General features: G+C 29.2%; 1 protein-coding gene across 1 annotated transcript; it reads left to right on the top strand.

Moving 5' to 3' along the window:
* The first annotated feature begins 12922 nt into the window (after positions 1-12922).
* On the top strand, positions 12923-47340 carry LOC122856427 (J domain-containing protein DDB_G0295729-like). The gene is made up of 2 exons (XM_044158095.1): positions 12923-12927; positions 45276-47340. Exons 1-2 carry the CDS (start codon positions 12923-12925, stop codon positions 47338-47340), a joined length of 2070 nt encoding a protein of 689 aa, XP_044014030.1.
* Positions 47341-72089: the final 24749 nt, after the last annotated feature.

Below are 72089 nucleotides of genomic sequence, written 5' to 3'. Positions count from 1 at the left end.
TCTGATAGACCAGGTCTTTGTATTACGACCTGATCAAACATGTCCGCGAAGCCTAACCACGTGGTGTAATCACCATCAAAAGTTGGTACATCAAGTGGTGGTAGTTCATTCATGTTCTGAACTACTGCGGCACTGGGTGGTGGTCTTAAGAGAAACAACTTGTCTTTGAGCAAAGCTGAGGTCTCAAAGTATCCCTCTTCCACCGTGACGTATTTGTTATTCAACCAATAAGTCCTGGCAGACTGCTCAGCTTCACGATGCTCTCTTGGGAGGTGTAACAGCTGCTGTTGTATCAATTTGTGGGCGTCGCTGTACTGCTGATAAATTCGGTCAGTCTCGGAGTCTCTGACCGACAGCTCACTGGCTGAGAAGACTTTGTTTTCCTTCACGCCATTTGTTACCCAGTTGTAAATTCGAATCAAACGCTCGCTCAAGATCTGCTGGGAAACATAGGCGTCACTGAGGCAGTTTCTTATAGCGGCTGCCCGTTGATTAGCCAGAAGTTCCTCCGGCGACAAAGCTGCCTCAAATAGAGGTGATTTCACGTCACCAGTGTCGTCCGTTGATGGCCCTGGTTGACCTTCTGGACCTTGCTGCGCCATAACCTTAAATATATTGAAAAAAAAATTACTCATTTGATACTATACATTATTTTACAGTAACCCTTAATTTTTCGACCAATATATTACTACATCCCAACCACTCATACTCTTATCATTCAGGATCACACAGAACAAATGACAAAAATAGTTGGATGTTGGATATTTAACTGGATGACATGAGTTGGATTTTTAACACACATCGTGAGCATCACGTTTAACCTCGAAAAAGACTAGACAAAACGACCGTGTGGAAGAAAAAAAATAACTAAGCTTTTCTCTCTCTCTCATTGTCTCACACTCTCTTTTTTTTTTTCCAAGCAGCATGATTAATATTTTTTTTTTTCAAGTTTTGACCATGCGGTCTCGCTAAGCTAAAACCACACCGGAAGTTGTCGCGTGGAGAATGAAAAAAAAATCTCTCGATTATAAAAGATGATATCTATCCACCCTGGATACTTGTTCCTTTCTTTAGCAACAAGATAAGATATCATTTCATCACCACCTCGTGTTGATGTGCTTTTTTTTTTTTTCATTCCCCATGAGGTCACTCAACACTCTCAAATTTTACCTCGTGATGCTCCGATTTACACTCACAATAACTCAAAAATTACACACTCAATTTTCACTTGTTTTATATCACCATTTTGGGAACACATTGAATTTACTTTTGCTCGAGAAGGACCGAATGTTTGCGCCAGGATGTGGACTGTATAAAGGGATGAAATAAATGTGACAGGAAACGATGAACTTGTGGTTAAATATTAGTGTTTATTTAATAGGGAAAAATATGTACAAAAGGGTGATATTACTCAATAAATATACTCTGCAAAAGGTTGTATACCTTTTGCCCAACGTGAAAATAACTCAAAAGTAATTATACTTGGTGTGTATCACCAGGTATAAATGGATGAAAAACAATGTGGTGTGTAATGTAGAATAACCAAAACGCAAGTGACTCCAGAACGCTGCTTGGAGACTTGCTTGATGTTGAACTCGAAGTTGGCCGGAGATCCTCGATGATGAACGAGAGACTCGAATAGTTACGGCAACGTACGGTGTAAGCCGAGCGTTGTTGTGACGACATGAGAGTTTCTCTAGTGTGCGCTGATTGGACAGTGAATAACAGAGATGCGCAGTGGTTACTGGTCATCTCTGTGACGACACACATTAGAGGAGCTCGCGTGAACAGTCGCATTATTTATCGATCATTTTGGCTATGTAATATACTTCGATAGTTTTGGACAAAGACCTACCGATCCTCGCTTCAGCTATGTCCTTAGAAGAAACACTGTCTGTTACGAGTATAATAATAAAAGGCTTTAAGATTTTTCGTTTAATGTGTATGGTTGCTATTACATTGTTGCTCTACATTGGTTTTCCAATGGCGGAAATCTTTCTAGTTTTCAACGGCTGTTTGGCGACGATACTAAACTCAACGACAATACTATAATGACAATGTATAAAAAACTGATTCAAAAAAAAAATATATTAAAAAATAAGCGTTTCCATTTTCTCCGAGGTAGTGGTGCAACTGTACAACATTCTTATTGTAAATTTCGTTGAATAAAGGAATAAATAAAATAAAATAAATAAAATTTTTTTTTGTTTGGATTATTCCCTCTCCTTAATTTTTAAAAAATATATATAAAGGGAATTCTAAAATAGATGTTTAGTTTAAATAAATGGCTTCACCAACAAGCATGGTGATGGCAGAACATATCGAAAAACGTACTTGGTTTGAACGTGGTGAAAGATTGTTGTATCGTGTAGAATCGCCGTGAAAGTTTTGAAACATGGTTGTTAGCTCATCTTTTAGATATTTTCGAATTGGCTTCTGCTGGATTCTATTATACCGGAGTTGGTAACTTTGTATGTTGTTTTGAATGTGGAGTTAAAATTAACGATTGGACTTTGGGTGATAATCCTTGGCTTGAACATCATCGAAACAAACTAAGCTGTAGATTTGTACGCCGAATACCATGTGGAAATGTCCCTGTGGGCATCCACCCTGACACCGTGGCTGTACCTACTTACTACCCTTATCGGAAAAATATTTCTTCTGTAATTTCACCGTCATTCCGTTATTCATATTATTCAGCTGCTGTATCAAGACTTGAACATCGAAAATTTTTGAGTCTTTTTGATTATGTACCACCACCGTACCCTGATCCACAGCCTGAGATTGATGTTAAAACTGCCGAGGTTCGACAATACTTGACCTATGACTTACGCCTGAAATCATATAGATATTGGCCTAGACACATGAGCCAGACAAAAAAAAAGCTAGCTGAAGCCGGATTTTTCTACACTGGTATTGGTGACTACGTTCAGTGTTATCACTGTGGTAATGGTATAAATGATTGGCTCCCAGAAGATCCATGAGAAGAACATGCACGTTATTTTAATGAATGTTATTTTGTACGTGTTATCAAAGGACAAGAATTGATTGATCCTTTCCATTGATAAAATACCTCAAACCGATGATCAACCATCAGACGATGAGGAAGAAGCAGAAAGTTTGACAGTCGAATCGAACTCAATAGTCATTATGAGAAATATACCTACGGATTACCACAGTATAGATGAAGATATTGAATTCAAATGTAAAATTTGTTTCGAAAAAAATTTAGGTATATTATTTTTACCATGTAGACATTTTGTTTCTTGTGGGAATTGTTCAACTGATACAAAAAAATGTGTTATATGTAGAGCAGATATTTTCAACTGATATTTATTATTTGACAAAAAAAATAAAAATAATTTTTTAAACAAATATAACCTGTTTTATAAATTATATTACCTATTCATATACCCATGTTGTAAATTAATCGACTTAGTCAATCATAAGCCGCGATTGAGTCAATACCATGGCGTTTACAGCATTTTTGATTTTTTCTGTAGTTGTGATGATAATTGAATCGAGAATACAAACACCGGGTTTGTATTATGATCATATCGAAAACGTGCGTCTAACGAGTAATAGTCTACAACTTACAACGTATATGGATGTTGACGATCTTCTCAATTTTTTACCGAATATTTTACCTTTGCGTTACTTCGATGCTGATTTGGGCGGAGGTGGTAATTATACTAAAGAAGACCCAGGATTGGCTAGTCTACATAAAATATGTCAAAAGTATGAAGCAGATAAAATTGTAGAAAATAATTGTGACTTTGTATCACGACGCCTTCCTTTTTTGGAACAGCAACGAAAAAAAAACGCAATGTATACAGAACAAATTAATTCATTATTTCACAAAGACGTTATAAAAACAAAACGTAATGAACCGATCTACCCTATCGTGGGTGCGATATCAAGCTCTTTATTTGAGATTCTGAATAAAGACGATGCCAAGATGATTAACGAAGAAAAAAGAATTAAAACGTGATAATAAAAAAACAATTTCTGTTTTAAATAATACTCCCATTTATTACAAACAGAGCTACATACAGTGCAGACTCGATTAAAAAACAATGACGGACTTATCAATTATTTTCGTGCACAAATGGAAGAATTTAGTGTTGGATGGAAAAGCAAGGATACACTTTTATGGAAAGTTCACTCTGAAACTATGGTAAACCTCGGACGTACCTGGCTTCAGAATATAGAGCTGAGTTATGATGAATATATTAATTCCTTAGAACTCGTAATTCAAATCGACTATTTTGCTAGACTCGGATTAATCCACCCTCGAATGATGTCTAGTAAGAAAATTAAAGATTACTTGCGTCTTTTTTTACAAAATAATAATAATCAGTATTCCATTATCAATAAATGAAGCGGGTATTGATGGTCTGCGGAAAATTGCAAAAATATCTATTGCCTACCATGAAAGACGAATTTTACTGAGTATTATGATACCTCTACTATCACCAAAAATTTATTCAATATATGAAATCCATCCAGCACCGATAAAACAACATACTTTCCAATCACATATTGCGGCATACATTAAACCTAAAAGTTCTTTGATTCTTATAGCCCAAGATAAAAGTGAATACAGTACCAACGTTAATATCCAGGCATGTCAGTTTTCTCCAGACGTACCAACATCTTTTTGTACTCACTCTTTTTCTTTACAAGATACAAGAAATATAAATTCATGTGAAATTAATTTATTAATGACAAACAAACAAGATAATATGTTAGATTGTGATATTCAATTTTATGAAAATCCTCAACCAAATTTTATTCAATTATATAATAAAAAATGGTTATATAGCATGGTTGAAAATACTGAGTTACGAGTTATTTGTGGTGATGACGTGAAAACCCGCAAACTAAATTATACAGGTATAATAACTGTCAATAGGAGATGTAGAGCCCGTATCGACTCTGTGACATTAGTTGGGGTTCCTGGCATATCCCAAAGTAATGATAATCTCCCTATATTGGTGGATATGATTTTTCAAATTTAGTTGAAGGTATAAATGAAACTAATAAAACAGCGATTGAAAAAATGATGTCAACTCAAGTCCTCTAAGTCTTCTTTAAGTCTTAAAGAAATTGTAAAAACATTAAATGCTGTGAAATTTACTGTGACTGAGAAAGAAAAAATTCACGATACACGCCTAAAAATTTTACTGGGTCAAATATTATTAGGACTTGTTCTTTTGTACCATATTTTGAAAAAACCAACATTGAATTGTTTTTACACAATAAGAAAAAAAATTAAAAAATTCAACGACATAAAGGTTGAAAATGATGTTGGATCCCCAGACAGACCAACCAACACTAACATCTACTAAAATCTGTAAGCTCTCCCACTCTTATTTTTAAAAAAGTATAAAAGCTTTCGAAAAAAAGTTTATTTCATCGTTTATTCAACATGGCTCAGTACGACAGGGTTCTCGTTTTACCATATACAACTGCTCTTAATAAATCTAATACAAAATCATTGTGTGTGGGTCTTAAGTGGACAAGTGGCGAGTATTTCAAATCTGCAATACAAATTATAGCCAGTGATACTAAAAGAAGTATTTTTTTGGATAACGAGACGCAATGGATACCGTTGACGAAAATGTGTATATCATTTTTATATTGTTATGATGGTGACGATTCGAGACTGGACTTCAAACTCAATTGCACTCAACCAGTACATCTTGGAGATTTAACTATAAGTTTTCCAGCCACAGACCATAAACGTGAACGAGGTATTCTTTTTGAACAAGGGAATGTCCGTTTATTATTTCTGAAAAAAACTTTGAGGACATTATCCTCTCTCGGAACATGGGTAGCAGCTTGTCAAAAAATATTGACTCATTATCTTGCAGATATTTACTCGGATGGCATTATAGAATATCTACGAAAAAACTTGGAGGTGTACGTATTCATAAAGAAACTCTTCAGCATAATTTACAGATGATTGTTGGGGACTATTTATTTGAGGAAATACAGAAATCCACTGAAGACAACACAAAACTTGAACCGGGTTTCATGGATCCATGTTTGCCTTTATTGTATAATGATATTTTAGTCAAGAATTTTGATCAGTTATACGACTTTATTTATCCTGCCACTGCACCAAACAGTTTAAATCCTGTGGAGTATCGTGGACCAACACCTTCCCATTATGTAGACCATATGGTCAACGCCACTAAATAAAAAATGAATGAATGATTTGTATTTAAAAAAAAAATAATAATAATTATTATAAATGACTGTGTATTCTGAAAAAAAAAAAAAATAATAAATAAAAAAAAATAATAAATTCCTTGTATTTAAAAAAAATAAATAAATAATAATAATGAATGATTGTATTTGGAATATAAATAAATAAATAAAAATAATAATAATTAATTCCTTGTATTTGAAAATAATTTGACTTGTATATTTTTTTCCCCTACCTCTATAATAATAATAATCATAATAAGAATTTTGGATTTATCTGTGTTTTCGAAAACTACTTTAGTCTTTATTTGACCGTCATGGATATCGCTATTGTTGTTCTTGGTTTTATAGAAAAAGATTTTACTTTTTCACCAAAAGAAATTGCTGTGTTTGGTATAAATGAAAAAATAGCTGGTCATTGGCTTTTTTTTTGTTATGATATAACCTCTTTTTGTGAAGTTTTAATTATAATATAATTTTTTTTATAAGTTGACAAATTAATTTATTATTTATTCTCATGAAGTATTATAAGGAGGGTAATCTGTGACGTCACATTGTGTATTAGCTTTTAGCATAGGCAGCTGTTGAAGCTCGCGGAATGGAGCAATCGGAGCAAGCCAGTGCATATTATCACCAGTAACGGCAATAGTAAGTTGAATGCACAAAGTCACTTGTTGTTTTTCTTCATTTTTTTTTCATGAAGTTCAATGAGTTTTTTTTTCTTTTTTGCGTTTATATATACAATAAATTATAGTTGAATTAATTCATTGATTCATTTTAATTTTTAAGTTTAAATTATTTTTTTAATTGTCAATTGGAATTAGAAAAAAAATTACTTGAAAAGCAAAATTTTTAAAATAACTATCTGGTGAGTTTGGTAAAAAATCAGTGCCCTCTTCTCTCAAGTAGGGAGAATTTTTTTCCTAAGAATATAAATTTGGCAATAAGGATAATGTAATTGAGTTTTAATGAATTGTTGTTATAGTGCAACTTGATTTTAAAAAATACGGTTTGTTCTTCTACGTGTGCATCCAATCATATTTTTATTTGTCAATAAAATTCAGAGAATACCTTACGTCGGCAACCATCTTGAATACAAAAGATCATGTCAGATTTAATTAAAAAATCAGCGACTGACGTAAAAACACTTAACGTTTTTAACAATAAGGTCACTTCTTCTCTGAAGAAGCGCTCGATTTTTTTGATTGTTAGTAAAACTTGATTTTAGAAAATACGGTTTGTTCTTCTACGTGTGCATCCAATCATATTTTCATTTGTCAATAGAATTCAAAGAATACCCTACGTCAGCTGCCATGTTTAATACAAAAAATCAGGTCAGATACAATTCAGAAATCGGCGACTGACGTAAAAACATTCAACGTTTTCATCCAGACGGTCACTCCTTCTCTGAAGAATTGATTGATTTATTAAATTCAGTTTTGAACTGGATTTCAAGATATACCGTCTTTTAGTACACGTTTTCATCCAAATATATTTTAAATTCTCAAGAAATTTCGAAGAATAATGTTCGTCGGCAGCCATCTTGAATACAAAAAATTGAGTCAAATTCAATTCGGAAATCGGTGACTGACATAAAAACATTCAACATTACCATCCAGACGGTCACTTCTTCCCTGAAGAAGTGCTTGATTTATTTGATTAGTAGTGCAACTGTATTTAAAAAATACCGATCGGATGCACACGTATAAAAACAATCATATTTTGAATTGTCAATAGAATTCATAGAATACCCTACGTCAGCAGCCATCTTGAATACAAAAAATTAAGTTCAGAAATCGGTGACTGACGTAAAAACATTCAACGTTTCAAACCATACGGTCACTTCTTCTATAAAGAAGTGCTTGATTTATAAGATTCAAGTTTAAACTAGATTTCAAGATATACCGTTTTTCAGGGTACGTTTGCATCCAAGTATATTCCTAATTCTTGATAAATTTTAAAGAATAATCTTCGTCAGCAGCCATCTCGAATACAACCCTGGTGAAAATATTTCTCCGCGATTACTCTGAATTTCTCCGCATTTACTCGGAATTTCTCTGCGATTAATCCGAATTTCTCCCAAATTGACCCATGTGCAGAAAAATATCAAATTTTTTTTCCGAATTTTCTCCGAATCGACTTGGGTGGAGAAACGTTCGGAAATATTTTTCCACGATGACAATACGCGGAAAAATGTGTAAAAAAAAGTTTTACCACAGAGAAATTTTTCCTAAATCAGCGACGAGGAGAAATTTTTCCACTTATTTCCCACGTTTATCAATTCGATGAAACGATCACGGGAGTTTTGTAGACCAAGTACCTCGGTATATCAACTTTTTTAGAAAAAAGTGACTTCGAATTTTCATTTTTTTCGAAAAAAATAAACATCATTATGCTTTGACTTATGTAACAAATAATAATTAGTCATTTTTTTTTTGGAAAAATTGAAAATTGAAAAAGTTAGAAAAAAATTAAATAAATGGTGAAGAAAGTTAAAGAAAGGGTGAAGAGATTTGTCCGCCATTTCTCCAACCGTGTGAAAAAATAATTTTACTGCTGACGAATTTTTTCTATAATCAACAATGAGGAGAAATTTTTCCGTCGTTTCTCCGAATCCACTTGGGTAAGGGAACCTTCGGAAATATTTCTCCCTAAAAAAAACACACGGGGAGAAACATGTGGAAAAAATAATTTTATCGCAGAAAAATTCTTCCAAAATCGACGACGAGGAGGAAATTTTTCCACTCATTTCTCCGCATGGGTCAATTTGGGAGAAATTCGGAGTAACCACGGAGAAATTTTGATTAATCACGGAAAAATTCGGAGAAATATTTTCACCAGGGAAAGAATGAAATCAAATTCAATTCAGAAATCGGCGACTGACGTGAAAACATTCAATTAAAGCGACCAGATTTGTCATTTTGAAGAAGTGCTAGATTCACAGGTCCTGACACAGATACAGTTTTAAACTACCCTCTTCACGTGCCTGTGCCTACGAATTCATGCCACCAGCCCAATATTTTCCCATAGCTTACTCATATAAATGAAATTTGAATGAATAAAAAGCTATGGGAAGAATGTCTACGAAAAGTATGTTACCACTTTTATATATGTCAATTTATAGAGAATTAATTTAGCCAAAGAATCACGTAAGCTATAATTAAAATATATTTGAATGCAAGCGTACACTCAAAAACAGTATACCTTAAAATCTAGTTCAAAACTAAATATTATGAATCAAGCACTTCTTCAGAAAAGAAGTGACCGTCTGTTTGAAAAAATTGAATGTTTTTACGTCAGTCACCGATTTTTAAATTGGATTTAACTTGATATTTTGTATTCAAGATGGCTGCTGGCGTAAGGTATTCTCTGGATTCTATTGAGAATTAGAAATATGATTGGATGCACACGTAGAAGAACAAACGGTATTTCTTGAAATCAAGTTGCACTAGCAATCAAATAAATGAAGCACTTCTTCACAAAAGAAGTGACCTTCTAGTAAAAAACATTTCATATTTCTAGCACAGTAATCAAGGCTTAAATTGAATCGCACTCGACTTTCTGTATCCGAGATGGCTGCTGACGTAAGTTATTTTCCGGAATTGAATGACAATTGAGAAATGAATTTGGATTGAAACGTAGACGAAAAAATGGTATATTTTGAAATCTAGTTAAGACCTGAATCTTATGAATTAAGCACTCCTTTAGAGAAGAAGTGACCGTTTGGGTAAAAAACGTTGAATGTTGTAACCTTTCTGATGAACTCCCGTTTTTTTTTAATTGTTTGCACGTTATTTAGAGTACCATAAGCTTTTTTTACAGTCTTTGCTTCTTCTTTTGAACTTTGATCATTTTTTTTATTTCAATCCTATCAGTATTCGATCGAGAATAATACAGAACTACTTTTAATGACACTGCAGTATTGCCTAGTGGGTCTCCGTTACTGTATTATCCTACTTGATTGAAGTTGCTCAAGTTTTAATCATACATTATTGAATATTCAATAAAGTACTTCTATTTTAAAGATGCACTTTTTTCAACTAAATGCCGAATTTTTTCTGCCTTACTAGCGCCTTCTTCATGGAAGAAGGCTATCTTTGATTAAGTAGGCTACTTGGATGAAGAAGGCTTGTCAAAATCCGAGATTTCTCTCAGCGCATGGTTATGGTCATAGGTTTTTTTTTTCGTTATGATTGTATTATATTGGCATTTTCTAACTTCGAATAAATCAAAACGTTCACTTTGTGTTCAAGTTGATGATGAAATGTTGAATGATGCTTTTGTTGAGAGCCTGATGAAAAATATAAACAAAGTTGATATTGAAGATAATGGGAAAATTTTGAATGATGGTTCTATTGACGAGAAAATTGATGATAAAATGTTCAATAATGGTTTTGTTATTATTATTTTTTTCAAAGCAACCGAAAATTGAAAAATCAGTTGAAACTTGATACGACTTATATATTTTTTTTTTTATCAGTAAACAAGTCACAAAAATTTGATGGTTAAGTATTAAGAACGAGATTTTTTGTTAATTCAGGTAATTTCATAAAAATAGAAAATCCTGAACAAATTTGTGAGTAAGCAAATTCAGTTCCTGTGACCAATGTTTTTAAAATACTATTTTTTATCAGTCCACATATCACAAGTGACGCAGTATGATAATGCTTCATTGATCTTTTTTAAAATTAATTTACGATTTAATGTTTTGTATTCATTTTGATCTAGTTTTTTAAATGTTTTTCTATCCAGGAGGTTTACATTCAATTATCATTCTCAAAATTCCATTCGTTACATCAAAAGCAAGAGATCCTCCATCTATTTAATAAAAATTTTATTAGAAATTCGAACTAGAATAAATGAAAAAAAATAATTTACCCTTGGATGAGCTGATTTTATCAACTAATTTGTCTAGAGTTTGGCGCTTACGTTGTATTTTTTATTTTGATAGTTTTTTTCGTTCATTCGAATTGGATAACTTTTCTGGATGTTTACACTTTGAATGTGCCATTAAGTTTATTGTGTTACCAGAATGCTCATATGGCTCACTAAATTTGACAAATAGCTTTATTGTCAACTGGAAAATAATTCTAGATTAAACTTCTTTTTGTGCTTGTAGATTTGAAATTTAAAATAATTGTAATTTTAAAGAATTTTCTTGTTAAAATAATCTCACTTTCTTAAAGGATGGTTTTCAATTTATTTTTTGGAATTCTTTATGGCCTGCTACCACACCAGTATTTGAAGTAAGTTAAAATAATTCCAATTGCTCTAACTACTGATGACACTTCTGCACCTCAACATTGGACAATAGTATCTGCATTTAATGGGAAACTCGATTTTTTTCTATCATTTTTTTTCGTTCTATCAATATAAAACGCTTCATACCATTGTTCAAATTTTCAAGTTGGCCTGCAATATCTGATTTTTCAGTGAAAGCATGTTTATTTGATTCCAAATGTTCAACTTTTTGTTTAGCCGATGAGGTGTGTAATGAAAATATATAAAAAATTAATGATAGAAAATATGATGAATAAATGAAAAAATATAATTAAATAGCTCAAATATTGAAATTTTTACAAACAAACATTAAAATAAAAATTAAAACATCTATACAGCTTCTAAGTAAAGAAATGAATCGAAATTACACTGAGTTGCTCCAACAAAAATTTTTGCACTGTATTTCTTTGAACTCTTTCCTGGTGGAAATAATTTCCCCGATTTCCTTTGATTTTTCTCCGATATTTTTCTATTTAGTATTGTGCATTGTCAATACACATTTATTGCAATATATACAATAATTAAAATTAATTAATGATGGAAATATATATCTATTTATTTTTTTTTTTTTTGTTATTCGAGTTATATATTTTTTTATATTATAATTTTTTTTTTTATTCGTGACAAATGAAAGAGAAAAAAACTTTTTATATTCCACAACAATAACAAAGGACGTATATACACAAAGGAAAAAAAAAAAGAATATAAATATTTAATTATTTATTATTTATATTGAAGCATATAAACACTTAACTGATACTTAATTTATTAATGCAGAAAAAAAAAGAAAAAAATCATCAGGAATTGAAGTATATACGTATATTAAGTATAAAAATAAACTTAACACTCAAGTTTTCGGTTTTATATAATTCAATATTCAATTTTGGTTATGAATAAATATCAATGAATAAATAAGTTCTTTTTTCATGTTTATGTTATCAAACAAATTACTTCTATTTTTATTATTTACTTTGACGCTTGAAACAATGTTTTTTATATCTGGCGACCACAGACACGTGATACGCACAGAACAAGTGAAATGTTAATCAAAAGGAACTGAAAAATTTTGTCAAACTATTAGTGGTTCTCAATTCCACCTCCGTGACTTCTAAATGAAGCAGCCATTTTGTATACGTTTGACCAAAATTGAAATTTTTTTTTTATATAATGATTTGAAAATAATTTTCACTTTGAATATTCATTCGTTTTGTAATTATTATGTTCTTTCAAAAATATTATTAATTTTTTAAATTCGTAATGAAAATTAAGTTAAAAAATAAATTACACTTTTTAATTTTATTCTTATAACCTAACATAAATTTATTTCAATACTAATCATGACTTAAATTTTTAACAACTGTAGAATAAATTATTTCATAAGAATTTTGAGAAAAATGTCATTTATCAGGTTACAATATCGTACATCAAAATGAGGTAAGAAGAAAAATATATCAACATTTTATTAGTTTTATTTTTTACGGAGGCTAGGAGCCATAGGCTCAGCCGCAGTCTTGAATTCATCGGCGAAAAAAAAAAAAAGCTCATAACTTACGAACTAAGTAACCGAGAGACTTTGTACTAGGCTCAAAAGGAGCGCATTAAAAAACTCTATCGCCCGCGTAATAGGTTTTTTGCTCTATTGATAATAGTTTTTAGTCAAAAAATTAAAATGTAAATTTTGAAAAAAATTTTTTTCTTACTTAAAAATTTGTGGTGTCTAAACTATCCATCGGAGAGTATTCATCACCAGAGGTTTTTTGTTCGTAAATCTTTTCTGTTTTATATTTCATTATTTTTAAATTATTAATTACGTAACTTAAAATAGTACATACGTTTTTATGTGAAAATTTTACTAGTTATAAAAATTGCGCAATAAATAACTCGACGCAAAATCATAGTAGAGACTTCGTATTAGGCTCAATTTATGTATCTCAGAAAACTCTATCGCCCGCTTTGCGAAATTCTTTTCCATTTGAAATAGTTTTTGAGAAAAAAAAAAAAAACTATAAAATTGAAAAAAAAAATTCTGATATTTAATTTTTTTTCTCGAAAACCGTTATTAAGAGAGAAAAAAACCTTCTATGCCGTCACTAGATTTTTTCGAGGCGCATAATTTGAGCCTAATACGAACTCCCTGTCTTAATTATAACAAAAGTTATGGCTCGCCGAAAAAAAACTGAAAAACGGCGCAATGAATAACTCAACGCAAAATCAAAAGAGAGACTTCGTATAAGGCTTATTTTATGCGTCTGAAAAAACTCTATCGCCCGCATAATGGGTTTTTTCCCCTATCTATAATAGTTTTTGAGAAAAAAAAAAAAACTTCAAAATTTGACAAAAAATTCGGATATTTAATTTTTTTGCTCGAAAACCGTTATCGAGAGAAAAAAAAACCCCTAATGCCGTCACTAGATTTTTTTGAGGCGCATAATTTGAGCCTAATACGAACTCACTATCTTGATTATAACAAAAGTTTTGGCTCGCCGAAAATAAAATCGAAAAAACGGACCAAAAAATGTCATCATCGAGTTGAAATAAAATGTTTATAAGGCTCCAAAAAAAGTTTTGAAAAACTCTATTGCCCGTTTTTTTTTATTCTTTTTCGGTTGTAAAAAATATCGAGGAAAAAAGAAAAACCTTGAAAAAGAAATCTTCTTTATCGACTGTGTATAGCTAGTTATAATTTAAATCTAGTAATAATTGGTCTTACATTAAATCGTACAAACGGACAGTGTATATCAGCAGTCCAATTCACAGGGCAAATTTTTTACAATTTAGGGCTATTTTTTGCCGCTGATGGCGCTTGTAAAATTTTTTTTATATAGATTTTACATACAAAAGCTTCACAAGCGCCGCCAGTGGAGGAAAAAAGCCTAAAATTGTAATGCCCTGTGAATTGGACTGCAGGCTCAATAACATCCATGGTTATTTTTCTTTTCATTTTTTTTACCATTGGTAGTATTGCTTGTTCGTCGTTTCACGGTCAATTTTTTTTTTTTCTTTAATATTCTTTGATGAATTTTTATTATTATTTTTTTTCTAAATCGAACATGTATTTTTGGTTTATAGTTTAAAAATATCTACAAATGTTTAGTTTTTTATTAATTGTAACTCGTATAACTATGTATTTTTTTTTTTAGATTCAATTATTTAAATTATATTCAGAACTATATATTTGTTTTTTATTAATTATAGAATAATTCCAAAATAACCATATTTTTTTTTTTTGTTTTATTTTAGAAATTTTATTGAGTTAGTAAAAAAAAAATTGCAATATTGACCTAGAATAAAAGATTAGGTGACTGTATTTTTTAAAATTTATTGATTCGTAAAAAGACTCTAAAAAATAATATTAATTATGCAATTTTTGAAATCATTAAGGTAATTAATTGTTTTTTTATTTTTAAGTTCATAACATGGTAATCTGTCTTACATATATCAACACTACGAAAATTTACATCATGCCACAAGACAATAACTACCAAGAAATTAGAATATTTGTAAAATACTATTGATCACGATATCAGCAATATGGTCTTTACATAATACTTGAAAGATGGAGTAATTCGAATAACACTCAGTTTTTAAAATGTTTTTATCCATCACCAAGTTTTTTCACGAGAAAGTTGAGAATATATCACAGTTAAATTTATGAAATGTAAAACTGAATTAAAAAAATTATCGATTGGAATCAACAAGCATTGAAGAAGTTATTAATGACAAGTCTTTTAATAAAATAAAAAATTTCCATAAAAATTATGATATAAAAACATAAATACAAAAAGCTTTTCGGTCAACAAACATTCACAAAGTTATCTATAGAATCTCTGAACAAAACAGGAATGTGAAAAAAATTATAACACAGACAAACATATTATACAGAAAAATAGTATTCAGTCAACGAGCATCGAGAAAATTATTTATGAAATTACTAATCGAAGGTAGATTTTAAAAAACTGAAGGTAGATTTTGAAGAAATTATCGATTGGGATCAACAAGCATTGAGAAGTTATTCATGACAAGTCTTTTAATAAAATAAAAAATTTCCATGAAAATTATGATATAAAAACATAAATACAAAAAGCTTTTCGGTCAACAAACATTCACAAAATTATCTATGGAATCTCTGAACAAAACAGGAATGTGAAAAAAATTATAACACAGACAAACATATTATGCAAAAAAATATTGTTCAGTCAACAAGCATCGAGAAAATTATTCATGAAATTACTAATCGAAGGTAGATTTCAAAAAATTGAAACCACCCAAGTGGAAAAAATATATTTAATTTATATTTAATGGAAATATAAATTAAATTTTATGGATATACAGTTTTGGACATACTAAAAGTAAATTTAGAAAAAATTTAGAACAAATATAAATTAAATTTAGAATATGTTCAAGTTTGGACATACTAAAATTAAACCTTTTTTAAATTTTTTCTTAATTTTTTTTTTATTTTTTGTAAATTTTTTTTAAATTGAATTTTCGTATGTTCAAAACTGTATATATTTTAAATTTAGTTTATATTTTTTCTAAATCTTTTCTAAATTTTTTCTGAATTTTTTCTAAATTTAATTTTAGTATGTCCAAAACTGTATATATTTTAAATTTAATTCATATTTTTTCTAAATTTTTTCTAAATATAAAATAAACATATTTTTTTCATTTCAGAATAAATTTAAAGCAATACTTATATATTTATTCTAAATCTTTTCTAAATTTTTTCTGAATTTTTTCTAAATTTAATTTTAGTATGTCCAAAACTGTATATATTTTAAATTTAATTCATATTTTTTCTAAATTTTTTCTAAATATAAAATAAACATATTTTTTTTCACTTGGGCAGAATAAAATCCACTCTGAAAGCAATACTCAGAAAATATGCATCGATTATATTCAGTAATATTCAGATACATTGAATTATTATATGTAAGCTGATTCTTACCAATGTGTACTTATAATATCGAAACGATTAGTTACACCTTCTTTGTTTCTTTTCTATAATCAGAATAAATTTTTAAATGCAAAAGTTTGGAATAAATTATTTAACCTTTTTTTGAATCTAAAAATTAAAATAAAAAATACAGTCACCTTAAGAAACGAAGATATTTTATTACTACTTATTGTAATATATTTTATAAGAAATTCAAATAATTGTTAGTAAAATATCTTTGTATCCTAATATTATTAAAGAGTTGTATTTTTTATTATAAATCCGAAATTAATTGTAAAATTATAAAAAAACGATTGAAATATTTGTAAAAATAAAAGAAAATATAAATGAGAGATGCCGCGATACGATACGATACGATAATTGGCTGATTATCGTATCGTGTCGCGAAAGATGATTGTCGATATCGTATCGTGTCGTCTAAAAATTCGACAAAAATCGGATTATCGTGTCGTCTTATTATCGTATCGTCATAGGCAGAGTTGCCAGATGTGGCTCTTTAGAGCCAAATTGGCCCCTTGAGAACCATTTTGGCCCTCTCTATTTTCTGTTTGGCCCCAAGGGGCCATGTGACTCTTTGACCGGTAGTCGATACAATATGGGGAAACCAGCCAAAGAACCCGGCGACAGTTTTGAGTTTTCAAGAGAAATACAGCATTAGATACGTATTAAGGCTGTTTTTGAGAATTGTTGCCGGGTTCTTTGGCCGGTTTCTCCATACATACATTAAGAGGGTACAATGTAAACATTAGGGGCCGGTTTTCGAGTCCACTAGAGGGCAGAGTCCACAGTTAACTTATGATAGACAAATAATGATGAGGCTGATGAGAAAAATATATCCATGTGATAAATTTATATAAATATTAAAAGTTAAAAAAATATATATATTCTATATTAATATTAAAAGTTTTTTATAATGAAAAAGATCAACAAATTAGCTTGAATATTATATAAATAAATATATTAAAGATTGTCATTAATTATAATAAAAATAAAACCAAAAAAATATTTCTTCTAAATTATTTCTTGAAATTTGAATTTTGGCTCTTTTTATGGCTCTTTTGATTTTCAAGATGGCCCTTGTTGGCCCCTTCAGCGCCACTCGGTGGCGCTTTCACTGCGCGAGCATCTGGCAACTCTGGTCATAGGTGTTGTCGTATCGTATCGGGTATTATTGACATGATCGACGATAATTTTTTTGTTTGAGTATAATTTACAGGGAAATTTTAAAATATTTTTTGCATACAAAAACATTATAAAAGCAGGAAGAATTATCTTAAGGACAATAAGTAAATTACATGAATTATCTAAGTAAAAATTATTATAGTCAAAATTTATTATGTTTAAATTCATGGTTTAAAAGTTCATTGGCAAATAATATTGAAAAAAAACTTGAAAACCAAATTAAAAAAAAAATATTATAACACATGCAACAACGGTTTATATAATTTATATAAAATTATTATTAGTTATCATATTATTATAATTTATATTACTTTCATATTGTTAGATTAATATGTATCTAATATTATATGTTGCAGTAATCTATTTTTTCTTTAATTTAATATTTTCTGGAGTTTAACAATATGAAAATATTGCTTTGATTTAAATGTATATTTTTTCCGACATTATCGCGATGACACGATAATTTTATCGGTTATCGTCAGTCAAATATCGTATCGTGTCGTGACGACGATACGATAAAAAATGGCATTATCGTATCGTTGTCGTCATTATCGTATCGCCTTGTCGCGATATTATCGATTATCGCGGCATCTCTAAATATAATTAAATGTTTATAATTTTTATTGATCAATTAATTGAACATATCTGGAACCATGAAAAATGAAATCCCTTTTTTATTTTAGTATATGATCTATCTTACGGTAAATTTCGTTTTAATGATCATCTAAATATTTAACTAAAATTAAAATACCCAAGTGGAAAAAATATATTTAATTTATATTTAATGGAAATATAAATTGAATTTAATGGATATATAGTTTTGGACATACTAAAAGTAAATTTAGAAAAAATTTAGAAAAGATTTAAAACAAATATAAATTAAATTCAGAAAATGGTCAAGTTTGGACATACTAAAATTAAGCTTTTTCTAAATTTTTTCTTGATTTTTTTTTATTTTTTGTAAATTTTTTTTTAATTTAATTTTCGTATGTTCAAAACTGTATATATTTTAAATTTAGTTTATATTTTTTCTAAATCTTTTCTGAATTTTTTCTAAATTTAATTTTAGTATGTCCAAAACTGTATATATTTTAAATTTAATTCATATTTTTTCTAAATTTTTTCTAAATATAAAATAAATATATTTCACATTTCCAATAAATATATTTTTTCCACTTGGGTATCTTTCTTTTAAATATACTTAATGTTATCGTTACTTAACAATTAAATTATATCTAAGCAATAAAAACAACAATGGCCCTAGCCGGAGTATTGAAAATTTTTAATTTTCAACGGGTAACGCGGGCCACACGCCCCAACAAACGTTACTAGATCTTTTTTTTATTGTCAAAGACAACGTTTAATTACATATATATATAGTAAATTTACATTCAATTGAAACAGTAAAAATAAAAAAAAACAAAATAACTAAAAATTTGCAATGAATATTAAAAAAAAATAAAATCGATCTTTATGTAAATTTTTTGATTGTCTTTAGTTGAAAATTACTTCATTAAGACTTACACTGAATTTTTTCAAAAAACAGTAGCCTCTATCACTTTCATAGCATTAGAAAATTCAGTAATTGAGTTTTTTTTTTTTTTTTTTTAAGAAACCTGATTTCTTGATAGTCGGACGAAATATAACTTTGTAAGTTTTCATGCATAGTAAACAACTACTCTTCACTATTTTCGACAATGTATGCTTGAACGTGTTCGTCGAATGAGCACGTTTTTAATTTTTTAACTATGAAATAGATGATACAGTCTGCATCTACGATTCAATGAATTTCACCAAAAACTGAAAGATCTTTTTCTGTTTCACGAAAGACAACGCTTCCTGGTTCAAATAATTTGCCCATTTAATCACCGATATATCTTCATCTTTTTTTACTGGACGAACGTTTTTGAACATTTCATATTGTTTCAAGGACTTGATCTTTCGAATTTCTTTATATTTAAATGTATTTTTATTTGTCAACGAATTATTTTCTAAAAACCTTTGCACTGGAGATAACTGATGTTTCAAAGCTAGCGTATATGGCTTTTTCTCGTATCGCTGAATATAACGAAGAGGACCTGTTTGTCTCATAGCAGAAACTAAAGTATCATAGATTTTTTTGGAGATCCTGTTGCAGTATAATTTTCTGCTTCTTCTCATTTTCTTTTTATATTGACATTAGTTACTCTATCTTGATTGTTATTACCACGGATTTTGTCAATATGCGCAGAATATTGATAATCGTTACTAAATGAACATAAACATTATCGTAAGGACAGCAGTCCCCCCCAGTTGAGTTGAGTTGAGTTGAGTTGAGTTGAGTTGAGTTGAGTAATATATATTGAGGCAAAATGTCAGCATTCATTGATTTTCGGGGATTTCAAAAACCTCATTTGTCGTAAGAGAGTTGGTTATCCAACCTCTAAATTCAAGATTTTCACCAACTTTAAAAATATTCAAACCACCTTGTGAAAAATTACATCTTACTGAAGAATATAAAAAAACTGTGAATAATTGTGTAAAAACTACCATGGGATATCTTGGGAAGCTGGTCATGATCAATATACGTATCAACAATTAGTAAGAAAGTTTAATTATTTATTTGTCAAAGGTGAAGATAGAAAAAAATGATTGACATTTATCTTACGTTTAAATCCAATGACAATCTTCAATTTGGAATAACTGGGTTGTCCAGATACAAAAATATTAGAGATAGAACATCTAGCAATACGACATATGAATTTACATCCCTTATGCAGTTTTTACGAACGTGCATATGAAAATGCACAAAGACAAACATATTAGTATATTAAAACATTTTCAACGAGAGCCAACATGAAAGAATTCATTGCACATTTTTGTGCAGTTGAAAATATAACTGAATTGACACAATGCTGCACTTTCAGTGATGGCTATTGATAAAATTTGGAAAAAATTTTATCTGTAGAACAACGTTCAAATCCAACAATTTCAAAATTGAAACGATGCAAACAACATCCAATACAAAATGATTGTGAAGATAAAGTTGCAATATCTTATTATGCACTAGAAAAAGATTGTTTAAAATATAAAGAAAAAACTGACAATGGGGAATTGAATTTTATTATTGAATAAATGATCTAAAACTATATTTTTTTTTATTTGTGAATTTTTTAGAATAATCCTTCCTTCCTTTCTTAGAATATAAGATATAAAAAAAAATAATAATAAATGAATAAAGATTTAGTTTGTATAATAAAATAATAGAAACAAGTTTCGACAAGTTTTAACATGTGTAAACAGGGAAAATAAAAAAAAATAAAAAAATACTGTCTAGATTTTATTGTTATAAAAAATGATGAATCATCTTACAACATAAGATTAAAAGATTAAATTTTAGAAAATATTATGAAACATGTTCAAACAGGAGTTATTAGCTTTTATCAAAAAAATATTTTTCATATCTATTGTTATAAATTCGATAAAGAAGATTTTACGATTAAATGATCAAAAGATTAGAATAATAGAAAGTAAAAACTATGTTCTGAGAACAAAAAATTTTTAGTAGGGAAAAGCATCACCTGGTTCTCCTCCACAAAATATCAACCAATCACAACGTTCCCCCACTCTTAAAAACTTGAAGTAAAGAGAGGAAAGTGAACTTTTTCGTTGCTGGGGGAATCGAGATTTAGTATATATTCTCGTGCATAGAGACTAAATATCACTCTTCGTTCAGTCCATCAGCTGTAGTGCGCCCAGTCTTAGAAACCAACAAGTAAGTTTTATCATATATTTATAAATTTATATTAGCTTATTGATATTATAGATGTTTTTCAATTATTTTGTTAACTAAAAAATAACTTTTCCATTTACAGATATTAAAAATGGGTTTTGCGAAAGCCAAAAAACTTCAAAAAGCTAACCAATGCAAATCATTGAAAGATTTGAAGAGGAAAGTAGTTTATATAATTACTAAAGTAGCGAGATTTCCAACATCAAAGTATGGTCCGGCGCTAACAGTTGGGATCGACAATAAAATCTATGCATATCTACCAAAAAGATTTGCTACACATTTCAATAAAGATGATAAAGAATTTGAAGAGTTAGGAATTACTGTCAAGAAAGGAACACTAACCATCGTTCTCGATGGTGAAAATAATCAAGATGTAATATGAGATGAAAGTACATATAATCTACATGATTTCAATGATGATGAGAAAATGTGAATAAATAAATTAAATAAATTAAATAAATGAATACACTAAAATCAAATTATTAGTGTTCCGTAGGACACTTATGTTTTCACTTTTCGTGTGACTTTTTGTTATTTCGCGATAAAAATAAAAGTTATGAATCGAATTGGCTTCTATGAAGCCCATTAGGTTCCATTTTTTTTCCCAAAAGCAATCATCGTATTTATTTTTAATTTTCGGCCCTTATCAGTTGTGATAGTGCCATTTTTCTACAGGGCCCAATTTCAAATATTGACGGATCGGATCCGGCAATGATTCAATCGACGACGCTTCATCTGTAGACTCTACGATATTTTTGTTTTTTGGTCGTTTATTTTTTATTAAACAAAATGTAGTGTCAGAATTTGTTTTGCAAGATATTTTTGAACCGCCGAACCGAATTAGTTGATGTTAAATGAAATTTATGTTTTTTTCTTCCCAAAAGCAATTATCATATTTATTTTCAATTTCGGGCCTTATTAGATTTAATATTTCCATTTTCGATAGGGCCCATTTCAAATATTGACGGATCGGATCCGGCAATGATTCAATCGACGACGCTTCATCTGTAGACTCTACGATATTTTTTTGAAGTTTTTCGGTCGTTTATTTTTTTTTTTATTAAACAAAATGTAGTGTCAGAATTTGTTTTTGCCAGATATTTTTTGAACCGCCGAACCGAATTAGTTGTTAAATGAAATTTATGTTTTTTTTCCCCCAAAAGCAATCATCATATTTATTTTCAATTTTTGGGCCTTACCAGTTGTAGTAGTGCCATTTTTCTACAGGGCCCAATTTCAAATATTGACGGATCGGATCCGGCAATGATTCAATTGACGACGCTCCATCTGTAGACTTTTCGTTGTTTTTTTGGAATTTTTGGTCGTTCATTTTTTTTTTTATTAAACAACAGAAATAAACGACATTAGAAAATAAAACAAAACAAAAAAAATAGTCATTTATTTTACAGTAAAATAAAAAAACAAATCAAACAACAAGAAAAAAAATAAAAAATCCTACGGAACACTTAGGGTGCACCTTGGGGGACTTGACTATATTTTTTTTTAAATTGTTTTTTATTTAATTAAAATCATGAGTTACAATTAATCTATGTTACTTTATATACTATTGGTCTATATTCAATTATTTTATCATGTAAAATTAAGCAATATGCTGATGTTCCTTGAGAGAAGTGTTCTTTCGATTTAAATTCTAAACGTACAACGTTGTAAAAATTATAAACAAAAAAAAAATAAAGACGGAGAAGAAGAAGAAGAAAAAGATGAAAGAGAAAAATTGATAAGTTTTACCTTCGAGAGTTTGTAGAATACTTATTAGAATATATTTTACCTTTCTTCCCGATCTGGTCCTCAGTCATCATAAAAGAGTATGGATTGCGCCAAAAATCTAATGCTGCTGTCGAAAGCTGGTTCAGCACAGTCAAAAAATCAAATATATGAAAAACAAAAAAACATCTCAGTCCCTCGATTTATAAGAAAAATGCAGGTCATTGTTTACAGTACGCTTGAAATGAAGGACTTGACATTTGGAACAGCTCGACAGCAAGAAAATAAAAAAAAGCTAAAAAGAAAAAAAAAACAAAAACCAGACGAAATACGTTTGTATGCCCACATCGATTAATTACCATCAACAGAAAACCAAAGCGAGCTAGCTTGGGATGAAGTTCAAGAAGTATGGAAACACAAAAAAATTCAATTGGATAAACGAGAAAATCGATCGTTTACCCAAGATCTAAAAACATTGGGTATACCAATCGTGAAAAAATTATTCATAAAAAAATTTTTTTGACACATCTTATAAAGTCACATGTGTTTATAAAAAAATCAAGCAACTTTGAATTGATTTTGAGAAAAAAATAAAAATAGTACAAAACAATATAGTGTTGAGCTTCTAAATTCCCCCCCTCGCCCTTCATAAATTTATCACAAAATATATAATAGAAAAAAAATTTATGTGTAAGATTAAACAAAACAATTTTCATTGCCTCAAATTGAAAAATTAAAAAGTGTACAATGCCATAACAATAAGCTGGGGCCCTCACTGGGGTGGGTCTGCCTTAAGTTTCTCAACGTTCGTTTTGATTCAAAAAAAAAAAAAATTATTTATCATCTTGATTTTTAAATTCACTAATTACGATTTTCCAAAATTTTTTTACCGATAAAAAATAAGGAATAATGCAAAAATTTTGTGATGCATGCTAAAAAAATTACCGTGATAAAAGAATTCATGTACCATGGTTTTCAATACCGTATTATATGTAAATATAATTAATTCAAAAAATACTTACGAATAAAAATGTTCATCTCATTTGACACCACTTTTTGTGTAAATATTTTGTATAGTAATGAAAACAATGCAAGTGATGGATATTACAAATTTGCCAAGAAAGTTCATCTGGAAAGGTACGACGTGTGGTTAATACCAGTAGACCTTGACAAATGCCATTGGACTTTATTGGTAGTCAATGTTCCAGGGAAATGCTTGATTCACTTAGATTCTCTGGGTTGGAAAATAACAGCAAATCTCATAGTTGGGGTCCAAAAATATATGCAGGGGGCAATATTGAATAAAAGCAAACATATCAATTGGAATGAGTTCATTAGCCACAAGACATTCCTAAACAAAATCTGCAAGTAAACAATTGTAGCAGTTATGTGCTCACATGGGGATACGCTATTGCAACGAGCTCCTACACTCAATTCCATGAAGAAGATATGGAAAATGTAAGGAATAAAATCAACAGAATATTGTTTCCAGGAAGTGCAAGCACAGCAAATGAAAAACTTAAAAGACTGTGTACAAATAGTAAAAAAGATGTTCAACTTGTTGGATGTTCACCATCCAACAAGTTGAAGACGTAGGGGAAAAAATAAAAATTAGTAACAATCCACCGGGTGAAGGTTGCACAACATTGGCATATTTATCGATGTTGAAACTTGCAACCAAAAAAATTGATGTTAGAGAAAAAAGGCAATAAAATGAAAAAAAAACCCAAAAAATTGAGATAGTTAGAATATAGTTAAAGAAATAATAAATCAGATATATAAATTGCAGTGCTTGATGCTTAGATGTACTAGAATATAAAAAAAAATATATGAGATTAATAAATTATGATTTAGGATAAATAAAAAGTTTGAACCGAATTATTTTTTAGCATAATTACCAGTTGTGTCCGCTGTTTTTTTTTGTTAATAATAAATTATTTAAAAAAAACAAGTATATAGCGCGCGTGGGTCATTCAAAGAAAGTGTAATTTTCTTTGTTTATAATTTTTACAACATAAAAAAAGGGATAAATAAAAATTTTAAAATTCTATCAAATAGTTTATATTTTTGTTTGAATTGTGGGCCTAATTAATGTTGTTGTTATTTTATTAATAGATAATATATATATATGCAAAAAAAAAAAAAAAAAAACGTAAATTAAATAAAAGAATTCGTAAAAATGAAACAAAAGTTTTTGACGAAACACATTTTTTTTCGATGATTCTTTTTTAAATAATAAAACCAAAAAACATGCATTTTTTAAAACTTAATAAAAAAAAAATATAGTCAAGTCCCCCAAGGTGCACCCTAAGTGTTCCGTAGGATTTTTTATTTTTTTTCTTGTTGTTTGATTTGTTTTTTTATTTTACTGTAAAATAAATGACTATTTTTTTTGTTTTGTTTTATTTTCTAATGTCGTTTATTTCTGTTGTTTAATAAAAAAAAAAATGAACGACCAAAAATTCCAAAAAAACAACGAAAAGTCTACAGATGGAGCGTCGTCAATTGAATCATTGCCGGATCCGATCCGTCAATATTTGAAATTGGGCCCTGTAGAAAAATGGCACTACTACAACTGGTAAGGCCCAAAAATTGAAAATAAATATGATGATTGCTTTTGGGGGAAAAAAAACATAAATTTCATTTAACAACTAATTCGGTTCGGCGGTTCAAAAAATATCTGGCAAAAACAAATTCTGACACTACATTTTGTTTAATAAAAAAAAAAATAAACGACCGAAAAACTTCAAAAAAATATCGTAGAGTCTACAGATGAAGCGTCGTCGATTGAATCATTGCCGGATCCGATCCGTCAATATTTGAAATTGGGCCCTATCGAAAAATGGAAATATTAAATCTAATAAGGCCCGAAAATTGAAAATAAATATGATAATTGCTTTTGGGAAGAAAAAAAAACATAAATTTCATTTAACATCAACTAATTCGGTTCGGCGGTTCAAAAAATATCTTGCAAAAACAAATTCTGACACTACATTTTGTTTAATAAAAAAAAAAATAAACGACCAAAAAATTTCAAAAAAATATCGTAGAGTCTACAGATGAAGCGTCGTCGATTGAATCATTGCCGGATCCGATCCGTCAATATTTGAAATTGGGCCCTGTAGAAAAATGGCACTATCACAACTGATAAGGGCCGAAAATTAAAAATAAATACGATGATTGCTTTTGGGAAAAAAAATGGAACCTAATGGGCTTCATAGAAGCCAATTCGATTCATAACTTTTATTTTTATCGCGAAATAACAAAAAGTCACACGAAAAGTGAAAACATAAGTGTCCTACGGAACACTAATAATTTGATTTTAGTGTATTCATTTATTTAATTTATTTAATTTATTTATTCACATTTTCTCATCATCATTGAAATCATGTAGATTATATGTACTTTCATCTCATATTACATCTTGATTATTTTCACCATCGAGAACGATGGTTAGTGTTCCTTTCTTGACAGTAATTCCTAACTCTTCAAATTCTTTATCATCTTTATTGAAATGTTAGCAAATCTTTTGGTAGATATGCATAGATTTTATTGTCGAAATGTTATGACCATATTTGATGTTGGAAATCTCGCTACTTTAGTAATTATATAAACTACTTTCCTCTTCAAATCTTTCAATGATTTGCATTGGTTAGCTTTTTGAAGTTTTTTGGCTTTCGCAAAACCCATTTTTAATATCTGTAAATGGAAAAGTTATTTTTTAGTTAACAAAATAATCGAAAAACATCTAAATCAATAAGCTAATATAAATTTATAAAATATAAGATAAAATTATTGTTGGTTTCTAAGACTGCACTACAGCTGATGGACTGAACGAAGAGTGATATTTTAGTCTCTATGCACGAGAATATATACTAAATCTCGATTGCAACGAAAAAGTTCACTTTTTTACTTCAAGTTTTAAGATGAACGTTGTATTGGTTGATATTTTGTGAAATGATGCTTTTTTACTAAAATTTTTGTTCTAGAACATAGTTTTACTTTCTATTATTCTAATCTTTTGATCATTTAATCGTAAAATTTATCAATTTATAACAATAGATATGAAAAATATTTTTTTGATAAGTAATAATCCTGTTTGAACATGTTTCATAATATTTTCTAAAATTTATTAATCTTATGTTGTAAGATGATTCATCATATTTTATAACAATAAAATCTAGAAGTATTTTTTTATATTTTTGTTTACACATGTTAAAACTTGAAACTTGTTTCTATTTTATTATACAAACTAAATCTTTATTCATTTATTATTATTTTTATATCTTATATTCTGAAGGAAGGATTATTCTAAAAATTCACAAATAAAAAAATATAGTTTTAGATCATTTATTCAATAATAAAATTACATTGTCAGTTTCTTTATATTTTAATCTTTTTCTAGTGTGATAATAAGATATTGCAACTTTATCACAATCATTTTGTATTGATGTTGTTTGCATCGTTTCAATTTTGAAATTGTTGATTTGAACGTTCTACAGCAAATTTTATCAATAGCCATCACTGAAAGTGCAGCATTGTGTCAATTCAGTTAGCTTTTCAACTGCACAAAAATGTGCAATGAATTCTTTCATGTTGGTCGTTGAAAATGTTTTAATTACTATATGTTTGTTTTGATTTTCATATGACGTTCGTAAAAATAAGATGTAAATTATGTCGTATTGCTAGATGTTCTATCTCTAATATTTTTGTATCTAAAGTTATTCCAAATTGAAGATCGATTGATTTAAACGTAAGATAAATGTCAATCATTTTTTTCTATTTATTGACAAATAAATAATTAAATTACTAATTGTTGATACGTATATTGATCATGAAGTTCCCAAGATATTGTAGTTTTTACACAATTATTCACAGTTTTTATATTCTTCAGTAAGATGTAATTTTTCACAAGGTGGTTTTAATATTTTAAATGAAAATCTTTGAATTTAGAGTTGATAACCAATCTTACGACAAATGAGTTTTTGAAATTGAAAATATGAATGCTGACATTTGTCAATATATATTACTTCAACTCAATCAACTCAACTCAACTCAATCAACTCAACTCAACTCAACTACTGCTGTTTCGATAATGTTTATGTTCATTTAGTAACGATTATCAATATTCTGCGCATATTGACAAAATCCGTGGTAATAACAATCAAGATAGAGTAACTAATGTCAATATAAAAAGAAAATGAGAAGAAGCAGAAAATTATACTGCAACAGGATCTCCAAAAAAATCTATGATACTTTAGTTTTAAAATTCTATTAAATAGTTTATATTTTCATTTAAATTATGGGCCTAATTAGAAATTGTGTCCGCGGTTTTTTTTGTCAATAAAAAATTGTTAAATAAATAAAGTACGTAGCGCGCGCGGGTCATTCAGAAAAAGTGTAATTTTCGTTTTTTTTTGTTTATAATTTTTACAACCTAAATAAAGAGATAACTGTTAATTTTAAAATTTCATTTAATAGTTGATATTATTATTTAAATTACGGGCCTAATTAGAAGTTGTGTCCGCGGTTTTTTTCGTCAATAAAAATTTGTTAAATAAATAAACTGTTTAGCGCGCGTGGGTCTTTCAAAGAAAGTATAATTTTTATTTTTTTTTGTTTATTATTTTAACAATAAAAAGAAGGGATAATTGTTAATTTTAAAATTTTATTAAATAGTTTATATTTTCATTTAAATTATGGGCCTAATTAGAAATTGTGTCCGCGGTTTTTTTTGTCAATAAGTAATAAAACTACATAATGCGCGCTACTCTTCGTTATGCTATCGCGCAAGCTGGCTTTACCCTATTCATGCTCACTCGTGGTTGCTAGCCCGTAGTTGTCAGTTTCAGCCCCATACCCAAATTGCGGAAGTGTCAATTAAAATCGTCACAGACTTTCTACAAATGTATCAACAAAGATGAAAAATATAGTCAAGTCCCCCAAGGTGCACACTAAGTGTTCCGTAGGATTTTTTATTTTTTTTCTTGTTGTTTGATTTGTTTTTTTATTTTATTGTAAAATAAATGACTATTTTTTTTGTTTTGTTTTATTTTCTAATGTCGTTTATTTCTGTTGTTTAATAAAAAAAAAAAATGAACGACCAAAAATTCCAAAAAAACAACGTAAAGTCTACAGATGGAGCGTCGTCGATTGAATCATTGCCGGATCCGATCCGTCAATATTTGAAATTGGGCCCTGTAGAAAAATGGCACTATTACAACTGGTAAGGCCCAAAAATTAAAAATAAATATGATGATTGCTTTTGGGGGAAAAAAAACATAAATTTCATTTAACAACTAATTCGGTTCGGCGGTTCGAAAAATATCTTGCAAAAACAAATTCTGACACTACATTTTGTTTAATAAAAAAAAAATGAACGACCAAAAAATTTCAAAAAAATATCGTAGAGTCTACAGATGAAGCGTCGTCGATTGAATAATTGCCGGATCCGATCCGTCAATATTTGAAATTGGACCCTGTAGAAAAATGGCACTATTACAACTGATAAGGCCCAAAAATTGAAAATAAATAAGATGATTGCTTTTGGGAAAAAAAATGGAACCTAATGGGCTTCATAGAAGCCAACTTGATTCATAACTTTTATTTTTATCGCGAAATAACAAAAAGTCACACGAAAAGTGAAAACATAAGTGTCCTACGGAACACTAAAAACTTAACAGTGATCCAAATGAGGTCATTAAGACGACCGTTACTGTAACTGTTTTCCCTGGAATGATAAAAGATATAACTGATAATTGTTTTGTACGTTATTTGATAATTAAATTTTTCAGAAGGACACTGTTATCAAGAACACCAGAACTTTTTTTATACTTGATAATGTTAAATTCTATAAGTGGTAACACTACAAACAGTGACGTCAAAATAATTTAATGAATATCTGATATATTAGGAATTGTTTTGAACTACAAACCAATAAACTTTGACATTGTGAAGTTCCAAAAATAAATTGTTAACTTGTGTAATAACGATAATGCACACTCGCAAACGTACAGTGAATTAGAGGCCAGTACTAAATGAAATGAAAGCACATAAAATATATGAAGATAAGAAAGCACTGCTACTTTTTTTGGTGCGAAAGTAAGCTCGAAAATTTTGTGGTTTTCAGGTAAGATTGTGTTTTCACTCGGTATTCTAAGATGGCGGTGGTTCGCATCGAATGGTTGGTGTCTTCATTTCGCATTTTATACAGATATCACTCTCATGCGTTTTCATTAGTGGCAGCCTTGACTTTAAGTTATTCTCTACTTTTTATGAATAGGGATTTTAATAATACACTGTGAAAATTTTTGATTAAAAATAAATGGAATTGTTCTTAACTTTAGAAGAAAACTTCTTGGCAAAAAATAGTTTAAAATAAAAAAATAATTTGTTACGTCTTGGTATCAACATTATCAATAAATAGTAAATAAATTAAATATTTAGTAAATTCAAGGGCATATTGCTTACCGAGTAAGCAATTAAATTCTTTCCTTTTTATTTTTTAAATTATTTTTATTTATTTTAGCAAAATCAACATTTTACCTTTTCTCTCACAATATTTTATTTTTTAATTTTGATTATTTTTGCAAACCGTAGTTCAAAGTCACCTTAGCTACTCGATATTTTACATCCGTTGACGTTACAAATAATTCTCTTAGGACAATAGTAAATGCTGATGAACGTGTCAGCACACTTTTAATGATCCCTTCTCTATTTTATTAATTTTTATGGGAATTTTTATTTTTATCATTTAAGGAGCTTCACTCTTGCGACAACTTTCGTATGGACAATATCTAAAATAATTATTAAATTTGAATTGTATAAATAATATTAAATAATAAAGTCAATTTAACCTTTACGTGCTAATAAATAAATTTTTAAAAGTGAATTTAAATTAAATAATCTGTGTGATAAAAATATTATTTTTCCTTTATAAATTGACTGTTCCTAATACTAATAAATAATTGACTGTGCCATTTTTTCGGGGTGTTATTTTACTGTGCTTCGAGTTTATTTTACCGTTTGGATTATTCGAGACTACCAACATCAACAGGCGACAATCAAGATTGACACGCTCTCAACAAAAGTTTCGGATTATTCTAACATCAAGGTACATCTACAATAGGGTGGCCGTTATTTTTTTTTTTTTTGGAAAATTCTGCTCCTAGGGGTTTTTTTTTTTCAATCCGTGAAAAAAAAATATTGGCAAAATTTTAAAGCTTTATCTCAACTCTAACTCGTGCCGCTGGAATATTGATTTTTGCATTTGAAATAACATTACATTCTTGTGATTTTGAATTTTTTTTTTCTGGAGGTCGTAAAAAAAATTGGAAAAATATGAAATTTGCGGTGTTGAATTTAAGAATTAATGCACTTTAAACTAGGAATTCTCAAACTGCTGGATCGTATATTTTGCGCTTGCCCATAGACGTTATCCAGTGATTTTTTCTGATTTCACACAAAAATGACGGTTTTTTTCCATTAAAATGGTTTATACGAACAGTAATCACGTTTTTTCTATTAATTTAAAATAAACTACTCCTAATTATGGTAAAAGTAATATTCCGTAAAACATTCTACAGAAAAAATTGTGATTCATTATTTTAACAGCAAAAATATCAAAAGAATAGCAGTAGCTAAGAAAAACATGTTTCTAAGAAATTAATGTTGCAACAAACATAATTATTTTAGCTACATTAATTCCTTAGCTCGATTTTTTCCTAGCTCCTGCTTGTCCTTGAGATTTTTATATATTAAATAAATAAAATACATGTAATTTTATTTTTGAAAAAAACAAATGTCAAAAGACAAGCAGTAGCTAAGAAAAAGATGTAGCTAAGGGATTAATAAAGCCAAGAAAAGGATGTTGTAGCATTATTAATTCCTTGGCCACAGCTTTTCTGTAGCTACCGTTTTTCTTCGGACATTTTTGTTTTTGAAATAATCAATCACATGTATTTTATTTATTAAATAAAGGTATTATTATAAAGAGTTTAAAAATAATAATGAATTTTTTTTTTTTTTTTAAATATATTTTTTATAGTTTAAATAGTTTAAATTACGCCTCTACCGTCCGAGTACTGGTGCCACCAAGGTAATTGATATTTTTTTAAATTTAAAAATATATACCTATTAATAATATTAATGATTGACTAATAAATTCAATTAAATGAAAGACGTAATTTTATATATCTTTTTTTATTTTTACGATTTCTAATTCTAAAAAAATTCGGAAAAAATTTTCTAAATTTTCAAATCATTTTTCAGTTGGTTAATTATCTACGTGCATGATTCCAATTGGGACTTTTCAATTTTCATAGATTTAATTGGATTTAACCAGTTGGTTGCAATTGTAATTGTGTGTAAATATTTGTGGCAGGGTTGTTTTATTATTGACATTTGACAAATGTCAATTCACAGCTGTTCACAGCAATAGCACTTAATAATACTTAAATATTACTTGTAAATACATATAACTACATGTATTTATTGTAAAATAAAAAATAATATTGAGTATATTTTTTTTCAATTAAAAATCTTTGCAATTATCACAAAATTAAAAAATCATATAATATTCATTTGTTGATTGTTGTAAAAAGGCTAAAAAAAAGCCAATTACATTTTTTTTTCATTCCTTTGGTTTATTACATGGAGTATAGGCAGTGAAATCAATAATCAATCATTCATTCATTATTCAGTTTACATATTATTTTTATTATTATTATTATTATTATTATTATTATGTTGTGGTTATTTTTTTTTTCACTTGAGCATGATTCATTCAAAAAAAAAATTGTCATAAATGAGTCACGAAATGAGCTTGTGTGTTGAGTATAATTAATTTTAAGAGTTATTGAAAAAATTCCGACTGCAGACTAATTTGTTTAAAAATAAATAAATAAAAATAATCTATTCAATAATTAATTATAATTACATAATAACTATATTCACAATTTTTTAGACAAATTAATTTAATTTTGTTCTGTTTATTTAAGCACAAATAATTAGATAATTTATTAACTCAAAAAATTGTACATTCAGTCGATTTATTTTATCGGCACGAGATGTTTATTTATACAAGTACAAAATCATTATTATTTTTGAGTAAAAAAAATATCAACATTATAAGTTTATAATTGTGGAGGTGATGGAAATTCTAAATCAGCAAGTGTTGGATGTACTGATCTTGATGGACTTGCTACACGAAATGCTGAATTATTTGTTGTTCTAAATGTACGTAAATTAATATTATTATTATTATTATCTTGATTATTTTTATTATGATTAATAGCACAACGATTACGCGGTGAATTTAGTGATTGATAAGTATTAACAACACCACTTGATGAAATACTACGTGTCATTTGTTTTGATTACGTAAATTATTATTTTTAAGTGGTGATAATGAATGATGTTGTAATGTTTCTTAATTTTCTCTTGGTAAATCATGTATTAATATAGAGTCAAGTTGAGATGAGCGAATTTATAGATGAAATTTATACAAGTACTATATAAATAATTTTTAAATTCAAAATAAACTGAATTTTTGATTTTAAATATAAAATAAAAAAACCAAGATTTACAATTTATTTTTATCCAACGATTTTTAATATTTAAAGAAAAAAAAAAAAAAATGGTAATAATAAATATTAAAATATGATAAATTTCATCAATAAAAGATAAATATTATTTATTCATTTGGAATAATTAATATTGATATATAAAATAGAAAACTCATCGCTCGAATTTAAATAATATAAGCTTTTCAATTTAGTCATAAAATACATATAAATATTTATTGAAAAATTAAATGTTAACCACTATATAACCACTCAAGTATATTAATAGATAATATTGTTTTTTTTAAAAATGATGAATGATTATTTTGTCTACTTTATAGAACGTGTCATATTGATAATAATATATATTATATTGTTTTATTATAATGATTCGTCATGATGATGATGATTATTATTATTATCACCACCACTAAAAGCACATTTCTATGATCAACGCATATATAATGAACATGTGTTATATTATCTTTTGAGGACATAATACCCGGCGCTAATACACAACCGATATTTATCGTCATAACTATAATCAGATTATAATCAAATCTATAATAAAACTAGCTTCAATATAAACATCAATGAATTTAATTCATGAATATTCATATAATAGAAAGATAGATATATTAAAAAATTATCAAAGATATTTTTGTTTTCTTTATTTTTTTTTTTTTTTTTTGTACTCTCAATTGTCGTGTTGAGACTCGATTTGTTTTCACTTGTAATGTCCGGCGGTAAGCCGCACTAATTTTTTATTTTTCTTTTATTATTATATAAATTAAATATTCAGGGTACTTTTTAATACCCCTAGCTCCATCTTACAGGACGTCAAGTTACAATATTTAAGGGAGCTAGAGGTTTTGCACCCCCAACAAACCACTTGAGCCGGCACTATTGCCAAGCGCATCTACCGCCAATTTTATTTTGGAAAATTAAATATAAATTAATACAATGAGTGATATCGACAGAAGCCTAAAAATATAGGGATTCTCTCGGTACCACTCATGTCATAATTAGACAAGTAGAAGTAATTTTAATTAAAGTTGGAAAATCGTAAGATTTTCCTCAACCAATAGGAAATAGTCGACAGAAGGAAAGTGGAATTGGACCAAGGAGGAAAACCGAACATCCCCGAAGGATCCCCACCTACCCTTATGTTCTGAGGGCATCGAGCGAGATCGATCGCTAGATCTCGGTCACTCGGTCAGAGTTAGTTCCTTGACCTACACCAGCTCTTCCAGCTCTAACTAGCATAGGCACTTTGCCTCGTCGCATTTTAATTGCTCTAAAAACTTAGAATATTTTCTACGAATCAGCACAACTGTAAGTTATACTTATTCAATATTGCATTGATTATTTTATCAATTTATTACTTCAATAATATTTAAGTAACATTTGGTTACTTAAATCAGTAATTTAAATTCATTAAATCACTTACAAATTTAACTTGAAATAAATTACGACCGCATGGTCTAAAATTTTCTTGCTTGAGTAAATTAAATTTAAAGCACGTATTGTGGTGCATTTTCTAATCAAATAAATATTGAATAGAATAAATTACATTTTTGCGATAATAAATAATCAATTATTTATTTAAAATAATTAAATATTTAATTATACAAATTTACGACCTCGTGGTCAGGCATTCAACAGTGGATACAATTTATAAAATACAGTGAAAAGTCTCGTATAATAATTTTATTTTAAATTCAAATAAAAGTAACATTTATTGTGATTTTATTGTAAAGTCAGTGCTACGTTCATGTCTACAATTTGACATAATTTAATCGTCGATCACATACAACCAACTTGTATAATTACATTGTACTACAATTAAATAAAATATATATATATATATATATATTTTTGCACATCATCACTGGCGATATTGTAACCAAGCCAACCTGTCAATTTTGCGAGCGTCTCCGAGGTCAAGCCAAGGTACACGCCATCACTAGATTGCTAGATTAAATCACCGTCGCTCAATGTAAGTACTTTTCTTTAAATAAATTTTGTTCAGTGTTTTTTTTGTGAATTTATAACAAGTGTAAAAATATTAATATTGTAAAAGCCAAGCGTCATCGTAGCGTCAATGTAGAGTCAGTGATTTGATTAATTAATCGGCTGGATTGCTTCTCAATCCCGTCGCTTGGATTTTCGGCCGTCACAATTTTAATATTAATCGGGTAACTCGCGATTTTAATATTTCTCTGTCTCTGACTCCGTCACGACCGCATGGCTTTAGGTTCTCTCTTTTCGACGCGACGCGCGAGTAATATTTAATTGGGTTACATATTTTTATAATTGTTTTTGTATCGTATTTTCATGTAATAGCAACAGGGTAATTTTACAAATAAATTGTGCTCCGATTTTTACCGAATTTACAAGTGTTATTTAAAATTATTTCTACAGCGTTTATTGTGTTATATTTTCGCGTATTTTTCAGGTTCCTTTTTACCTCTCCCTACATTACGCATTTCCGTCTCCCTACCATTCTTATGCGCCATTGCTGCGCAGGAAAAACAGGGTTAATTAAAATACATATCTAGTTGGATTATTTTACAGGGCAATATTGATTGTCTAATAAATGATCCGGCTACGATATTTCATGGGGGCTCGTCCGGTTTCAAGACGATAAAACGCGTACGCGAGGGGTAGAATTAGGCCGAGAAAATTAATTACGCGCGCGGGAAAATTCGGAGAAGAAATTTTTTTTGTTGTTGCGCGAAAAATAAAATAGATAAGTTTAAAATTTTTTTTTAGGGGGATAAAATCTAACGCGGCGTCTCTTTTGTCGGCGAAATAAATAATTTTGTTAAAAGAAGGGAAATGTAAAGTTTTTATCGCGTTCCTAGAGTAAAATTTAACACGTTTTGTTTAAAAAAAAAAAAAAAAAAAGAGAGATAAAATAAAATAAATAAAAAAAAAAAAAAAAGGACTAAGGGCGGCAAATAAAATTGTTTTCCCGGGGTAAATTAGTTACACAAAAAAAAAAAAAAAAAAAGAAGAGAGAAAAAAATACATAAAATAAAATAAATAAAATAAAACTAAATAAAAGTTGCCATGGTCGGCAGATAAAATTGCACAAACCTACACGACCCTGAGCAATAAAATTTAATAGTTTTTTTTTCTTTTTCTTTCTTCTTCGGAAAAACATTAAAATTTTATTTTAATGTTTCCGGTCCCTTCTTATCTTTTATTTCACTACCTAGGGTTTGTTTGAGTTTTCCCAAATTTTAAAATTTTTTTTTTCTCACGGTCAAAGTACCCCCTTTTGTAATAGTTAAGATAGCCGACATCCGGGCGCGAAAAAGAACAAATAAAAGAAAAGAGAGAAAAAAAAAAAATAAAATAAAATAACAGCATGAAAAAAAAAGTGCATGACTAATTGTAGGCTATAGTTGTTTAAATATGCCTGTACCAAATAAATCAATTAATCTTCACCTAACAAATTAAAATAATACTTGTAGGAATATTAAAACCAATAATAATTATAATAAATAACAAACAAACTACGTAAGTGAGTGCGGACAGACATTATTGTAATCAAATTGAAATTTGATTTCATGTTAATTATAAATTAATCAATTTAAACATTTGGATTAAAATTCCTTTTTCACAATAATTATTATAAATAAATAATAATTAATTTAAATATTTGGATTAAATTCCCTTTTTTTTTCCCAATAATTATTATAAATAAATAATAATTAATTTAAACATTTAGATTAAAATTCCTTTTCAATAATAATTATAATAAATACATAATAATTTAAATTAGTTGAAGGGTTAAATTTCCTTTTCAACGATAATTACTATAAATAAATAATAATTTACTCTAATTGAATATTTGGGGATTTAACGTCCTTTTTCAACAACAATTAAATAATAATTGAATTGGTCTAAATGATTGGGATTGAAATTCCCTTTTCAACAATAGTTTATTACAAATAAATAATAATTTAATTGTTTGAAAGATATGCCAATTTTTTTTTTGATAATTATCACGCATACATTAACAATAAATTAGTGATTTGAACATTTAGGATTTGATGTCCTTTTTCGACAATTATTATGCGTAAATTAATAGTAAATTGATTAGCCCTTGGCGACAGTTATTATTTTATACATAAATAATAAATAAATTCATGTAAATATTTGGAATTTATTCCCCTGTTTCAATAAATTATTACGCACACATTAATATCAAATTAATGGATTTAAATACGCGAGATTTATCGCCCTTTTTAACAATTAATACGCATACATTAATACCAAATTAATGAATTTTAATAAATGAGATTTATTACCCTTTTAGCAAAAATCAAATACGCATAATTAGATAATAAATAAATTCATTTAAATATTTAGAATCTATTCTTTTATTTCAACAATTATTACGCAAACATTAATAATAAATTAATGGATTGTAATAAACGAGATTTATTGCCCTTTTAGCAAAAATTAAATACGCATAATTAGATAATAAATAAATTCATTGAAATAGTTGGAATTTATTCTCTTATTTCAACAATTATTACACACTATTAATATCAAATTAATCGATTTTAATAAACGAGATTTATTGCCTTTTTGCAAAAATTAATTACGCATACATAAATAATAAATAAATTCATTTAAATACTTGGAATTTATTCTTTTATTTCAACAATTATTACGCAAATATTAATATCAAATTAATGGATTTTAATAAACGAGATTTATTGTCTTTTTGCAAAAATTAATTACGCATAATTAGATAATAAATAAATTCATTTAAATATTTGGAATTTATTCTTTTATTTTAACGATGATTACGCAAACATTAATACCAAATTAATGAATTTTAATAAATGAGATTCATTGCCCTTTTGCAAAAATTAAATACGCATAATTAGATAATAAATAAATTCATTTGAATATTTGGAATTTATTCTTTTATTTCAACGATTATTACGCAAACATTAATATTAAATTAATGAACTTCAATAAACGAGATTTATTGCCCTTTTGCAAAAATTAATTATGCATAATTAGATAATAAATAAATTCATTTAAATCTTTGGAAATTATTATTTTATTTCAACGATTATTACGCAAACATTAATATCAAATTAATGGATTTTAATAAACGAGCTTTATTGCCTTTTTGCAAAAATTAATTACGCATAATCAGATAATAAATAAATTCATTGAAATAGTTGGAATTTATTCTCTTATTTCAACAATTATTACGCAAACATTAATATCAAATTAATGGATTTTAATAAACGAGATTTATTGCCTTTTTGCAAAAATTAATTACGCATAATCAGATAATAAATAAATTCATTTAAATATTTGGAATTTATTCTTTTATTTCAACGATTATTACGCAAACATTAATACCAAATTAATGAATTTTAATAAATGAGGTTTATTGCCCTTTTGCAAAAATTAAAATACGCATAATTAGATAATAAATAAATTCATTTAAATATTTGGAATTTATTCTTTTATTTCGACGATTATTGCCCTTTTACAAAAACTAAATACGCATAATTAGATAATAAATAAATTCATTTAAATCTTTGGAAATTATTATTTTATTTCAACGATTATTACGCAAACATTAATACCAAATTAATGAATTTTAATAAATGAGGTTTATTGCCCTTTTGCAAAAATTAAAATACGCATAATTAGATAATAAATAAATTCATTTAAATATTTGGAATTTATTCTTTTATTTCGACGATTATTGCCCTTTTACAAAAACTAAATACGCATAATTAGATAATAAATAAATTCATTTAAATCTTTGGAAATTATTATTTTATTTCAACGATTATTACGCAAACATTAATACCAAATTAATGAACTTTAATAAGCGAGACTTATTGCCCTTTTGCAACAATTAAATACGCATACATAAAGAGTAAATAAATTCATTTAAATATTTGGAATTTATTCTCTTATTTCAACAATTATTATGCACACATTAATATCAAATCAATGGACTTTAATATTGCCCTTTTACAACAATTAAAGACGCATAATTAAATAATGAATAAATTCATTTAAATATTCGGAAATTATCCTCTTATTTCAACAATTATTACACACATATTAATATCAAATTAACGGATGAAAATAAATAAGACGTATAATCCTTTTTCAACAATTAATATGCGTAATTTAATAGGAAATAAATTTAATTAAATGTTTGGAATTTATTCTCCTATCCCAATAATTATTGTACACACATTAATACTAAACTAATGAATTTAAACAGGCGGGATTTATCGTCCTTTTTCAACAATTAATACGCGTAATTTAATAGTAAATGAATTTAGTTAAATATTTGAAAGCTATTTTAATGTTACGCTAATTATTGCGTATACACTAATACTAAAATTAATGAATTTTAAACACGTGTGATTTATTGTCTGTTTTAAGCAATGAATAATAACAAATAAATTCATTTTAAACATTTGGAATTTATTCTCTTATTTCAATAATTACTATACAATACCACACAAATAAATAAAAAAAAAAGGAAAACACGACAAGCGGGGAGAAACGGAACTAGAGGGAAGAAGTTCGGCCATCGCGGAAAAACTGAAAACACCCCTAAGGCCCAAACTCCTCCCCCAAATAGGCGCACGAGGAAAGCTAGACGAGCGGGCCTAGCCAACACCGAAGGGCGGGTCCCAACAACCCTTAGCCACCATTACAAAATGCAATGGCGTTACAACCCATCAATGTCGGCTGTCAAGTCCCCCTATTAATTAAAAACAACCTTTATTAAATCATTTTTAATAAATAAAAAAATCAATTATATTTAAATAATTAATATATTATTATTCCTTTTTGAAATATTTATTTATTTATACATAATAAATAAATAAAAACCGATTTTAGTATTATTTGACATTTACATATAGTAAATTAATACGAAACCCGACCTCATATTTTTTTTTATAACCATTATATTAAAATTCCCTTTTTGAATATTCATTTATTTAAACAATTGTAATAAATAAACAATCGAGTTAATATTTTGTTTATATAATCGAGACAGTATTGTTTTGAGTTTTAATATTTTTATATTTAAACATTTTAAAGTAAATAAACAATCGAGTTTAATTTTTTTATAATCGATATATTATTATTTCGATACCTTTTTTACATTTAAACATTTTAAATAAATAAACAACCGAGTTTATTATTTTTTTTTATATAATCGATATATTATTATTTCGATTTTAATACCTTTTTATATTTAAACATTTTAAAGTAAATAAACAATCGAGTTAATTTTTTTTTATATAATCGATATATTATTATTTCGATTTTAATACCTTTTACATTTGAACATTTTAAATAAATAAACAACCGAGTTTTTTTATATAATCGATATATTGTTAATTCGATTTTGATACCTCAATATTTAAACATTTTAAATCAAGCTTATTATTTTTTTTTATATAATCGATATATTATGATTTCGATTTTAATACCTTTTTACATCTAAACATTTCAAATAAATAAACAACCGAATTTATTTTTTTTTATAATCGATATATTTTTATTTCGATTTTAATACCCTTTTACATTTAAACATTTTAAATAAATAAACAACCGAGGTTAATTTTTTTTATATAATCGATATATTGTTGATTCGATTTTGATACCTCAATATTTAAACATTTTAAATCGAGTTTATTATTTTTTTTTTATATATATAATCGATATATTATTATTTCGATTTTAATACCTTAATACATTTAAACATTTTAAATAAATAAACAACCGAATTTATTTTTTTATATAAATCGATATATTATTATTTCGATTTTAATACCTTTTACATCTAAACATTTTAAATAAATAAACAACCGAATTTATTTTTTTATATAATCGATATATTATTATTTCGATTTTAATACCTTTTTATATTTAAACATTTTAAAATAAATAAACAATCGAGATTATATTTTTTTTTATATAATCGATATATTATTATTTCGATTTTATTACCTTTTTACATTTAAACATTTTAAATAAATAAACAACCGAGTTTATTATTTTTTTTATATAATCGATATATTATTATTTCGATTTTAATACCTTTTTATATTTAAACATTTTAAAATAAATAAACAATCGAGTTTATTTTTTTTATATAATCGATATATTATTATTTCGATTTTATTACCTTTTTACATTTAAACATTTTAAATAAATAAACAACCGAGTTTATATTTTTCTATATAATCGATATATTATTATTTCGATTTTAATACCTTTTTATATTTAAACATTTTAAAATAAATAAACAATCGAGTTTATTTTTTTTTATATATAATCGATATATTATTATTTCGATTTTATTACCTTTTTACATTTAAACATTTTAAATAAATAAACAACCGAGTTTATATTTTTCTATATAATCGATATATTATTATTTCGATTTTAATACCTTTTTATATTTAAACATTTTAAAATAAATAAACAATCGAGTTTATTTTTTTATATAATCGATATATTATTATTTCGATTTTAATATTTTTATATTTAAACATTTTAAATAAATAAACAACCGAGTTGTTTTATATAATCGATATATTGTTAATTCGATTTTGATACCTCAATATTTAAACATTTTAAATCGAGTTTATTATTTTTTTTTTGTTATATATAATCGATATATTATTATTTCGATTTTAATACCTTTTTATATTTAAACATTTTAAAATAAATAAACAATCGAGTTTATTTTTTTTATATAATCGATATATTATTATTTCGATTTTAATACCCTTTTACATTTAAACATTTTAAATAAATAAACAACCGAATTTATTTTTTTTATATAATCGATATATTATTATTTCGATTTTAATACCCTTTTACATTTAAACATTTTAAATAAATAAACAACCGAGTTTTATTTTTTTTATATATAATCGATATATTATTATTTCGATTTTAATACCTTTTACATTTAAACATTTTTAATAAATAAACGATTGAGTTATTTTAAATAATCGATATACTATCACTCCCTTTTTAATATCTTAACATTTTAACAATTTTTTTTAACTAAACAACCGAGTTTATTCTCAATAATCGATATATTATTACTTCCTTTTCAATATTCAACAATTTTACGTTATCAAATAATAAACAGTCGGTTTATTCTTGATTAATCGATACATTAACTATCAATAGTACATCGGTTGTGTCCAAATGATCGATAGGCTAATATCACCCCTTTAAATATATACCACCTACACTATAACAATTAGTAATAATATCAAATTAATTTAAATTACAAATTTTTTTCTTTCTCTTTTTTTTGGAATACAAAAAGTATAAATAAAAAAAAAAAAAAATTTTTTAACCATAACGGAAAATTAATTTCTTTTAGGAATATAAAAATTAAGATTACCCTTATAAATTTTAAAATAAAATTTAATTAATTAAAATTTTAATAATTTAAATTTTTAATTATTTACAAAAAAAAAAAAAAAAAAAACATTGCTTTCACTGGGACTTGAACCCACGCCTACGTTAAAATCATTTGCTTTAACAAGTAACAAACTATTCAAATAGTTTATGAATATAACAATTAATATCACTTTTATGAATTTTAAAGTAAAATTTAATTAATTAAAATTTAAACAATTTAAATTTTTAATTATTTACAAAAAAAAAAAAAAAAAAACATTACTTTTACTGGGACTCGAACCCACGTTTATGTTAAAATCAGTTACTTTTACAAGAAAGGAACTATTCAAATAGTCTATGAATATAAAGTTAATATTATTCTTATGAATTTTAAAGTAAAATTTAATTAATTAAAATTTAAACAATTTAAATTTTTAATTATTTACAAAAAAAAAAAAAAAAAAACATTACTTTTACTGGGACTCGAACCCACGTTTATGTTAAAATCAGTTACTTTTACAAGAAAGGAACTATTCAAATAGTCTATGAATATAAAATTAATATTATTCTTATGAATTTTAAAAATAAAAGTTAATTAATTAAAATTTAAACAATTTAAATTTTTAATTATTTACAAAAAAAAAAAAAAAAAAAAAACATTGCTTTTACTGGGACTCGAACTCACGTCTACGTTAAAATCATTTGCTTTTACAAGTAACAAACTATTCAAATAGCTTATGAATATAACAATTAATATTATTCTTATGAATTTTAAAATAAAATTTAATTAATTAAAATTTAAACAATTTAAATTTTTAATTATTTACAAAAAAAAAACCCATTGTGTTTACTGGGATTTGAACCCACGTCTATCTTAAAATCATTTTCCTTCACAATTAATGAACTATAGATATAGAATTAATATTACTTTTATAAATTCTAAAATTAAATTTAATTGATAAAAATTTAAACACTTTAAATTTTACCTACTTACAAAAAAAAAAAAAAAAAAAAAACAAAAACAAACATCGCCTTATTGGGATTTGAACCCACATTTCTGTTAAAATCATTTTCTTCGGCAACTAATGGATCATTCAAATAGTTTATGGATACAGAATTAATACTATTTTCATAAATTTGAAAATTAAAATTAATTAATTAAAATTTGACTTGTTTGAATTTTTTTTAAAAAAAAAAAAAAAAAAAAAAAAAAAAACATTGCCGTTACTGGGATTCGAACCTACGTCTAGGTTGGAATCATTTCTTGTACAATTAATGAACATTTCCAATCACCTATCGATACAGAATCAGAGTATTCTCAGAAATTTTTGAATATAAATAATAAATTTTTTTTATTTTTACCCTTCTTGAATTTTTGTTTTTTTATTACTGTACAAAATTTTATAAATAATAGTTTGAGTTTATAACAATTTTTAATTATAAACTAATTACAAATTTGGGGGGGAATAAATAATAAAAACATTGACAAACAACAATAATCTTGCAACGAAATTCCCTTTATCGGATTTAATGGATGGTGACCCTTATTCAGCCACATAAATTTTAGCATAGAATAAAAATTGTAATAATCTCTAATGTCGAGTGAAAACACGGAAATAAGCCAACCTGTAAAAAGATATAATCTTAGACAAAGAGGGGATTTGTATTACGGCCCAGACAGAAAAAAATTGTCAGGGGCAGAAGCACGATCAATTAAAAAGAGAAATAGCTTAAAAAATTTGGTATTACGGAAAAATCAATTCAAAAGCAAGGTAAACGAAAGTTTCAATTTAATAAACTTGAATACACCATTAAATCCATGTAATCCGAATTTCGAGACAAGATTATATCAAGAAGAATCAGAAAAATTAAGATTTGAGCTTGAAGAAGAAAGGAAAAATAAAGAAATTTCCGAATTTAAACAAAAAATTGAAATAGAGCGTCTAGAATCAGAGAAATCCGATTTAGAACGCAAAAACAAAGACTTAAACGATTTTTGGAGCCAAAAACTCGGAGTGGATCGTCTTGCAAAAGAAAAATTTGAAAAAAGTCAAGAAATTAAAGTTTTCCGCGAGAACGTTAAGACCAATTCGAGTTGGCAAAGTTTTGGTTCATTAGCTAAATCGTTTTTTAGCAGTAGACAAAGCCAAGAAATCAAAAATCAAATTGACAAAGAAATTCTAGAAAAAAGACCATCACCATTAGAAAACGTAACTAAAACGCATGAACCAGAATTAACCAAAGTTATAATTAACACCCCAATAAAAGTCCATATTAATTCGCCCGCAATAAATATACATCATCATAACGATTCCATTATAACCAACGACGACGATAATTATAACGACAACTACAGTAATTATATTGCAAGAAATACAACTTTGCCAGACAGCAACAGCAGTGACAGCAAGAGTGAAGCATCAATTGAACAAGAACAAGAAATATTGATAGAAAACTTGGAAGAACAATATTGGGAAGACGAGCTTACTCAACAAGTTTTACAAGCACAAAATCTGATAGCTAAAATTGATCTCGAAAATACAAAGCAAAAAGAAAAAGAGTTAAGAACAAGTCCAGTCGCAACTAATAATTTAAATAAGGGAAATAAGAACAACGATAATAAAAATAAAGGTAATCTTAATATCGAGCCCGAACAAAGAATTCCAATAAATAACAAAATGGCGGACGCAACAGCAAAAAGATTGGCAGAGATCCAAGAAACAACACATCTCATGACTCTTATGAACAAATTATGTAAAAGTATTTCCAATTATACAGGTAAATCACAAGAACTCACAAGATTCAGAATAGAATGTGAGGAAAGTCGAGACTATGTGGGTAAGGACCTAGAAAAGAATTTAGTTGAAATGATAGTACGTACCAAAGTAAGTAGAGAAGTACGTGATGATATGACTAAAAAGAAATTTGAAAGCATTGAAGATTTGATGAAGTCACTCAGGGAATTGATAAGCAAAACCAAAAACGAAAAAGTGTTAATCGGGGAAGCTTTCAAACTCGTTCAGAGAAATAATGAACCCATAAGAAACTTCGTCAAAAGAATTCGCGAATGCACAAATTTTATTGAAGAAATGCATATACCCGCAGAAAATGAAAGACCAAAGCAAATCAAAAATGAAATGAAAGAACTAGCAAAAGACGTACTAAGGTCGGGAATCAAGCCTGAACTTGGTGATTACATAAACTGGTCTGAAGATTATGAAAAGATTATACAACAAGCAGCAGAGAGAGAGGAAGAATTAGCCAGAAGGGCAACATTAGGCAGAGAAGAAACTAAGAAAAGAACTTTCAAAGTTACCTTTTGCCAATTATGTCAAGAAAAAGACCACGTAGCACCACAATGTAAATTAGCTAAGCCTCAAATAGCAGGGGACGAAAAACCTACGTCATTTAAAGAAATGAAGGTATGCTTCAAGTGTAGACAAAAGGGACATTTTGCAAGCGAATGTACTCAAGAGTTTATCACTTTGAAACAATGCACAAAATGTAAAAACCATTCAGAACAAGATTGTTGGAAAAATAAGAATCAACAAAAATGCCAATTGTGTGACAGTACGGAACACATAGCAAAAAATTGCCCAACAATCGCGTCAAAACTAGAAAATGACAAAGTATGTCAGATTTGCGACATTAAAGGTCATGACGCAAAAACCTGCTATAAGATTGGAAATTATGTCCGACCACAACAAAACTACGCATCACCAACATGCCAATTATGCGGAATAAGGGGGCATGCTGCAAGAAATTGCGGAATGCAACGAGAAAATCAACAGCGTCCGCAAGTAAGATTCAATGAAAAACCAACACCAATGTGGAATCAACGCCCTACTTGCCAACTATGTAATATAATTGGTCACCAAGCAAAAGATTGCAATCAGCGACGACGGTCGAACAATGGTTATAATAATGGTTATAATAATGGTTACAATAATGGTAATAATGGTAGCTATTATAATGGTAATAAAAATGGCTACAATAATAATTACACGAACGGTTATAATAATGGTAATAATATAGGTAATAATAATGGTAACATGATTGGTAATAAATATGCGGATAATAGAAAAGACGGTTCAATTCGAGGGTGCGATTTCTGCAAGGGTGATGATCATATAGAAATGAATTGTGTTAAGAAAAAATTCCAACAAAGAGTGCAGGGAAACTTGCAACCGTCCCTCTAAGCGAGGAGGGACGGCGTAAACTAATAATTAAAGAAATTAATAGTAAAAATATTGCGGCTATGGAGGCAACTGGTTTTAGATCCGATAATGATTGCGTAATTTTTAAAGAAATAGATAATGATTTAAATAATGAAATGTTAAAAATAAATAAGAAAGTAGAGTCAATTAAAATAAATAAACCAGTTATCACCATAAATGCAACAAATTTTAACACTATTCCCTATATAGAGATCAAGCTAAATAACGGTAATGAAACGGTAAAAATGATGTTAGATTCGGGAGCAACCCCGAATTTATTAAAAAAATCTCAAGCATCAGGCCTTGAGATAAATGAAGGTGAAATAGAAACCTTGCAAGGCATATCGGAGGGCCTTATAAATACATTGGGAAAAGCTAAAATAAACATTTTGGGCAAAGAAATAATCTGCCTAATCATTCCCGATGAAGTACCTATTAATTGCGCAGGTATTTTGGGTTCGGAATTTTTCGAATCAACAGGCGCAATTATAAACTTCGATAAACATATATTGGAAATTAATGAAAAATCTATTGTCTTTGAAAACCCAAAAATAGAAGGGTTTATTATAGGACCAGAAATAAATATGGTCGATTTCAAAACGGTAAACGACATGCTCGAGAGAACGATGGAATCCGGAACCGGAAATTCTCTGGAGAGTACCAAATTGATTTCAAATGAAAAATTATTAAAAATAAATGATATTGATTTAAACGAAATTCCTTTGAGTAGGGTTTCAACCGAAAAATTATTAAAAATAAATGATATTGATTTAAACGAAATTCCTTTGAGTAGGGTTTCAAATGAAAAATTATTAAAAACAAATGATATTGATTTAATTGAAATTCCTTTGAGTAGGGTTTCAAATGAAAAATTATTAAAAATAGATGATATTGATTTAAACGAAATTCCTTTGAGTAGGGTTTCAAATGAAAAATTATTAAAAATAAATGATATTGATTTAAATGAAATTTCTTTGGGTAGGGTTTCAACCGAAAAATTATTAAAAATAAATGATATTGATTTAAACGAAATTCCTTTGAGTAGGGTTTCAAATGAAAAATCATTAAAAATAAATGATATTGATTTAAACGAAATTCCTTTGAGTAGGGTTTCAAATGAAAAATTATTAAAAATAAATGATATTGATTTAAATGAAATTCCTTTGAGTAGGGTTTCAAATGAAAAATTATTAAAAACAAATGATATTGATTTAAATGAAATTCCTTTGAGTAGGGTTTCAAATGAAAAATTATTAAAAATAAATGATATTGATTTAAATGAAATTTCTTTGGGTAGGATTTCAACTGAAAAATTATTAAAAACAAATGATATTGATTTAAATGAAATTTCTTTGAGTAGGGTTTCAAATGAAAAATTATTAAAAATAAATGATATTGATTTAAATGAAATTCCTTTGAGTAGGGTTTCAAATGAAAAATTATTAAAAATAAATGATATTGATTTAAATGAAATTTCTTTGGGTAGGGTCTCAACTGAAAAATTATTAAAAATAAATGATATTGATTTAAACGAAATTCCTTTAAGTAGGTTTTCAAATGAAAAATTATTAAAATTAAACGAAATTCCTTTGAGTAGGGTTTCAAATGAAAAATTATTAAAAACAAATGATATTGATTTAAATGAAATTCCTTTGAATGAAAATAAAAATGAAACTAAAATTTTTAATCCATATAATAATAAAGCGTTTAATAGTATCAAAAAGAAAAAAGAAAATTGGCGAAGAAATTCTGATGTTAAAGTAAATAAAAATAGATTAGATTTTCCAAATAATACAGAGTCCAATTTTTCCGGATATGCGGAAATAAACTCAACTAATAAAATATATACAATAAATGAAGTAAAAATTATGACACGTTACGATAAAGTTAAAGAATTATTAAGACTCGAACACTTAAATGCGGAAGAGTTGGACCATGTATGTAACATAATAAAAAAATATTCTGACAGGTTCCAATTACCTGATGAACCACTGAGTTCAACACATTTGGTTCGTCATCGTATTCCTACGACAGACGAACTCCCCATAAATAACAAAATTTATAGACCTCCTCATAATTTGCGGGAAGAAGTCGAGAGACAGGTACAAGAGGGAGTTTTGAAGGGTATAATTAAACCTTCAGAAAGCCCTTATAATTGTCCTGTCTGGATTGTCCCTAAAAAGCCTGATTCTAAAGGCAATATCAGACATAGAATGGTAATTGATTATAGACCATTAAATGAAAAAACTATTCCGGATGCGTTTCCGCTGCCCAACATTACGGATATATTAGACCAGTTGGGGGGTTCAAAATATTTCTCTGTATTTGACTTAGCATCTGGATACCATCAAATAGAAATGGATTCCAAAGATGCGCACAAGACTGCTTTTTCAACTCCACGTGGTCACTGGGAGTTCACGCGCATGCCGTTTGGCCTGGCAAATTCCCCCGCGACATTCCAGCGATTAATGAATTTAGTCTTTGTCGGTATGCAAGGAATCTCCATGTTCATCTACCTAGACGACATAGTCATTTTTGCAAAAACCCTTGAAGAACATGACGAAAAAATCATGGAAATGATGGAAAGACTTCGTAAGGCCAACCTGCGCTTGCAACCAGACAAGTGCGAGTTCTTAAAACCGGAAGTACATTATTTAGGCCACGTGATTGGCGAAAACGGGGTCAAACCCGATCCAAAAAAAATCGAAGCGGTTAAAAATTTCCCTAAGCTCAAAAACCAAAAGAATGTTCGTCAATTCTTAGGGCTTAGTGGATATTACCGCAGATTCATAAAAAATTATTCGAAAATTGCAAAACCTCTTACAAAATTACTACAAGATGGCGTAGAATTTGTGTGGGGAAAAGAGGAAGAGGAAGCATTTGTTACTCTAAAAAACCTCCTTTGTAACGCACCGATTCTACAGTATCCGGATTTGAGTAAACCGTACATCATCACTACGGATGCTTCCGGATACGCAATAGGTGGTGTTTTGTCACAAGGCGAAATTGGAAATGATAAACCAATCGCCTACTTCTCGAGAGCTCTTAGAGGAGCTGAGCTGAATTATAGTACGTACGAGAAAGAAGCCAGAGCCATTTTAGACTCGGTGGTGAATTTCCGAACTTACGTGTATAATTCAGAATTCACAGTAGTAACTGACCACGAAGCTTTAAAGTGGTTCAGTAACCCAGTAAATAATAATAATAGAATATGTAAATGGAGGTTAAAATTAGCCCAATATAAATTTAATGTAGTCTATAAACCAGGCAAATTAAATTTGAACGCAGACGCTTTATCCAGGAACCCCGTAGAGGAACCTGAAAGCGAATGCGGAAAAGATATTTTTGTTGTCACAAGAAACCAAAATAGGAAGCCTCAACCTATTGTTGAAACAAGGCCTCTTGAGGTGGTGACAACACCAGAACCCACTCAGAAAAAGAGGGGTAGACCAAAAAAGTTGAAATCTTTTGTAACAAATAAGCCTCCAATCTTATTGAAAAAGAGAGGCAGGCCCAAAAAAGGGGAACTTTTGGAAACAAAAGGAACCCCAACTTCTCTGAAAAAAAGGGGCAGACCCAAAAAGATTCTACCTTCTTCCGAATCGCAAGAGGGGGGAGATTCAAAAGGCGAAACAGTCAAAATTACAACAAGTAAACATCCAATTGATGTTGAAATAGCTGTAGACTTGCCAAATAATATAGACCAAATTAATAAAGACGACTCAGACTCCCAAGACTCAGAAGTGAGCGAGGACGAGATCGAAACTCAAATTGAACACAGTTCGAAAAATATTATAACTTCTAGAGAACCCTTCCAAGTTCAAAAGAACCATAAAATGTATTTCGTATCAGAAAACGGCGAACCTTGTGATTCAGGCGCCAAAGAATTATGTAAAAAGCATAGTAATATTTTAAAACACCCTGTCGAAGCAGGAAAAGCAAGTTGTAAAGTGGTGGGTAAGAAACTTCATTTTCCTCTTGTAATAAAAAAAAGGGAGGGGGAGTCATTACTTACAATGATTAAACATATAAGAGGAGCATTAAACCATGCTCACGAAATTATGTTGGAAAAAGAAATAGAATCTGTAGTCATTTCAAAATCAAATAAAGTTTGCAATATAGAGTGGACGGAAATTTTAGAAATAATAAAAGAAGAATTTATGAATAGTCAAATTAAAATTATTATTTGTACAAATGAAATCGAATTTGTGGATATAAAAGAAAGGGATCAAATTTTTAATGAGGCCCATCAGGCACCCATAGGGGGGCATAAGGGGGTAAATAAAACTTACAATAGAATTAAAGAAAGATTTTATTGGGAAAATTTAAAAGAAGATATCCAGTCACGAATACAACATTGCTTAGACTGCCAGAAAAATAAATTAGTTCGTAAAAGAACAATACAACCAATGGTAATTACCGATACACCAAGGTCCGCTTTTGAAAAAATTGCCATGGACGTGGTGGGCCCTTTAGCCATCACTAAATCAGGCAATCAATGCATCCTTACCATGCAGTGTTTATTGACTAAATTTGTAGTGGCAGTAGCCATTCCTAACCAAACTACCCCAGAAATAATCAAAGCCTTCATTGATAATTTCGTAAGCCTTTACGGTACTCCAGTCACAATCCTCAGTGACAGGGGAAGAAATTTCGAGAGTCAGCTCTTAAAGGCAATGGCTGGCCGATTTAAAATTGATAAATGTCGAACTACTGCTTTTCATCCACAGAGCAATGGCTCATTAGAGAGATCACATCACCCGTTGGGGGAGTATCTCAAACATTATGTAAATAATAAAAAGGATGATTGGGATGAATGGCTCAAGTTGGCAATTTTGTCTTACAATACGAGCGTCCATGAATCCACAAAATTCACCCCATATGAATTAGTCTATGGAAAAAGAGCCAGACTACCGTCATGTAAACCGTTACTAGAGTCGGAAAGAATACCCACATTTCAAGGGTACATGGAAGACCTAGTCACGAACATACATGAAATTCAAGATTGCGCAAGACGCAACCTAATTCAAAGCAAAGAAAAAACAAAAAAATACTATGACCAAAAATTAAACCTAGTAAATTTTAAGATTGGAGATTACGTCTACATTGAAAAAGGACCCAAACCAGGGAAGCTTTACCCTTACTGGGATGGACCTTTTGAAATTTTAAATGTGACGGATAGAGGAGAGGTAGAACTGATAGACGGTGGAAAAAGGGAAGAAGTTTCCCCAAACCGTCTCAGGTTATCTAAAATCTCGCCTGAAAAGGCTAAAATACTTGATAAAAATAAAACTAAATTAAGAGAGTTAGAGCAAGAGGAGGAAATTACATATAACTAATAAATAAAACACTCACTTACAAAGTCTGTTCCGCATGTTTAGTAGATAAGGTAGATATTTTGGACTAACAGTCAACTCCGTCTCCAGTGAGTCCAAACTTACTGTGGGGGGGGAAGCGGGAGTCCAAAAGAGTAGAAACCGGTGTAAATAACATTGTATAGATGCCAGAGTATTATAATAATAATTTACAGATGATTAGGAAAAACGTAGCCATATTGATACTAGCGTTAGCCACGGTCGAGGCCCTCATTGGGTTCGATTGCACTGGACCCATGCTAAACACCACCACTATTTCGTTACTGGACGTCGACGAGTGTGATATCGCTCGAGAGCCAGTGAAGACTATGATGACTAGAGAAATGCTGAGCGAGCTAGCCACGTACACCCAGGCGAAAGCGTGGCTGTGTAAGGTTGAAGTATCTAGAATAGTCTTCAACTGTGGAGCCGCCACAGATTATGTAGCCATTACCAATAATGGCAACGCTAAATATATAAATCCTATTTCAAGGGATGCGTGTAAAACGCTTTATAATCACGGTACGGTGACAGTCGGCAACACGGTTATACAGCAACTGTCACCAAACATTGTAAATTATAGAGCTGTTACACTGGCAGGAAGTGCGAACTCAGATGGAGATTGTTCAGGGGCAAGTTATTCGGATGCTTATGGAAGCTGGAACCATGTTGTCGTAACAGCCTCTATAACCATCACATACACAAAACAAAACGCTAGAGTTAAGTTAGAACAAGACAAAATCCATTTTAGTTCGGGAACTTCTTGCCAGTTGAGTGCTGAAACATGTATCGACATGTACGGCGGTTATGCCTTCTGGGACAGTAGACCATCAAACCAATGGTGCGACTCAGAAAAATACGTAACCATATGGTATGGTCAGGCTGATATAGCAGAAAGCAAGGAAGGTACAGTTTATACAGTAGCTCACGACGATTATAGTTTTTCTCTTAAAACAAAAAGCTCATTTGAAAATTGCGGCGTTAAAATAATTCCTACCGAACACCCCCGTTTATTTATAACAGAAGGTCAATCACTTTCGACCACAGAAAGAAATGATCTTGAAACCCACGATATAATGAGTTATGTAAATGCTAAGTTCGTTTATGTAGAGCGTTGGGCAAGGAATCAGATGAGCGATTTATATTATAATTTATTAGAAAATGAATGTAGATTAGAAAGAAAGCAACTGCGTGCAAGCCTGTCCCTCGCTGCAAACCTCCCCGATGAATTCGCCTACCAATATATGGGTAAACCTGGTTACACAGCAATAGTAGCAGGGGAAGTAGTTCATATGATCCAATGTGTAGCCGTGGAGGTGAAAATAAGACAAGATGGTAAATGCTACAGCAATTTACCTATCACGAAAGGTAGAAATGAAAGTATGTTCATGACTCCTCGCACACACATCATAACCCCTGAGGCAACTCAACTACCATGTAACGGTCCCCTACCACAATATTTTAAAATTGACAATCTATGGTACAAATTCATTCCTAACCCAGTTTTGGGAGAAACACCTTCAATCTTGAAACCTGCCACTACAGCTAGCTGGAAATGCAATGCATTGACAGAATTAGCCTCATCAGGTATTTACACCTCAGAGGATCTAGAGAACATGAGAGAATCATGTTCCCTATCGAGAGATCCATGATATTGAGCGACTTCGCAGCTCAAGCTTCTGGTACAAATCTTGTATACGCTAAAAGATCCTATATGGGGATCTTCAGCGATGAAGATTTTGAAAAGATATCTGAAAGTGTTTGGGAAAAGACATGGGGTAAATTCACCTACTTTGGTAATATTAGCGCTGGAATTATTGGAATATTTACTATTGTGCACATTTTTAAGACAATAGCGGATACCATTCTACATGGTTACGCCCTCCACGCTGTATACGGTTGGTCAGTACATCTATTAGCAGCACTATGGTCAACTCTGGCCACTGGGCTCTTACACGAGCGTAAAACTAAGCGAACTAACGATGGGGAATACTTCAAAGAGACCTCTCCTGACATCGAACTGCTCCCCAAAAACGTAGAAACAGGCTTGTACCCAACCGCTCCCGCCAATAACGACTACCGCTCGATTCCCCAACCAAAACCCACATAATTATTTATAAGATTCAAGAAAAGTAATAATAATAATAATAATAATAAGTTAAAAATTAAGTTACGTTTAATAAACATCATGGTAAACAATGAAAGGTAATAAATCTACGATATATGTGTGTTGGGTTGGTCTTTGTTTTAATTTGATTATAGATGGAAGCACAGCATATTGTAAATAAAGATCTATCACCGGAGGATTCCAAACCCGAATCGCTCATGGACGAATCAATAGAAATGAACTTTATGAGAAAACAACATCAACCTCTGGGATGGTTACTCACACAAAGACAAACTCACGGAATTCGGGGGATAGAATGGTCTCTCTCCTGTAGTATGGAAAAAATTGTTTCCGCCCCATATCGACCATATTCCGATGACGACAACGTATTAGGTGAACACGTTTGGGATCCAAGGACTTCGACACCAAGGAGACCACTCAGGAAAAAAAGAAGAGTAGCCAAGAATTCATCTAGAACAAACAATAACACAGTTCCACCACAACCTGGCCAAAACAGCGTTGGTGAAGGGAACTGGTTATTCGATAATGTTCCTCCTCCACGAACATCAGGACGATACACACCACTGCAGTGCTAGGTGTCTACAAAAGTCCGATGATGCCGGACCTCTGGATGGTGGTCCTCCTATATTCTCACTTTACCATGATGTCTAACAATTAAAAACACCAATAATTTTTTTATATAAATAATAATTTTTTTTTATTATTTTAAATTTCATTGTTATAATTTACGCCCTAACCAATTATTCGTATATCATATAAGTAACTAATTTTAATGTTTTTGTCTGAAAAATACCCTTCTCCGATTGAAGGAATAATTAATCATGAATTAATTACCCCTTCAAGGAAGGCCACTACTACGATAATTCGTCTGCTAGATCTAAGTTACGTAAGAAAACTCGTGTCGAGTAGGTAAAAATACTAAAAGAAATCCGCATGTCTGCCTACTATTACAGAATAATACCATCGAAAAATGGCAGCGCCACAATATTTAATAGCAGCAGAAAACCTGCGAAAATGCCAACTACGAAGGTGTTCAATAGAATGGTCTTCTGCCCAGCTGAAAAGAGTGGTTTTAGCCAGAAGAACAAGTTGTGCCAGCTTGTTCTATGGTATCAGTCCAGCCTCTTGCATACAATTAAAAGAGGGTGTAGACACAGTAATTATTTAAAAGAAACCAAACGACCCGAGGGAAGAATTGTTGTGTGTACCGTGTTACGCAAAAACATTCAGAAATTCAGAATCTCGTTTCCACAAAATTGTACATAGGTTTCATCTGTTAACTTTAGAAAGAAACTTCAATTTAAATTGCCGTAAATGCCAACAAACCCTGTTAATAGAAAAACGAGCGGAAGAGTGTGAAGACTGTTTAGCGGAATATGTCCTTCATGATAACCTGCTAAACGAATATAAGACAGTCATAGTGCGGGGTTTCATTAGTACACCTTGGGAACCAGCATCAAATTTGAACTGGCTACACCCATCGAATACCGTAACAAATCGAAATCCCCCACACAAACTGACACCAAGAGATTATGTTATTCAAATGAAAACAAAACCCACAAATGTATGCCCAACTGCCCCAATTAAACTTACCAGTCGGGGACCTGACGACACTCACAAGGATGAGCTTCGTTACAATTTAATTAGAACCCAGAAAGCAGAAGCGACGGTCAAAAATCACAAAGTTCAATGTCAACTCTGTGGTAACGACCACTCTGCAGGACAATGTCCAAATTGGTTGGCAGCAAAATTAGCTACTATTAAGTTAGAGTTAATCCAAGATAAGCTGGAAACATTTGACAATTTAGACGACAGAGATTGTGAATACTGTAAATCAGGATATCACATCACTAACTGTTGTCCAAGTTTGTGGTCTTTAATTAATCTTGATCAAAGCCAAGCAGAGGTTATTCAACAACGGAAAATTCTGGAACAGCAGAAAGCATTAGAAAAAAAACGTTCCAAGTGTAAACCCACTGTACCCGTATCTCGTCGCCGATGTTATTCATGTGGTAACATTGGTCATATCGCAGTAAACTGCCAAAGCCTCGAAAAAAGGTCTACCTCCACAAATCCAATAACCTTCACAATAAAAAATATGAACCCTAGCACAACTTCCCAGTATCGTGGAAGTATAAGAAATTTCTACTAAGAAAGACAAGCGAAAGACAGGAGGAGTAGTATAAAAAAAAAAAAAAAACATTATTAAACAAAAAAAAAAAACAAAAAAAAAAAAAAATTAAACAAAAAAAAAAAAGGGGGAAAATTTTCTCATATCTCTAATTATTAGATTCTTTTCAAATAAACCATATCATATAAATGGTAGAGACCATTAACTTTAAGAAATTTTTACTATTAATAAATTTAAAAAGATTAAACATCAGGAAATCCTTCCTTCCTTTCTGGGTTAATTTCTAATAATTACAAATAATTATGTCCTAGGATAGAAGGATGAACAATCGCAATAAGTTGTTTATTCTTCTAAAATAAAATATAGTTAGAACTTAACGATTAAGAAATAATTTGGGTAATGTTGTATAAAAATAAATGTGTGAACTAATGAATTTTGCAAATCTGTTTAGATTTTTATAAATTTTTGTGAGCTTATCAACCAATCAACCACACCACCATGATTTCTGCGAAATACGTCACATGTCAATATACCGTGACACAAGATCCAAAGTGGGAGGAGTTCGACGTCTCGTACTCTCCAAAAGGAGATTACCTCGATGCTGTCAGGTCACTGAAGCACGCGGAAGCGGATGACATCCAACCAAGCCCAGGGATCAAAGATTTGGTGGTATACCGCAGCAAGGATAGATACGCAGAGACCTTTTACTGCGTAAGCTGTTATGACATAGCACGAGATAATACATCAGAAGAAATATATGAAGTAACCCATAACACAACACTATGGGCCAATAACCATGACCAGGTTGATATTTACTGTGGACGATGCAAACTATTGATAGCAAAATTCCACCTAGTAAATTGGTGTGCACAATGTGCATACGGAGATAAGGGCTGGGGAATAGACCAAGGTCTCCTCAAGTCCCTCATGGAAAAGCAATTAGAAAAAGCAGCAGAAGAAGACTGGGTAGAAACAGAAGAGAACATAGGCTTGGAAACACTATTCCAAGACTCAACTGATAAATGCACACAATGCCACGGAGGTCATGATACAAAATATTGTCCTCAAGAATTAACAACCACAAAAGAACAAATAAAATCAAGGAAAACCTTCCAATACCTGCGACGGTGTTACCGTCCCGGTTGCCCACTAGACATCGTATCCAATAACCTAGTGAGGAAAATGGAGAGAGGGCAAATCAACGTTGAAGAAGAGCTCAAGGAAGCTGGAGTCCTGTTCTGTCTCAAAGGGGCTCCCTATATCAGCGGAGTCACTATTCGTCAAGCAGAAGGAGAAGAACTATTGTGTGCGACATGTACATACAAAAGTGAACTAATAAAGTATCACAACCAATACACCTACATAGACCATCCTCACATGTGGTCTGACGATCCAGAACTACCACTCAGCTGTGCAAACTGCACTAAGATATTGTTGGAACCACACGATCCAAATAAATGTGCAGATTGTGTTAGAGAATTCTTGACCTTCAAGGATCTCAAGGAACTTTACGCCCAGAGAATAGCCAAGGCTGCAAAAAAGAGCCTGAGTCCAGCCTAAAACTTTAAAACTTCAACAACTCCAAGAACTTCAAACTTCAAGAACTTCAAATTCAAGAACGTTAAACTTTAAACAACTTCAAGAACTTCAAAATTCAAGAACGTTAAACTTTAAACAACTTCAAGAACTTCAAAATTCAAGAACGTTAAACTTTAAACAACTTCAAGAACTTTAAACTTCAAGAACGTCAAACATTAACCAACTTCAAGAACTTCAAACGTCGAGAACTTCAACGTCAAGAACTTCAAGAGTCTATTCAAGAGAATATTCATATAATAGAAAGATAGATATATTAAAAAATTATCAAAGATATTTTTGTTTTCTTTATTTTTTTTTTTTTTTTTTGTACTCTCAATTGTCGTGTTGAGACTCGATTTGTTTTCACTTGTAATGTCCGGCGGTAAGCCGCACTAATTTTTTATTTTTCTTTTATTATTATATAAATTAAATATTCAGGGTACTTTTTAATACCCCTAGCTCCATCTTACAGGACGTCAAGTTACAATATTTAAGGGAGCTAGAGGTTTTGCACCCCCAACAAACCACTTGAGCCGGCACTATTGCCAAGCGCATCTACCGCCAATTTTATTTTGGAAAATTAAATATAAATTAATACAATGAGTGATATCGACAGAAGCCTAAAAATATAGGGATTCTCTCGGTACCACTCATGTCATAATTAGACAAGTAGAAGTAATTTTAATTAAAGTTGGAAAATCGTAAGATTTTCCTCAACCAATAGGAAATAGTCGACAGAAGGAAAGTGGAATTGGACCAAGGAGGAAAACCGAACATCCCCGAAGGATCCCCACCTACCCTTATGTTCTGAGGGCATCGAGCGAGATCGATCGCTAGATCTCGGTCACTCGGTCAGAGTTAGTTCCTTGACCTACACCAGCTCTTCCAGCTCTAACTAGATAAATAACTAATAAATATTTAATTATACAAATTTACGACCTCGTGGTCAGGCATTCAACAGTGGATACAATTTATAAAATACAGTGAAAAGTCTCGTATAATAATTTTATTTTAAATTCAAATAAAAGTAACATTTATTGTGATTTTATTGTAAAGTCAGTGCTACGTTCATGTCTACAATTTGACATAATTTAATCGTCGATCACATACAACCAACTTGTATAATTACATTGTACTACAATTAAATAAAATATATATATATATATATATATATTTTTGCACATCATTACTGGCGATATTGTAACCAAGCCAACCTGTCAATTTTGCGAGCGTCTCCGAGGTCAAGCCAAGGTACACGCCATCACTAGATTGCTAGATTAAATCACCGTCGCTCAATGTAAGTACTTTTCTTTAAATAAATTTTGTTCAGTGTTTTTTTTGTGAATTTATAACAAGTGTAAAAATATTAATATTGTAAAAGCCAAGCGTCATCGTAGCGTCAATGTAGAGTCAGTGATTTGATTAATTAATCGGCTGGATTGCTTCTCAATCCCGTCGCTTGGATTTTCGGCCGTCACAATTTTAATATTAATCGGGTAACTCGCGATTTTAATATTTCTCTGTCTCTGACTCCGTCACGACCGCATGGCTTTAGGTTCTCTCTTTTCGACGCGACGCGCGAGTAATATTTAATTGGGTTACATATTTTTATAATTGTTTTTGTATCGTATTTTCATGTAATAGCAACAGGGTAATTTTACAAATAAATTGTGCTCCGATTTTTACCGAATTTACAAGTGTTATTTAAAATTATTTCTACAGCGTTTATTGTGTTATATTTTCGCGTATTTTTCAGGTTCCTTTTTACCTCTCCCTACATTACGCATTTCCGTCTCCCTACCATTCTTATGCGCCATTGCTGCGCAGGAAAAACAGGGTTAATTAAAATACATATCTAGTGGGATTATTTTACAGGGCAATATTGATTGTCTAATAAATGATCCGGCTACGATATTTCACACTTATACACGTACTGATACACAAAGTTTTTCTGGCCATGGCTTTTTTAGTGTTCCGTAGGACACTTATGTTTTCACTTTTCGTGTGACTTTTCGTTATTTCGCGATAAAAATAAAAGTTATGAATCGAATTGGCTTCTATGAAGCCCATTAGGTTCCATTTTTTTTTCCCAAAAGCAATCATCGTATTTATTTTCGATTTTTGGCCCTTATCAGTTGTGATAGTGCCATTTTTCTACAGGCCCAATTTCAAATATTGACGGATCGGATCCGGCAATGATTCAATCGACGACGCTTCATCTGTAGACTCTACGATATTTTTTTGAAATTTGTTGGTCGTTCATTTTTTTTTTTATTAAACAAAATGTAGTGTCAGAATTTGTTTTTGCAAGATATTTTTTGAACTGCCGAACCGAATTAGTTGATGTTGAATGAAATTTATGTTTTTTTTTTTTTTCCCAAAAGCAATCATCGTATTTATTTTCAATTTTTGGCCCTTATCAGTTGTGATAGTGCCATTTTTCTACAGGGCCCAATTTCAAATACTGACGGATCGGATCCGGCAATGATTCAATCGACGACGCTTCATCTATAGACTCTACGATATTTTTTTGAAGTTTTTTGGTCGTTTATTTTTTTTTTATTAAACAAAATGTAGTGTCAGAATTTGTTTTTGCAAGATATTTTTTGAACCGCCGAACCGAATTAGTTGACGTTAAAAGAAATTTATGTTTTTTTTTTCCCAAAAGCAATTATCATATTTTTTTTGAATTTCTGGGCCTTATTAGATTTAATATCCACATTTTTCGATAGGGCCCAATTCCAAATATTGACGGATCGGATCCGGCAATGATTCAATCGACGACGCTTCATCTGTAGACTCTACGATATTTTTTTGAAATTTTTTGGTCGTTTATTTTTTTTTTTATTAAACAAAATGTAGTGTCAGAATTTGTTTTTGCAAGATATTTTTTGAACCGCCGAACCGAATTAGTTGATGTTGAATGGAATTTATGTTTTTTCTTTCCCAAAAGCAATTATCATATTTATTTTGAATTATTGGGCCTTATTAGATTTAATATCCACATTTTTTCGATAGGGCCCAATTCCAAATATTGACGGATCGGATCCGGCAATGATTCAATCGACGACGCTTCATCTGTAGACTCTACGATATTTTTTTGAAATTTTTTAGTCGTTTATTTTTTTTTTTATTAAACAAAATGTAGTGTCAGAATTTGTTTTTGCAAGATATTTTTTGAACCGCCGAACCGATTTACGATATCATCATATTTATTTTCAATTTTTGGCCCTTATCAGATGTGATAGTGCCATTTTTCGACAGGGCCCAATTTCAAATACTGACGGATCGGATCCGGCAATGATTCAATCGACGACGCTTCATCTGTAGACTCTACGATATTTTTTTGAAGTTTTTTGGTTGTTTATTTTTTTTTTTATTAAACAAAATGTAGTGTCAGAATTTGTTTTTGCAAGATATTTTTTGAACCGCTGAACCGAATTAGTTGACGTTAAAAGAAATTTATGTTTTTTTTTTCCCAAAAGCAATGATCATATTTATTTTGAATTTTTGGGCCTTATTAAATTTAATATCCGCATTTTTCGATAGGGCTTAATTCCAAATATTGACGCATTGGATCCGGCAATGATTCAATCGACGACGCTTTATCTGTAGACTCTCCGATATTTTTTTGAAATTTTTTGGTCGTTTATTTTTTTTTTTATTATACAAAATGTAGTGTCAGAATTTGTTTTTGCATGATTTGTTTTCACTTATACACGTACTGATACACAAAGTTTTTCTCCCTCTTTTTAACTGGCCATGGCTTTTTTAGTGTTCCGTAGGACACTTATGTTTTCACTTTTCGTGTGACATTTTGTTATTTCGCGATAAAAATAAAAGTTATGAATCGAATTGGCTTCTATGAAGCCCATTAGGTTCCATTTTTTTTTCCCAAAAGCAATCATCATATTTATTTTCAATTTTTGGCCCTTATCAGATGTGATCGTGCCATTTTTCGACAGGGCCCAATTTCAAATACTGACGGATCGGATCCGGCAATGATTCAATCGACGACGCTTCATCTGTAGACTCTACGATATTTTTTTGAAGTTTTTTGGTTGTTTATTTTTTTTTTTATTAAACAAAATGTAGTGTCAGAATTTGTTTTTGCAAGATATTTTTTGAACCGCTGAACCGAATTAGTTGATGTTGAATGGCATTTATGTTTTTTCTTTCCCAAAAGCAATTATCATATTTATTTTGAATTTTTGGGCCTTATTAGATTAAATATCTGCATTTTTCGATAGGGCCCAATTTCAAATATTGACGGATCGATTCCGGCAATGTTTCAATCGACGACGCTTCATCTGTAGACTCAACGATATTTTTTTGAAATTTTTCGGTCGTTTATTTTTTTTTTATTAAACAAAATGTAGTGTCAGAATTTGTTTTTGCAAGATATTTTTTAAACCGCCGAACCGAATCAGTTGATAGTAAATGAAATTTAATTTTTTTTCCAAAAACAATATCAGGAGACCCGGTAGGGTCTCGCCTCAATTTTAGAAAGAAAAAAATATATAGAACGAACGCGAACTTTCTTACCGGGTGTAAGTATTTTAAGTTTGTGCTCTGTGACGTCATAATTTCTAATTTATTAATTTTTAGGATGACTATTGGCCGAAAAAAACAAATAAAAATTGTTTTACTATATATATCGATAGCCCTCGTTCTAATAAGCCTTCTTTCGATTTTTTACAATAACTAATAAAAAAGATATCAACATCAGTAAAAACCAAGAACAAAATCTTATTAAAAAATAAATTTCTTAGCTAAATGTCCTCCTTATTCCCTCTCTCGAGACGTTTCATGTCGTACATACGGAGATTTGATAGTCCCATTTTTCGACAGGGCCCAATTTCAAATATTGACGGATCGATTCCGGCAATGTTTCAATCGATGACGCTTTATCTGTAGACTTTACGTTATTTTTTTGAAATTTTTCAGTCGTTTACTTTTTTTTTTTATTAAACAACAGAAATAAACAACATTAGAAAATAAAACAAAACAAAAAAAAAAGTCATTTATTTTACAACAAAATGAAAAAACAAATCAAACAACAAAAAAAAAATAAAAAATCCTACGGAACACTTAGGGTGCACCTCGGGGGACCTGACTATATTTTTTTTTATTGTTTTTCTGGTTTTTTTTATAACCAACACACAATTGCTTTCATTAAACTTGATCATTCGAATTTTTTTTTTTTTTTTTTTTATAGAAAATATATTTAGCTTCTGTTGTTTTAATTTTTTTTTTTTTTATTATTATTAAATGTATAAATGTTTGTTTTCATTTTTAAAAATTACAATCTCTTAATTTTAGGTAAAAAAAAGTTAAAACTAATTAACTGATTATCTATCAGTTTGGATAAACCACAAAAAAATAAATTGCCATTTACTTTTACTTTACATATATAAAAAAAAAAGAATGAAGAATGAACAAAAAAAATCACGAGCAAAGTAGACGTTAATTTTTTTAAATATATATTGATAAAAATAAATGTCAAGTGTAAATTAAAAAAAAAAATCTGGTTAATGTTATTTTGAAATTATTGTAGTTGTTCAATGTGTTTTTCTATATCTTTAAGATATGGCTTAAATGGTGCAAATTGTTTAGTTGTAGTTACTGAACTTGACATTGCACCATGTGTGTATATCATAACAGTATCAATTAAATCATTCCATCCAGGACTAGAAAATGAAATAATAAAAACATAATTATAAATAAATAATGATAAAAACAAAAAAAGTGTGTGTGTGTGTGTGTGTGTGTGTGTGTGTGTGTGTGTGTGTGTGTGTGTGTGTGTGTGTGTGTGTGTGAAAACTTAAAAAATTAAACAAAAAACTGTCAGCTGTTATCAGACATTTTACATTGGACATATGTCCATTTTTGGCATTTTTTGTTTTTTCTTAATATTACATATACGTTTTCATTTATATTTTTTCCTTATGATTTTGTATGATGATTTTTTAACAAAAAAAAATTAACTATATTTAAATTATTTTCCTAGGGTGTCCGTTACATATGATAATATACCATTTATCAACTGTTGGCAAACATGTCCTTGACTGACAATAAATTGTCTCTAGACTTATTCGACCAAGACCACCAAGTAAAACTGAGTACATATTTACCTCTCAATGCAAGTGTTGAATTTCTCACTACAACAATATATATCCGATAATCTAAAATAAATAAATTAAAAATTAGCTTTGTCAATTAACTTGACATTCTCAAAAAACAATATAAGAATTATGTATCTCTTCACATTCAGCAGTAGACACACATATTAATGTGAATATTGTATAAGCTGCTAGTGAAATAATAGCAAAAAATGGTGCCAATATACTTCCAGGTATATGATCAATCCGTTGAAGTATCAAAAGTCCAGCACCAAATGTAACACCATATGGAACACTGTATCTATCAACTGTCCATCGCGATCACTATTCACTAATATCATCATCAGTTGTTACAAAAAGAGCTTTCCATGGTCTAGTAACAAATACTTTTTCAAAAAAAACCTGTAATAGATTATTTAAATTAATTGACATTATTAAATCACCATCATTATTATTTTTATTATTATTATTTTGTAATATTTGTAAATTAGTGTTTTCTTGCTGTCCCTCTTCTTCTTCTTCTTCTCCTTACTCCTCATCTCCTCCAATTTCTTAAGGATTATTATTATTATTTTCAGTAATTCTTGTATAAAAAAAATCATATCTATTGAATATTAATTGCTGTTATTTAATTATTCAATTGATTAATTTATATTTACCATATATTAGATGTATAAGTCCATAATAGAATATAAAACAAGCAACAAGTAAAGCTGCTAATTTTTTTGCACTTGCTACTGTTATTAATAAACTTATAAAATGTTCAACGGCCGTCATTGAGTCTATTTGTGTTTCATTTCATTATCAATACATGTTGTTGTTGATAATAATAATAATGACAATTTAAAATATTAAATATTATGAATTTTATTTAATTAAAATTTTTGTTAAAATAATTTAATAAATATTATTTGTTATTGAATATTGATTGTTGTTATTTGTTGTCAATTTTTTTTTTTTTTTGTGTGTCTCTATGCTTATGTAGATGAAAATAAGCGACATAATAAAATGATGGAATCGATTGCCATCGGAAAAGGACTTTATTTAACACCACATAAAAGCGGTATGGGACTTTATCTGTCTCCAAAAAACTTCAACTGATGCCACCACAAAGAGCTTTAACTGATGGTGATTTATTAAAATTTGCTAAACAATCAAAAATTACTAATTTTCGTGGAGTTTTTATGCGAAATGATATGACAAAAGATGGACCATGGAAACAAGAGTGTGGAATCATTAATTAAGATGATAAAAGGAATCCTGGAACACATTGAGTAGCATATGAAAAACTCAATAAAAATTCAGCAATATACTTTGATAGTTTTGGCAACTAACAACCACTGAAAGATATTAATGTCAGTTATCATAATGTTGGTAGCATCAATTATAATCATAAATATTATCAAGATTGGAATACGTATAATTGTGGACATTTATGTCTCGCATTTCTCACTGGAAAACTATAATAGCAGAGGAAAAGAAAATTTCCAATTAGTTATTTATCGACCTTGAGAATGAACGATACATTTACTTTAACTCTCACCGGTAAATCTTCAGTCTTAGAAACTGATTACTTTCCACCAATACATTTATCAAGTGAAAAAAATTATTCATTAGCACTAATTTTATTTTTATCATTTAATTCATTACTAAATATCGATCATGAAAATAATATAATTTCATATTTTGACAGTTATGATAAAATTTAAATACCAACTGCAAGTTATGGAATAGATGATTTAGCTGCTTACTTAAAAAAATATCGAATCAAAATTACATATAATAAAAATACTTTACATTCATATATTACAAATGAAAGAGATATTGATTTTGTGAAACCAAAATCACCAGCACGTTTACTAGGATTGACACCGAGACTATTGAGAGCTAATATAGAATATGAATCAAATTACCCGATTAATATTTTAAAAGTGAATACATTGAGAATCGAATGCAACATTACAACAGGAGCTTACGTGAATCAACAAAAAGTTCATACAATATATAATTTTTTTCCTGCTGTTACCACCTGGTTATAAAATAATTGAAGTACCAGCAAATCCAATTTATTTACCAATTACTGTTAAAACCATTGATTATTTACAACTAAAATATGTTGATCAAAACTGTAATTAGTGAGTTTTCGTGGTGAAATAATAACCATTACGTTACATATAAAATCATAGGAATGGGAATTTGCTTCAATTCACGCGCAATAAAACGTGGGTCATCGTATAAAAGCAGCACATCATGGACACCTTCAGTCAGTCTGAATCGAGCAGTCAAGAAGTTGACAGCTCAGAATATAAATTACCTGCAGAGTCTAGGTCTCAAAGTAAAAAAAAATTTTGGAACTTTAATTGGATAAATATAACTTGTCTTAATTGTTTTATACATCAAAATGAGTGATGAAAATATTTTCAATATAAACGCACCAGTTCAATTTAACAATGAAATATCCAACTATGAGCTACATGCTCATCAATCATTTAAATCAACCAGTTTCGATAATAGTGATGAAACAAGAATATCAATACAGAATCAGGATTTGTTTGTTCTACCATCAAAAAGCTATATACATATGAGCGGAAAACTAACGCAACAACATGCTGCTGCAAATGCAGAAGATCCACTTGCTAATATTTTATCTTTAACGTTAGTGAATAATGCTATGTGTTTTCTGTTTGATGAAATGCGTTATGAACTAAATGGAGTTTTGATTGATAAATCAAAGAATGTCGGTATAACATCTACAATGAAAAATTATTTGTCATTAAGTTCAAGAATGAATTATGAAAATGCAGGGTGGATAAATCAAAATGGTATGAAACCAATAAATGATGATGGATATTTTGATATATGCGTTCCATTAAATATGATTTTCGGCTTTGCTGAAGATTATCAAAAAATGATTGTCAATGCGAAACATGAACTGATTATGATACGATCACGTTCAAATATTAATGCGATCGTACGCGATAATGAGACAGTTCCTGATATGCCAGAATTTGATTTAAAACTTACAAAAAATGAATGGCTTGTAAAGTATATAATGCTATCAAACAAAAATATAAACAAAAAGATCCTGTAATTTCTATTGGATTTAGAAGTTGGGATTTATATGAATATCCATTGCTGCCACAAACAACCCATCATATGTGGACAGTGAAAACTGCAACTCAACTGGGAAAGCCACGTTATGTTATTCTTGGTTTCCAATCAAATGGAAAAAATGATTGGAAAAAAGATGTAACACATTTTGATCATTGTAAAATAACAAATGTTAAACTTTATCTTAATTCTCATATTTTTCCTTATGGAAATTTGAATCTTGATATTGAAAAAAATCAATTTTCTTTATTATACGATATGTATGCTAATTTTGCGGAGTCGTACTATGGCTTTAAAATAGATTTAGTGTCAAATGATAGTTTTATTAAAAAATCTCCATTAATTGTTATTGATTGTAGTAAACAAAACGAGTTTTTGAAAACTAGTGCTGTAGATTTACGCTTGGAATTGGAATCAAAAGAAAACTTTCCCCAAGGAACGACAGCATATTGCCTAATTTTACATGATAAAATAATTGGATATAGACCAATAAGTGGAATAGTACATAAATTAACATAAATTAATTGTAACTAATAGTTTCAATTAAATAAAAAAACAATCGAAAATAATTTGATTTTTAGTGTATTTATTTATTCACATTTCTTCATCATCATCGAAATCCTGTAGATTATATGTACTATCATCTAATATTACATCTTGGTTATTTTCACCATCAAGAACCATGGTTAGTGTTCCTTTCTTGACAGCATTTTCTAGCTCCTTATATTCTCGATCATCTTGATTGAAATGTGTAGCAAATCTTTTTGGTAGATATGCATAACTTTCATTGTTGATTTCAACTGTTAGCGCTGGACCATACTTTGATGTGTGAATTCTTGCTACTTTAGTAATTTTATAAACTACTTTCCTCTTCAAATCTTTCAATGATTAGTGTTCGTTAGCTTTCTGAAGTTTTTTTGCTTTTGCTAAACTCATTTTGTAAAATCTATAAATGGAAAAGTTGATTTTTGGTTAACAACATAATTGAAAAACAATGATAATATCCATAAGTTAATATAAATTTATATATGATAAAACTTACTTGTTGGTTTCTGAGACTGGGCGCACTACAGTTGATAGCGTGAATGAAGAGTGATGTTCTGTGCACGAGAATATATACTAAATCTCAGGTCCCCCACCAACGAAAAAGTTCCCTTTCCTCTCTTCACTAAGAGTGGGGGAACGTTGTGATTGGTTAATATTTTGTGGGAGAAGGAAAATCAGGTTTTGTTTATCCCTACCAGAAATTTTTTTAGGAGTGGGGGAACGACGTGATTGGTTGATATTTTGTGGGAGGAGAAAAATCAGGTGATGCTTATCCCAACTAAAAAATTTAAAAAATAAAAATAGTTTTTTATTTTCTATTATTCTAACTTTTTAATTTTTTAATCTTCTTTCTGGAATTTATAACAATAGATGTGAGAAATATTCTTTTGAGAAAAGCTAATAATTCCTGTTTGAACATGTTGTAGTATATTTTCTAACTTTGAATCTTTTAATCCATTGTTGTAAGATGATTCATCAATTTTTATAGCAATGAAATCTAGACGGTATTTTTTTGTATTTTTCCTGTTTAAACATGTTAAAACTTGTTGAAACTTGTTTCTAATATTTTATTATACAAATTAAATTTTTATTTTTTCATATCTTATATTTAAAGGAAAGAAGGAAGGATAATTCTAAAAATTAACAACTTTTAAAAATTTGGTTTTGCATCATTTATTCAAGAATAAAATTCAATATTTTTTTTTATCTACAATGACGATCTATACTAATTAATAAAAAGGTTATTGTTTATATCACATTATTTAATAAGTATATTTAAGAAAATTGTTATTACGAAAGAATTTCATTATCAAATAATTATTTCAACGAAATAAAAAGCTTTTTAATGGCTAAAAAATGGATGTAGCTTACTTATTAATTTATTTAAATTAGATGATAAATTAAAAAAATTTATTTAAGGAAAGGATGTTGCTTACGTGTTACTTTCTTTGACTAAATTCTTTATAAATTTCCATGTAAACAACATCCTTTCCGTAGCTACTATTTTTCTTCATTAATTTCTTAACGATATTTGCCATACAAAATTGGAATAATTGTTGTAAATCTTATTAATTGTTATTGATTAATTGCAAAATAAATTAATAAATAATATCTAGATTTCGATAGATAAATATTGAAGAACTGTGGTTTCCATTTTCACCATTATATATTAAAACCCACTCGTATTATTTGCCAATATCAATTCCGGAAGATTTTTTAAAATCAGTTTTTTCGTGTTCGATTACAAAACTACTGCACTTCTACTAGGTCGAGTTATTCTATATGTTTTCGAAAGATAAGTTTTTCTAAGTTATTCGTCAGTTCTTATAATATTTTAGAGTATTTTTCATTTCAACTTTAGTGTTGGACATAGTGATCGTTATTTCAGTGTTAGTGATATGTGCCATAATAAGAATTCTTGCCACAATTTGTAGTCACCCTAAAGTAAGTATAAATTTGTTTCTTTTTTGTTATTTCTAAGAACTAAAAAATTTTTTTTCAAGCATCAGTGCAAGAAAGAAGGAACATGCGAGAGGGAAAGGCATTACAGAGCGCGAATATAAATTTCTATCATGATACAAATTCCGAGAAAAACATATATGTAGCAAATAAAAAAATTCGATATGAGTGGGAGAACAATCCTTGTATGAGGTCGTGTCTTTTGCATTACTTTTGAATACGTTGTGTAATCAGCATCGCTTCATTATAGATTTTTTTGTTATCGCGAAATAAAAATTAGAAATTGGAAAAGTTTTAATATATTTCATTATTTTTCTATCTTATGAATATTTATTTTTTTTCTGCGTACTTTTTTTTTTCTTATTTTAAGTCATTTTGATATTTTTTTTGTGTAAAATATTTGAATATGAGTTTAGACTAAAGTGAAACAATTCAAGTCAATCAACAATCAGGAAACATTAAAAAAACATATAAAAAACATCAATCACTCGTATATGACGGCCGTCATTATCGCCATAAAGAAACAAATGCCAACGGGACAATGTAAGTTTGAAAATAAAATTTTTATAATTTTTAAAATATATATATATATATATTTATAAATTATATTTTATATATATAAATATATCGAACAGGAATCAATATTCATTTTGAATGTCGTCATCCCAAGTTAATAGACAAGAAAATAAACCCCTTGAAATAGAAATAATATTTCAAGATATTTTTAGTGTCCATTTTTAATGTTTCTAACATTTCAACCGTTCACGACATTTTTAGTGTTTGAAATATTTTTATGTATACATGAAAGCGTTTTTCGATTTCAATACAAAAATCGATCGAAATAGTCTAGTAAGTAGAATCATACGAAACATAATTCTTACGATAAGATAGTTATAAATTGCTTTGAAGTAATGTATTGTCAAATGACACATGAATATATAAATATACGCTTCTATGCATTTATAAATAATATTACGAACACTGAAAAAATTGAAGTCACTAAAAAATCCTAATTTTTTTTCAATCTTACTGTTAAAAAAATAGATGTTTTATGATCAATAGAATAAAATTAATTTTGTATATTTTTTACAAGTCATTAGAAACCTCATTTACAGACGTGTAACTTGTTTTACTAAAAAATGCAATGGAAGGTTGACTGTATCGGTAACGGATAATCAAGTAGCTGTAGTTAAAGATTCTGCAACTGAACATAATCTCGCTGTATGTTTTTTTGATCCAACACTTGCAGGCAAAAGCGAATTAATAAAGTTGTCCCTGGACACATTGATAAAAACTAAAACTACTAAAAAGCCAGTACAAATGTTCAACAGATTACGGAACGATTCCCGGTCAGTACTATATTTTTTTTTTTATTCAAATTTCTTTGCAATAAATACACTTTTTTAATGCTTTTTTAAAGAATTTTCATTCGTTAATGATAATTTATATATATATGTATATATATGTATATCGTTCATTTAGGGTCTAATGAATTTAGTGTTGTACTTTCTATTATTATGAAAATTGCAATTATCAAATTTAGTGTCACATATTCAGTGTTTGATCTAGCTATCACTAATGATAATTTATATTCAGTATCTGATAAATCTAGTGTTGTACTTATTGTTAATATCATCCATATTTTCTTATTTGAGCAAGTACATTTACTGTTAAAATATTTTGGGAGTTAGTGTTGAGTGAAAATTGATGATATTATCGATTATATTTCTTGAATTTAGTGTTTGTTACCCGAGATGAAAATTTAAATATTGAATAACTCGATAGAATTCAAAGTTTTCAAA

This window comes from Aphidius gifuensis, linkage group LG5 (assembly GCF_014905175.1).
Source record: "Aphidius gifuensis isolate YNYX2018 linkage group LG5, ASM1490517v1, whole genome shotgun sequence".
In the NCBI taxonomy this organism is placed as follows: domain Eukaryota; kingdom Metazoa; phylum Arthropoda; class Insecta; order Hymenoptera; family Braconidae; genus Aphidius; species Aphidius gifuensis.
This window is presented reverse-complemented; position numbering and strand designations above follow the sequence as displayed.